Consider the following 72,089-nt stretch of genomic DNA (forward strand, 5'->3'; position numbering starts at 1 on the left):
GCTCACTGCAGGAAAAATATTTCTACCATACATCAAGGGTATCACAGATTAAATAGGGAAACTGATGAAAAAATATAATCTACAAACCATCTACAAACCTACCAGGAAAATACAGCAGATGCTATGCTCAGCAAAGGACAAGAGAGACCCCATCACTTCTATCGCATACTGTGGAGTCTATTGCATACCCATCACTTCTATCACAGCTGTGGAGTCTATTGCATACCCTGCAGTTGTGGAAAGGTCTATCTAGGAACTACAAAATGTAGCATTAGGACTCATATTAAGGAGCACGAAAGACACTGTCAGCTTAACCATCCTGAAAAATCTGCAGTTGCAGAGCATGTCTTAAACAAAACTGGATGTAACATTTTATTTGAAAACACTGAAATTCTGGACAGTTCAGAAGATTACTATGTCAGACTGCACAGGGAGGCCATTAAAATTCACAAACACCAAGACAACTTCAACAGGAAAGAAGAGACTCTGAGAATTAACAAAGCTTGGCTACCAGTACTTAAAAACACCAAAAGCAACCCCCAAGGGTATGCTAAGTTCATGAACAATGGACTCCACCCAAACACAGGATTTGCATTCCTCAATACTGCTGCTGCTGCAGGGCATGCAAATGTGAATGGACTCTATATGCCATTAAAGGTTAAAATGAAAATGAAATGAAATGTGAATGGACTCCACCCAAACACAGGATTTGCATTCCCCAATACTGCTGCTGCTGCAGGGCATGCAAATGTGAATCACTCCCTGGACTGAAAACCCCCCACCTGCAATACAATACTATCAACCACATATTTGCATAGCAAGTTCCACCCAAACACTTACTGATTGGTTCCCCACCCTGGGACATGGACAATATATACCCCACTAAACATTCCCTTCTCACTGGACACAGTGTGTAAGAGACTTCCCTCTGTGATATACCTCTGAAGATGCCAGCCACAGATGCAGGCAAAACATTAGGGACAAGACCCACACAGCCCGGAAAACCCACCCCAACCAGTTGAATTTGACAATACACTCTCCTATGCAGTTGCTATTAGCCATTATAGCAGGAAAAGGACATATTGGTATTATACTTGCCTTTCTTTCAGGTATGTCACATTCATCAGAATGTGAGACCATGGCAAGAGAAACCAAGAACTGAAACCAAGAACTGAGAAACCAGGAACTGAGACAAAGTTTGCTGTTTAGCCTTGGGATAGTCACTTTTGCTTGGCCTAAACCTCTTCACAAGGTTGTTGGGAGGATAACATAACAGAGTCTACATTTGAAAGCCCAACTCCCTTGGCAGTTGAGATGAAAATCTAATGAATAAATAAATATAATTACTTAATGGTTACTATCGGTCATGAGGTGGGAAGAACTGGTGGAAAGAAAATGGGACGGTGGATGAAGAGTAACTGTGTTCGCCAGCACTCCAAGACTTTAACATTTTAATATCCTGTCTTTTCTCCTTCCTTTTCTTGTCTTCTCCAGTCTCCACAGATAAAATTCAAAACTTTTTGTTAAAATGAGGTCTGTCTTCTACAATGTATTAACAATATAGGCAGTATAGTAGTATTTTTCCATGACACTATGATAAACATTATGCACATAGTCTTCTAAATGTACTGCAAAATGTACTACAAAATTCCCCATCATGCAAAATCTATCCGTTGATTTCTTAGTGCACATAAGTTTATTTATCTCTGATTTCCTGCCAACTAAAAATCCTTACAGATCTTCGTGAAGAGCTATACATGAGAAAACAATTATTTATTTATAGGAAGTAATATCAGATGGCATAGTCCATTACTAGTTAGTACATCAGTGAGAGTTCAATAGTTACTCCAAGACTGGTACATTGTTAAAAACTAATGGGTTCATTTAAATTCTATAGAAATGACTGTCTATGGCCTCTACTGATTAAACAGATTGTTCTCTTTATTGGATTTCTGTCTTTGTTGCATCCACTGGTAAGTCCTAATATGCTAGTGAATGTTCTTGTGTGTTTCACTTGTTCCAACAAATCAATGAATACATTCTTAGATTCTAACAATAATAGCTAAAGGAACACATAGTAGATGTGACAGGGCCAGGGTCAGTACAAGTGGGCTGAAAAGATGGCCTGACCCCCACCAAAACCTATTCTGACCCAGCAGGACTTTTCCCCATAGCTGAGGCAGCAGGACAGAGGACAATTATACAGTGATGCTTTTCCCCAAAGATATTTCTGTACTGATGTCATTCAAGTTGTGGTGCCAAAGATCCTGGAAACCCTGCAGTTGGCAAGAGTGGGGAAATCCCAATGTTGTTCCCTGTCAAAAGCCAAGATCAAAAACTGCCAACTAAGTTCTTATAGTTATTTGGGTCTCATAAAGTGCTTAAGTAATATGCTCTGCCAAATATATTCGTGAACATTGCAATATTTAAAGTGGATGATTTTTTTAAAAAAATGGGGAAATAAAGCACTGCTGGTTCTGGTGGGTTTTCCAGGCTGTGTGGCCATGGTCTGATGGATTTTGTTCGTAACGTTTCGCCTGCATCTGTGGCTGGCATCTTCAGAGGTGTATCACAGAGACCATGGCCAAACAGCCCGGAAAACCCACCAGAACCAGTTGAATCCGGCTGTGAATGCCAATGACAAAGCACTTCTGATTCAAGGACACATTGCTGGCCTGCAATGTTATTAACTATCTAAAAAGAATGGCACATCAGCCTCCATTATTTGTCTTTTTAAACATTATGTTTCGATGCCTAGCTACAATATGCTCCACATGTTCACTGAATGCCCAGGGAGGAATAACAGGTGCGGGTTTGCGGGACCTACATCCTCCTTCTAAGCAATTGTTTGGTCCTCTACAGTAGTAACCACATGGAGGAAGTGACTGTGTCAACTCTTCCTCGTGATCAGCAATGTTCGGAAGGAAGCATCACTGATCAAGGGGAGGAATTAATGCATGGCCACTTTCTGCACATGGTCAAACTCTGTAGACAATCAGGTGATTGGATGGAGGCAGGGGATTTGACAGCACATTCACATCCACTTTCTCTCCTCTCATGTGGGCAGTCTCAATCTTAATTAGGTTATCCCAGGGAATTACCATCTGGAGGTACAGAGTGACACACTTTGGATAGCTCTGTTAGTTGAATGGCATGTAGACTTGCCAGTCTTTGCCTACAGTGGGCAAATTCTCACCATCAAGAAAGTTAAGACGGGGAGAAAAAACCTGTTGGTAAACAGTCTCCCTATTGATATTGTAGGAATGATGAACTCAGATTGGGGGGATCTTCCGAGAGCATGGCCCACAGGGACATCACATGCTTCCCAAACTCCACCTCTCTCAAAAACTCCTGGCAACTGCTGAGGCAATGTTGGCAACCTTAATGGCATCACACAAATCTGCAGATTTCTTCTCAAGGCCGCCTGCCCTGATTGAATAGAAACACTGTCAGCAAGCAAGAAAAAGAACACCAAGCATTTCCAAGCTTCTTCCAAAAGTTTCAAATGTTATAAGAAATTTAATTCAAAAACAAACCACCATTTGTGCACATCTATACTCCAGTTCAAAATTTGTCAGAAGAAGCAATCCATAAAGATGATTTAATAAACAAATAAATAAAAGCTCGTGCAAGAGGTTTATTATTTACTTATTAGTTTGATTTATGAGATGCCCTTCCCCAAAGGGCCTAGAGTGCTTTACAATAAATACAATAAAATCTCATAAAATTTATTAATTTAATGAGAGGGTAACCCCACATATCTACCACTCCATACATACCAGCCTAAAAAGGAAGGACTGGGAAAACAAAAACAAGACAGGGATAGGGAAAGGGAGGCCAACAGATGGAATACCACTGCTGTCCTCAACCATAAGTCTGGTGGAATAGCTTTGTCTTACAGGTCCTGCAGAACTGTACCAGATCCTGCAGGGCCCTGGTCTCATTTGATAGAGCATTCCACCAGCCTGGGGCCAGAACTAAAAAGACCCTGGACCTGATCAAGGACAGTCAAACCACTTTTGGGCCAAGGATCATTAGTAAGTTGTTTGATGAGCATAAAGTTCTTTGAGGAACTATTTGGAGTGGCAGTCTTGCAGATTCAAAGGTTCCATTAAGGGCTTTAAAGGTGAGTACCAAACCTTGAATCTGATTCAGTTCTCTAAGTGGAGCCAATGCAGCTAGCAGAGCACAAGCTGGATGTATGGCCACCAAGTAATCCCTGTCAGCACCCACACAACCACATTCTTGCCAGTCTTCTACAAGTTCATCCAATACGCCACCAAAATACATTTTTCCTGCAGAATGGTCTGAAAATTCATACGTCTGCATGGATGAGCATAAATTTTCTCATCACTCATACAAGGCAGGTTAGGCATGTCTATCTATGCCTTCAGGAAAAACTGTACCAGATCCTGCAGGGCCCTGGTCTCATTTGATAGAGCATTCCACCAGCCTGGGGCCAGAACTAAAAAGACCCTGGACCTGTCTTGCAGAATGTTCTGAAAATTCATATGTCTGCATGGATGAGCATAAATTTTCTCATCACTCATACAAGGCAGGTTAGGCATGTCTATCTATGCCTTCAGGAAAAAATGGTCTGACCACAGCACTCTATTTATAGAGATCAGTCCTATTTCTATCCCAGGCTGGTATCCCAGATTGGTACTATGGTACTGAGCAATGTTTTCTGGTTCTGAATTTTCAGAACTCTTAGTCCATAAGTAGTGCAATCATGATCGAAGTCAATGGACATATAATGACATATGAGACAACACTGCACAGAACTTTCATTGCAATGTATTCTGAAGGTTAGTACTGAAATAACAGATACAAAAATCAACATGGCACTGCCAGAAGAATGCCAGATGCTCTCTAATGGTTCTTTATGTAGCCAATTGGAATTTCTTGTGCAATATCAGTCTAACATTCTGGATTCTGTCTGCTGAATGCATTGACACATAAAGATTTGAAAACTGATATCAATTAATTTTCTTGATAAAAGTTTCCTTATCCCATACCTATTGAATTCCCAAAAGGGGTGTAGAAAGAACCTAAACCAGATTATCAAACCATCTTTTCAGTGTCATGTAAACAGCCTCTTTTCTGCGTGCGGAAAACTCACCACTTTCTCTGCTGGTGGTCAAAAAAGTCATTCCAGAAGTGTTATGATTTGCATATATGCATATTGTGTGAGCTGTTGCTATGGAAACCACAGCTTGGCTATTTTCAACCAATATAAATCTCAGGTTTAGCGAACATAGGTCTAAAATAATTGCAAGTGCAAGAATACAGGCAGAGCTAAGAAAACTATAGGGCTCAGTTCCATTCTTCAATCAATGTAATATTTAAGAATCTTGTTCAGAGATTACAGGTTGTATAAATAGAGTATTACGGGTGAAAGCATTTTAGTACTGAAAAATCTAAAAAGCATTTGTGTTAGACAGCTGAAAAGTCATGAAAATGTAGTTAGTCTGACACACTTTGCTTATTAGATAAGTCTGAAAATGGAACATTTCAACCCTGTATCCTTCAAAAACATGGAGTATGAACAAAGTATTCAATTTCATTCATCCTAATGATATCTGTGTAAAAAAAATCCATCTGTGTTCACTTCCCCTCATGCCAGTGTGTGATACATACAGCTTACTGTTTTGGTTTCTTTCGTTTTGTGTGTTCTGTTGCTATGATCCTTTTTGTTCTTCCAGTTTTCATAATTGGTGTTTCTTTTACTTTCCTATAAATTTCCTTTAAATTTTTTACCTTCCTTTAAAGTTCTGTCTTGACCCATTAAAGTGCAGACAATGAAAAATGAATTGCTATACATGCTATTATCCTAAGTAGCTTTTAAACTGGCCTCTCTACATGTCCTCCAAGGACATTTGATCTGCAACAAATAGGACATGTTATTTATCTTCATACATGCATAACCTCAACTGCCCATAACCACATATTAAGCCTTTGTTAAAGGGGTGGGACATATTTTTCCTAGCTACTTGACAATCCTACTTGAACAAGGGACACAATATGAGATAGTTTCACACTTCTCACACCAGAGACAGTCAACTTGCATTGGGTGAACTAGGGAACAAAAAAGCCAAGAGGATCTTTATATGCAGATCAGTTATTTAATAAAGTTGTGGCCTGGTTCACTCCAGCCAAACTATCTTTTATTGGTACCCTAAGATTTTGGAGCAAAACTAGTCCATCTTTTTTATCATTATTAAATATATTAATTTGATTGTAGTCTGTCTAGCTAAGTATAACATAACTACCAACTGAATGGAAATATTTCATTTTGTACACAGGACATTTGCTGTCCTATCATTTAAAGTGGTATTTTATTCTGTTCTGTTCTTTCTTATGATTAATTGAACTTTTAATGATGTTAATTATTTGTAGCTCTGTTTTTTCTTCTTCTGACCTATCTTCCTCTTCCCTTTCCCAAATTTATACTTGCTTCTTCTTATGTTTTCCCATTGTTTTGATTATCACCAATCTAAATTTAAACCATTGTCTGTCCTTTTATGCATTAGTAACAACAAGATTTACAGAGTATAACAGCACAATCCATATCCCTGGACTGTGTTGTGGTGGCTGGATGAGGTGTGGCAAAGCCAGTGCTGCGCCGCTTTTAACAGGCTTTCTAGAGGGGTGGGAAGTGTAAGCTCTCTGACCAATCCTATAATATATATATATATTTCTCACAGCAGTATATTTTCCTTTAAAAATCATATTGGCAAAAGCCAGTTGCCAAAAGCACTCCTATGGGTGTAGGTAGCCGCATGATCACCTGACCACAGCCAAAAGGTCAAAACTACTTTAACAAAAGCTAAGATAATGAGTTACCCCAGCATAACCTGGAGGTCTCATTTGAGTCACGAGAATGCTTGATTACCACACCTTGCTATAGAAACTGTTAAAGACAAAGAAGATGGAAAGCTACATTAGCATCAGTTGCTGAATTTCACTATCTCTTCTAGCAACAGATGGTTCCTTCCTTGCATTTCCCCAACCTATAGATATGATCTCCCTACAAGAGGATCCCATCCTGAATCAATCAAGCCTCATTCAAATCTGAATACTGAAGGCAAAGACTGTAAGAGTTACTTTGCATAAAGCCATTCTGTGCTTCCTGACTTAATCTAGGACCAATTGACTCTCATTGTCCCAAGGTGTAGAACAATAGAAGAGTCACTAATTAGTTTACCCAGCAAGCCCAGCATGGGAAATTCCAGAGAATTTAGAAAAAGGAAACTTAAAACTCACTTGTTCCCGCCTCTTCCTGGGCAAAAGGGTATAAAAGCTCAGGTCACCCCAACACATGTGCTCTTGGCCACATGTTCCTCTCTTGGTCATGTTGGTCTTGAGACACAATGTCGTCTTCACTGGGTCTCTGTGCTGGCATGGAATCCCTGCCTTCTACTTCTACTCTTCTAAGAATCATTAGGTAATGTATTACCCCACAAAAACCCCTCCCTCTCTATCTCCAATCTATATTTTTAACACCTTTCTATATCTCAGGGACTTGAATGTATGTGCCCTTGTGTCTTACTGTGTGTGTGTATTTTTAAACAAATTTATATAAACATTTAAATTCAATTTGGACTCTTGCTTCTCTGTGGAATATTCATTGCCAGAATTCATTCCCCGTATTATACAGTCTAAAAGATCTCCTCTTGGCCCCTCTCGCTGCCAACGTGAGAGCTCATTCCCCTTTGCTACTTTTAAAATTATATGTGTGCTGTTTACACTTTTAGCAGCTGGTGGAGAATCCCTTTAATAAAACCCTTGCCCCTGTTAAGGCCGTAACAGAAGGGAGGAAAAACCAAAAACTCTTCCCACCACTGTAATGCCTTCCACTGGGGCCTATGGACTTATGCAACTCAGAAGGGTGGTATAAGTCCTGGGCTGGGACTTTTGCTGCAGTGGGGCTGAGGAGTAGCTGGGCACCAGCACCTCTGGCCCCTCTGCTCATGTGAGTGTCTCTTGCACCGGTGGAGGGGCAAATGTACCGGCATGGCCCTCTGTTGGTTCCTCTACCCTCCCCATCTTGATTGGCTGCCTGCTTTCAAGAGTCAAAGCTCCTTTCATCAAGTACTAGTAATAATGAAGATCCCTGAGTCCTGGGATATACAGGCTCAGGGATCTCTGTGTCCTGCTTGTATCTGATGAAAGCAGGCTGTAAATCTTGTACCAACTAATTCTACTGGACGCTAATCCTAGATATAGCAACTATACTTCCTTCTCATATTCTCTTTGACCCCCCTTTCCTCATTATATTTAAATTACTTCCTTTTTATTTTTAGCTTTTAAATATTGCTAAATTGTTTTTATCTTCTTCTTTTGCAAAAAATACTCTGCTACAATGAGATACTGTTTTACACTAACTTACATCCTTCTCAGCACACTGAAGTAGATTTGCATGGAATCATGTAACTTATTTCTTATCCTTTCCGAGATTGACTATTGTAATCTTCCTGTTTTGTCTACCTCTCTTCAAACTTGATTTCCTTTTTCTTTTAGATTCTGCTCCTCATTTGGTGTCCTTTGAATTTCATTTTTGCTTACATTACTCTTCTGACTGCTTCTATTTTTCCCCAAGGTCTAGTTTAAGCTTCTACCTATTGTTTTCAGATGTATCTGTGCTTTGATACTTTCTTAATCTCATTCCTTCCTTTCCTTTTGTTGTCCCCTTCATTATACTGGCTTTATTGATGCTTTCCTCTTAGTTAAACCATGCCTGAATTATTGTATTTCATGCCTCAGTCCTTCCTCTCTTACTCTTTCCCCCCTTTTCTCCTAGATGTCCATGCCCCTGCCATTAATACTTTCCAATTTTTAAAACTTTTAAAAGACTAACAGCCCCATCCAAAGGGTGGGATGACCAAATCTACCAATGCTGATTACGCATGCACATTCTCATGATGATTTCTCATTGCCTTCTTATCTCAGCACTGCTGCTTCCCTGTTTCCAAATAGCTCCTAACATTTCACAATTAGAAGTTTGCAGATTTGAGGTATCTCCCTTTGTACCTCACGGTTACCTTATTTGATGTTTGTGAATGGAAAAGACACATCAACTGGGTGGCACAGGAATAATTTGCATACTTGTGTTCTAACATTGCCTTTCATGAGAATTGTTTTTAAAATACCATCTCCTTATCAATCAAGATCTTATACACAACTAGCAAAGAAAGGTGTCTTGAGGCTGTGGGGCATCATGTTATTGATATATTCTTTGCCAAGAAAGGGAGAGGTACAAATAAAATGAAAATAAAATTTAAAAAATATTCTCAGACCAGTTTCTTATTGAGATGAATGTGACTGAAGGGCACAAATAGGGGTAAACCATGAGTGTTCAAAAAGCAGATTAATTTATACTACAATCTTAAAAAAAACAATATTAGGTGTAAGCCCCATTGAAATGACCTGAGTAGAAATCTGAATAGCCCTACTTAGGACAGTAATGATTCAATCAAGACTCTGGGAAACACATGGTGCCAATGACCAAGATCTACCAAGATGATGATTGACTGCATGTACCACACTTCCCATTTTCTTGAATGACTGAAAGCTATAGTTACTGTACTCTGTTCCACATAAAGATGTTAGCTCAGTCAGTTGAGGTATAGCAGTTGAAGGAAATTGTATGCTTTTGAGTTAGAATATAGTCCTGAATTAATATGAGAATTATCATTCATTTTGATGCACTGCCCTTGTCAAAATCATTATTTTGTACATTATTGAACATGGTATTTTGATATAAAAGCATTTATGCCAAAATGTATTTTTTACTTTCAAACTTTTGAACGTATGCGGGAAGCAGGGCTAGGTATGCACTAGGACACAGGCAGAGCATTCTACAACAAAGAAGGTCTGGCATCCTTTGTTCTTTGGCAGAGGAATATACAATCCACTATCATCTCTATGTGAAACAGATTATAGGATTGTATCAAGAGGCATTGCAATCCTGAGGAGTAAGATTTTGTCTTCTTCCTTCTAGTGCTGGGATAAATTTCCCTTGCAGTTTGTAACTTGTTACTGTCCAACCCCTACCCCCATCCAAACAAATCTACATAGAGGTTCTCCTGTTGTTGCATGGCTTCCTGGTCCATTGGAAGCTGACTATGAGGTGCAAAAGCTATCCCAAGCTGCGTTGCATAAGGTACAAGTATAGCTTGTTTACCAAAACACTATCAGCCTTGCCCCTGCAAAGTAATTTGTGCAGGAAAAACTGTAGAAACAGTTATTTCCAATGTGCAGAGCAACTCAACATGATGTTCTGTTTGAACTTTAAGCAAAAATATTGAGGAGAATCCAGTGAGGGGGGCTGACACAGATAAATGAGCAATTTGAACATGATAAGTTCAAATGTCAATCAAATTTGTTTCAGAGCACTCAGAGGCAGAATCCTTAATAACATGTATTATTTAAGCAACCAGTTCAGAATGTGGATTATGGAACAAGTAAACTTTGAAGACCCCCCCCCCCCCCCCCAAGCGACCAGAAATATTCATTTTTTCATGTTTGGATTGAAATAGGGAAAGGAACTTCAATGCATGGCACCTGGAAAATAAAGCTATATATCCTCCAACTTACTAATGGATCAATTTAATTTATATTACCACCAGAACTGCACCAACAAAATGAAATGTATTTCTAATCCTAGTGACAAGAATAAATTGATATAACTGAAACAGGCATCAGCACAAATAGCTGAGTAATGTTATATTGTAGACACTGCCACCTATTGACCAAAGTAAATAATTATCAGATATGCAATGGTTAATTCCTAAGATTCTGGGTTGGGTTGCTTCACCTGACATGGAGTTTAATATTTTTGTCAATAAAAAATCATGGACTTATTAGTTTAATCTTTGTGTAACATTGTACTAAAGTGTTCAGTATCCAATTTTATAATGAAGCAGTACCTATCTACTCTTTGCTTATAAATTCCAAACATGTACCGAATTCTAGGTCTATCATATGACTCAGCTGCACTTATATTGCAGGCAGAATGTTAGCTTTCTTGCTCTGATAGCTGATATAATCAAATTCACTAGCACATAATTTTAAAGTTTGTGACATTGCTGCAACACACTAAAGGTAAAGTATGGTTATTTCTTTGCATAAAAACTGGTCTGAGAAGGAAACGGACGCTTCCCATCTTAGCCTGCAAATTTCCAGTGTACCATTCACCTACAGAGCGGGAACTCTGCCCCTGCTTAGAGATGTTATAGAGAACTGGGGCTGAGAAGCGTGAGGCCTCTTACCACCTTGTCCTGCTGATTGAGAGTGTGTAGTGTTCTATGCTCCCATTTTGAATTTTTGTGATAACTGAGATGTGAGCATGTTTTGATGTACTAGAATTTTAAGTGTTTGTAGTCATCTTAGATTTCTGTGCCTTTGATGCTTACTTGACTCCTGTATTTTAGGAGAAAAACAACATATACATATGCTAACTAAAATAAAACAGATGGCAGCAGAATTACAATTTGAAAAGAAAAGGTCTCTAAAATTCTTTAATGAGTCAAATGAGCTGGAGCCCTTGGGCACATTTTGCTATTTCTTTTCCTTGCTACTCTGCTATGATGGGCAATATCATATTTCTGAGGTAAGGAACTAGGGATGACGAGTATTAGCTTCCCTACAGCCTCCAATTGCATTCATGATTGCCTCTAGGTTTGAACGAGGGACTGCCTTGATTTACAACTCTTCATTTCACCTATAAGATAATTTCATACTGTAGGTACCTTAGAGAGAATATACTATGTAAAAATGTGCATCTAATTTATATGTCCAAAGCTGGAAGATGTAGAACGCATCAGGGTAAACTGGACATTTACACATGACCCATGACCCAAAGCTCTGATACTCAAATGGACTGCAGCTGTCTTTTTATTATCATAGTCTGGGAAGGCTGCTGCATGTATCTCTATACCACCCCTTTAGACTAAAAAAGGATGACAGCCAATGTTTGCATACAGCTTCTTCTGTATATGTGTAGCAAATTGCTTCAATTTAGGTGATTAGTTAGTGTCCTTTTTCCCTGTCCAGAATATTAATATCTGCATTTCAAATAGTAATATGACCACAACTCATTAGAATGACATATAAATCACTTTTGCATTGGTAATATAGACTTACAGAAATCTCACTTCATTTTCTGGTGAATTTTACTACTTCTGTGTTGTATTTTTTCAGCCTATTAGTAAAGGACACAGCTTGTGTTACAATTCCTATTAAAACAGGTAAAATAGCATTCTCATGAGCAACAGAGATGAGCTGGACTGGAAGCATGCAGCAGCTTGCCTCTCGGTTATTTGTTTATAGCTAATTCCTATTGTAGGTCAATAGTCCATTGACAGACACTGGTTACTGTCTGGCCTGACAGCATTTTGGCAGCTTCTGCAAAAATGAGCTGATGATAGCAGGCAGGTTGCCAAGCCACAAGAATTCATCATCATAATTGTAAGCCTTGTTTGGCACTCTTTAGAGAAATCATGACTGGAGGAACATGAAACTGAGGACTAGTTTTCTCATTGAATCATGAACTGATTTCTGGACAAGTCCACTGCAGATGGAAGACTTTTAAATTCTCTACGTTACGACTCCTCTCCCTAGAAAATTAGGTTATCAAGGAAAACGTTCTAGTCTACTCATCTCTCTGTGTGCATGCACATGTGTGTGATTCTGAAAATATTCAGTCATGTGAGACCTGGGCCTCAGTAACTCTTTTAATGAACTTACCAACTGCCTGGTAGTATTGAGTGAAGGTGTCATTAAATGCATCTGTGAAGCCAGGTAAAAATCTCCCACTTCCCAATACCTAAAGACAATGAATGTTCCTTTATTCTCCCAAAATCTTTTTTTCTTCACTGGTGGTTATTTCCCCATACATACATACATACATACATACATACATACATACATACATACATGCATACATACATGCATGCATTCATACAGCCTTTAGAGGAGTTCTCTTCAGGTGTCCCCCTGCCTCCCTTCCTCTTTAAAATAAATATTTAACTGAACTATCTCAAGGAACTGAGATCTCAAGGAAGGATACCCCCTTCCTTCCTTCTCTCTCTCTCTCTCTCTCTCTCTCTGTGTGTGTGTGTGTGTGTGTGTGTGTGTTTTACCTCAGATAACCATGCAAAAGGCTTTTTCAACAAATAAATAGTAGACTGTATTAAATAAAAGTATTAATCATAAAAAAGAATAATGCTCATTGTAACTTCTTTTAAAATGGTAATCTAAGTAGCCATAATAAAGTCAGAATAATAATAGAGGTGGTGAAGAGTAAAAGCAGCAGCAATTTAAAAGACATTTCTTTGTAGCAGATCAGCATATGGCTATGTTATAGAAAAATGTGGGGAAGGCTACAAGCTGTCTTCAAAATGAATAAAATATCAAATGAAAACAAGGTGTGAGCATAGTCAGGAATTCACGGGACATACTGTCATGCTGCGAAGAATAGAGTTGCCAACCTCTACATGGAGCCTGGTGAGCCCCAGGAATGATTTTTTACTTTTGTGACATTGTTGTTGGACCCTTGTATGTATGTATGTATGTATGTATGTATGTATGTATGTATGTATGTATTTTTCAACTTATATCCCGCCCTCCCCTGCAGGGCTCATGGCGGCGAACAACAAAATAATAAAAACAACCAAAACAATAATGCAGTAGCTGAAGTTTAGTTTAAATTCTTATCTGAGACTGACTTATACTGCATGGGGTGAACAAACTGAAGCTCAGTCCAGAAAAGGCAGAGCAACTCTTCATTCCAAACATGACTGACCTGCAGGCTGAGTGTTCTGTCTCTACTAATGGGACTGAACATCCCTTCAAAACCCAGGTACTCGAGGGTCCTCCTGAAGTTCAGGATCTGAACCTATCATAGCAAAGTAGATATGCTGACAAAAGCACTTTAATGAGTCTTAGTTGGTCAATTATCTGTGCTCTTTTCTAATAAAAGTCTTTCATGCCTTAATGGCATCCAAACTAGAATACTATAATGAGCTTCATGAAGTCCTTTATGCATGTCCAGAAAATGAAGTGGTTCAAAATGTAGCTGCCCAGTAACTGGTTAGAGCAAGCTGCTGAGAGCATGTCACTCCAGTACTCATCCATCAGCACTGGTTGCCAATTCATCACTTGCTTAATCCAAAATGCCTGTTGTGGCTTTTGAAATCTTGGGCCATAGTAACTCAAGGATCACCAATATCCATGTAGTTCTGATAAGACACTAATGCCATTTTTCACATCACAGACCCAAGATATTTATCTTTTAGATGCGTATTTTAAAAATATTTTTGTAGATATATCAGAGTTGAAGACATTCCAGTTTCCATAAAGCTCAAAAACCTGCATTGTTACCCAAAGTGGTAGGAAGTCTCTCCCTTTTAGTGTGGGGAAATTAACTGGAGCACTCTTGGCGTTGCAAAAGGCAGGGTAACTTGAGCCATTTCCGCACAGCCATACTGGAGGTCGGGTCGGGTCGGCGCACATGACGCCGACCCAACTCCTCCAGGACCGTTTGCATGAACGGTCCCGGAAACTACCAGGAAGACGGCGCCATGCTGCACCGTCGCCTGATCAACCTACCTTCCCTGCGACTGTCCGGTACGTCGCCGAGGCCCAGGGACACACACCCCTGCCCTGCGCGACCGCTCCGGAGTTGCAGGGCAGGAGGCGTGTCCCCAGGCCTCAGCGACATGCTGGACGGTCGCAGGGAAGGTAGGTTGATAGGGAAAGGGGGGAGGGATGGCGCCTTCCAGCCGCTGCCGTTCGCACGGCAGTGGTTGGAAGCTGCTGTTCCCCAAAAACCTTGCTCAGGTTACTAAGGGATAGAAATGGGGGTACACAAGCACACAATAAAACAGCAGAACACACACACAGTCTTAGGATATAGATCTATAATAGATAAGGAATATAGAGAAGAGCAAAAATATATATAATCACCTGATCCTGGAGCAGAATGTTCTGATAAACAGAACTGAGCAACCCATGCTTAGCGCTGTGGAGCAGTATCACAGACAGAGTTTTCCAGAGATACTGAACACTGTCTATTGGGAAAGTGGGCTTCTTTATAAAGAGAAATGGACCTTCAGGATTATGCAGAGTGATCCTAAATCTCCCTAGACAAAAAGGGATTTCCTACCATTCCTGGAAAAGACAGGAGACAGACTTCAACTTTAATGGTGGGTCATCAGTCTAATGAGTTTAGACATCAGCCTGATGTCCCCATGGAAGTTAGCTGAAAAGATTACAGCTGTGAACCAATGATAATGTAAAGTAAGGTGGTTGTTAAAAGTATTACTCAGAGGAAGAAACATTAGATAGTACAATACAGGGCAGGTAAGCACATTAATACATCCTTTGTCTTCTCTGAGGCATATGGTCCAGGGCTGCAGTTGGGAACTCTCTCCAGGGCAACATCTTTGTGTGTAGACTGAATCCTGTCAGGAAGGGTGTGAGAGGACATTATGCAAGTTGTTTTGGAGGGAGACACGTCCAGACAAAGTTATTTTTCCTTGTAGGTACACTGAGCCAATGCTCAAAATAGGCTCCCCCATTTTCAGGCACTGTGCTGGTAAGCGCCCAAGGTTTGGCTGAAGTGGTAGAAGTATTGTCTGTGTTTTATAAAAATAGGGTCCCTTGGTCTACCACAGGTCAGTCTGGAAACGACATATGTGAACTGAGGCAAACAACTCACCAACTTCTGACAGACATCAAGTCAAATACCAAAATAGTTAATTTCATCTCAAAAAATGCCAATTGTTTTCTACAAATACACCTTTTAAGTTGGTGGTAGCATCAAATACAGTAAGACATAAGCTCTCTGAGACTGTCTTCCATCAGTTTGTGTTGCTAGCTTGTTATAATACTGATTTTGTTCTGTTATTTATGTTTATTTAATTTTATTCTGATAGGCTAACTTTACTTTTTAAACTTATGTTTTAGTCTAACCGATTTTTGCTTTCTGTATCTATTTTCAGTTTTTTGATGTGGTGTGAACTCTGTAATATGATTGGAATTTTCTTTGTATTGTATATTGTGGCTCTGAGGATTTGCTTGAGGACGGAATAGTGGGACAGTAATGCTTTCTGTAATGAATAAATAAATACAAGTAGTACATAAGAGACCTGTTTTTTTTTAAAAAAACTGATACACTGTATTACATTTCTAGAGTGCAACAGTGTAGGCCGATTGTAGTGAAGTGGCATTTTAAGGATTAACAATTTATTCCAGCATTAGCTGTTGTGAGTCAGACCTTAAAACATCAGTTACATATAGTGTGGGGAATCTTTTTATAGCTATAAAAATATCTGTAAAAATATTTTATACATTATAAGCATTTCATAAAGTGAGTTCTGATCACAAAAACTTATGTTGATGGTACCATAGGATTTATATATTACATTGTACAACATGCTGTGATGATCCAAAGATTGTCCAGCCAAAATCTCCCCAAATAAATCCTTTTCTCAGTGTTATTAAAGCCTAAGGTGGAGTTGCTAGAGTCATAAAATCCAGCAATGTTGCCATGTGGCTGAAGAACACATCAGAGATGTGGATATATCAACTGAAATAATAACTGTCCATGGCTAAATACATGAATAAGTCCGATTTTACAGTGGAGGAGACCTGGGGTGAGAAATTTACCCATCAGAAACCTAAGCAGCAGGAGATATCAGTCAGTCTCACAATGTGGTCGGAGAGGACTGTTAAAAATGACAGTTTCTTTGTGTTCAGAGGGGTGGCAGCACCTTTGATCCTAGGACAGAAGGACCTTGAAGACACTCTCTGGATGAATTTCATGGTAATTACTTTCACTACAGGCAAAAAAAGGGGGCAGGGTAGGTGGGCAGTGGTTGGGCATAGTGCAGCCCTGCTGTGTCCAAATATGTTTGCAGAGGCTCAGCAAGTGAAAAAACAAAGACAAAATTCACTGTCCCTCTGCAAGCGCCAAATGGCTGCATTTGCCTTTTAGGCAGTGTGAGTCTATTCCAGAAAAAGGTGACTTTCCTGGGCTGAAAGACCACAGAAAGCTGACTAAACTCATCACCACTCCTGGAAATGCCCCATCAGTTCCAGCACAGACCTGAGCACCAGTGGAGTTCCATCACAGTGGCAGTGTTTGTGCCCAGGCAATGTGTAGAATCATGGCTACCCAGCACCGGCAATAGTGCTCCCAGAGCTAGTGTAGATGCCACTTACACCACATGGAGTGGTATTTATGCTGGCAACAAGGTCACACCAATTCCACAGTCCTCCCCCTCTCCCGCCCCCACGGATTGCACAGTCTTGTTTCCCATTTAGAATCTCCTTTCCTTGTATTTTCAATTTTTTAATAAACTTTCCCATTGTATTGACTGCTCTAGCTACTCGGCACATGGTCTGGCCCTGTTAAGCAAAACTACCCTTGAGGTAAAGTAAGGGTTGTGGGCTTCCCACTCTCATGCAAGAAAACATAGTGCAGGTCAAAGTGCTGAAATTCAGTTCCCCTGGATTTGTGGAGAAAGTTCTGATTTTATTGCATTTGGTGGCAATGTTACCATTTCCTCCACCTTATTCCATGACTGGGGAAGGTATACTACCTGCCATCTTTACCACATGCATATAAAAATACACATATTTCAGAATGTGTCTATTTAAAAAGCCCTACTGTTCATGATTCCAATGTATTCTGCTAAACATATATTGGCACAATGCAATAATTTATTTGTAAAAATAGTTTACATATGAAAATGCAGAAAGGTTACAGAAATTTCTAAACATTGGTAAGGCAATTCTTTGTTGAAATTGTTGGTAATGTAAAATTTTAATATATTCATTTTCAAGAAGTCAAGGCATATAAAAAGAGTTCAACATGAAGCTGTCTTCCCATATAATTGGGACAAATGCCATTTTACAAGCAGTTTTTATTGTATTAAATTTATTTAAAATGAGTTGCAGAACGATGCAATGTAATTTAAAATTTCAAGGAGGTTTCTTTAGTCATTGTAACTAAGTAATATTTAAGTTATTAAAAGTTATTTGACCATTGTTGACTCCCTCCTCTCTCTACCATGATTGTTAGCTCGTACCTTAAATTGTTGTATTCAAAATGAAATCATAAACATAACTTGGATTTAATTATTGTACAATCTTTAGATTGCATAGCCAATATCTTCATAGTTAACATTTAGTATCTTTTTTATTTTTCAGTTTTAACAGTGTATAAAAAAGATACACAAGATAACAAGATAAAATAATACAAAAATAAAACAATAAAGTAGAACAGTTAAAAAAGACAATGGGATCTTTTCCAACCTACAGAGCTAACATTGCTACAGAATGAACATTGATATATGATTACTATCATTAATTTCTGGTCATTATTCTTACACGTTATATATCATAGCAACAAATTTTCACCTTTTTACATATTCTGATTGTTCAAAAGAATGATTCCTTTTTAAAAAATCATTATATTCTGCACATTATATCATTTAATGTTTTTGTTGATGATCTTATTTTAAGAATAATATGAAAAGTACATTTTTATTTCTTTTGAAATTTTTGATTTGGTCTTCTATGCACATAATTTGTTAGCTTGGCCATTGTTGCATAAACGTTCAGTATCTTGCTAGCAAAATATCTTCATGTGTGCCAAACATTGCTAACTATCTATGACATCATTAAAATTCCTTAGAAAATGTAACTCAAAGGTAACTGCATAATGATGCATTATCAAGTACTAAATTCTGTAGTTTTAATTGTATCCTTAGCAATAGAGAAGTGCCGGTAAATGTTCTATCAAGCACCTATTGAACAATGAAAAGAATCTTGATTCAAGTATGTTTCTTAAGGCTGGCTTTGACTAAGAGCTGTGGCTTTAGAATTTGGGGGTGCCCTCATTTTAGAAGAGAATTTTAAAAGGTTCTTTTAGAAGAGAGTTTTTAAAAGGCTTTATAAAAAAGGATCTTATTACTTGCCCTCTAATTACTGCCCTATTAGTTTATTTTTGATCCTTGGCAAATTACCGGTATATGCAGCATACCTACAAAATTGAGACAAAGGATGGAAGATTTTTCAGTTATTGATCCAGAACAGATAGATTTTAAGGAAGGTTCATCTACTTCTCACCATAATTATATTGTTTCCATCTTTCATGATAAACATTTAGTTTTACCAAAAAGAAAGCCATATTCAGTCTTCATCTGTTTATGCCTGTTTTGTACGATTTCTCACCTTGGTCTTTGAATTAAACTGACATGTTTAAATATCCCTGATAGATTACTGTTTCTCATTAAAAAAATTGTCCTTTGCTTCCTTGGTGAGGGTTAGATGTCCTGTGTCTGGAAATTATCCAGACCCCATCTTTGTGACAAAAGGTCTGCAATATGAGCAGAGGGAAAGAGAAGGGTGACTCCAGACCATCTTCACACAGTACTAGTTCCACCTACCATGTGGCCAGTGGGGAACCGGGGGGGAAAATTACGCATGCCCTCACCACTGGAGGAGCTGTCATTTCCTGGATCAACCAGTGTTTCCATGAGCTGCTGGTCTTCTCCCGCTTGTTCATCTGTCAAAGGACAGACATAAATGGAGGACATGTTATTATTATTATTATTAGCCAGTTCAGGTCTCAACACAGCAAGCAGCAACTGCAAAAAAAACAATAACAATGGGGCACAGCATCACATCACATTCCCACTCACATTCACATATTTTTGTGGAAAACGAGAGACACCCCCCCCCGATGTGCCCACTAACATTCGGCCCTAGATATGTGCTCTGAGCAACCAGTGCATGTACAGAAAAGAAAATGGGGACATTTTGGAACTCCACTTCCAATTGCCAGGCAACATGGCACCCAGATGATACCATGAGTGGAAGATGTGCTTGGGGAAATGTTTCGGGAAGGGCAGGCTGCAATGGTTGGCTGCTCAGCAGAGTTGAAAACTGACATGATGTCAGATGGGGAGATCAGGGTGGTGGGCAGCAGGGCAGGGAGATCCGGTATCTGGGTAAGAAAAATAAACTGTTTCCGCTCCCATGGTTTTTGCATAGTTTGCATAGTAGCAGGATTTTTTTAAAGGATTGCCATTTTGGTGATTTTCTAAAAAACCTGGAACAAGGGAAATATCCTGGGACAAACCCGCTTTAGGACCAAGAACCATGCAAACTTCTTGGCCAAACCGGGATATTTCCTCTGCTCAAGCCAGGATATTTGGATGATGTGGAGATGACCTAGAAGAATATTTTACTTTTTAAATACAATACTCTAAATGTATTGCCTCTATATTCTAAATAATTTTTGTTTATGAACATGCATGAGGAAAGTTAATCAAAAAAGGTAATAAATGGATAAATGGATAAATAAATTGGCCCCCAGTTGGCTCTTATATCTGGGCCTACCATCTAATGTGACTCTCCACCTCCCCCTCTTTTCCCGGGGAGAATTTTAAAATTGGGGTTGGCGGACGCCTCTTTTACTGCTATCGCTGTTTTAATGGTTTTAGTAACTTAATCTATATTTTTGTGTTGTACACCGCTCAGAGCCCTTCGGGGATGGGGCGGTATAAAAGTTTAAGTAATAAATAAATAAATAAATAAAATGCAACAAAGCTTGGGCCATTTCCGCACGGCCACGATCGGGGGGGTATACGATGCCGACGCACCCCCCTGGGACTGTTTGCACGAATGGTTCCGGTAGGGGCGGGGAAGACGGAGCAGCGCTGCGCCTTTGCCCGAACGCCTTCCCTTCCCTCCGACCTTCCGGCGTGTTGTCCAGGTCTGGGGACATGCCCCCCTGCCCTGCGTGACAACTCTGGAGTCGCAGGGCAGGGGGGCATATCCCCAGGCCTGAACAACACACCGGAAGGTCGGAGGGAAGGTGAGGCATTCAGGAAAGGGGGGATGGTGCCTTCCAGCCGCTGGCGTTTGCATAGCAGCGGTTGGAAGCCGCTGTTTCCAAAATACCTCGCCCAGGGAGCGAGGTTCGGAAACAGTGGCTTCTCGCTGCTCAGGGGTTGTGAGGCCGCTGCTGCTGTGATGCAGCAGCAGCGGCCATGCGAACCCCTCCCCAGGGATGCTGTTTTTAGTGTCCCTGGGTTGATGTATTCCGCCCGTGCGGAAACAGCCTCGGTGAGTAACCTTGGATAACCTTGGGCTTGAAATCTTCCATGATGCAGAAGTGTATTTCTTTGGATGGTCATTTTTTGTCAGTGTAAAATGCCTTTACTCAATCTATTGGATTGTTAATTACTACACTTGTCCAAAAACAGATTTTGCCAGCAGTAAAAGAATTTCACTGGCTGGTAATCCATCTTAGAGCACAATTCATCATGCTGATACTTGTGGTATATACTCTCTGGGGAACCAAGGGATCTCAAGGAACATGTCATTCCATTTGAAATATCTTCTCTGAAGGCACTGTTATGTATGGACCCATTTTGTGAAGTATGGATTGCCTTTTTCATTGAAATTTTCTTGATATCTGTATGATAAATGTTTGATATTCGGTAAGGGTGATGCTGGTTATAGGGCTGTGACACACTTTTTCATGTTGTAAATCTGCTGCCGGCATAGGGGTATTCCTGGCTAAAAGCCCCTTAGAAGGTTATTAAAGTGAACTCCCCTGGACCCCCTCCCCCAGTGCCAGCCTGAGCTCCTGTGGTCAAGGAATTCTGGCTCAGGGGCAACTTGTGTCTTTGGCCTGTTCCGCACACGCAAAATAATGCATTTTCAAACCACTTTCACAACTGTTTGCAAGTGGATTTTGCCATTCCGCACAGCTTCAAAAAGCACTGAAAGCAGTTTGAAAGTGCATTATTTTGCATGTGCAGAATGAGCCTTTGAGTGCTACAGAGCTTCCCACCAGCATATTTGCCCCTTGTGCCAACTTACAGGGGTATTCATATTGTTCCCTTGTGTCACCTCCATGACAGTTTCACACACACACCCCTTAGGATTGCACAACTAAACTGCCATTCTCCAATTTAATTGCTGTTCAGTTGCTTCAGGGTTTTAGGTCTGCTATGCTTCACTGCTCTTCTGTTTCATTTTATTGATGTTTGTATAATGGAATACTTCTGTAATATTTTTGTTTTAAGTAATTTTATTCCATAAATAACTTGAGAATTGCTGAGCTGCTTACTGCAAACTACAGGTATATTCAGTAAAGACGTAAAAGCTAAACCTATCTCACAGGATTCATGTGAAGGTATTGGGGGGGGGGATTTCACCACAGCGAGTTTCTCATTAAAATACTGACTTTTTAAAAAAGAGGGATTTAAAATGGAGAAAGGGATCTCCAATTCTCTTCTTCAATGAGGAGAGCGAAATATTATATGGTCTGTACGAAGGATAAGAAAGAATGACACGGAATAGAACACCATACTATCTTTTCCAATAAAACTGTTTCCTACATTTCTGGTGCCACTTGTACAGAGTGCAAAGCCTAGTTTTCACTCCTACAGTCTTCCTGTTCGTGTAAGTTTCTTTGTATGAAATGCATATATATCTAGCACCATCCAGCTCCAGGCACGGTTGATTTGATTGCTGGCATGTGAATCTTGTAATCAGCTCAGTCTTCCAATATATTATAGATTGTGCTTTTAGGATTTTCTAAGAGCCCTCTGAATGCAGCCCTGTGGACAGATGCCATTGACAGCTCCAAAATCCAATTGGTTTTTGCCAATTGGTGTTCATTCATTTTTTTAGGTCACTGTTTTTGCTCTCTGCAGGATTTGACTCATAGCAAGAAGAAAGGAGTCTCCATTTCAACCATGTTAGTAAAATCCAGTCTAATTGCTCATTCTTTTTTCCTGATGCTGAATTTTGTCTCATTCTTCATAGAATTATGCAATTGGAAGTTTTCTGAATTTGATAATGCATTTAATACACTACGTTCTATGCTACAAAAACATAATGTAACAAGAATCCCTAGTGTGAAGATGCCACAGTGAAAAAAGTTGTTGCTTTCACTAAGGAGCACACGTTTACTCTTTTTTTACAGTGATACACTAGCATGAAAGGCAACAATAGTTGGGTTTTTAAAAAGAAAAGTAATATATCTCAGTATTTGCATCCTATGTTAAATGTGACTGTATGGGGATGATATTAAAACATTCCTAGCAGGCTCTCCTCTTTTTTCCCTCTTTCTTAGCAAAGGGCATGAAAAAATCCAACTGCAAGCAGACATTTTACTGAAAAATGCATTTGTGCAACAAGCCTCATTATTGTTCAGTCAGTGCTAGCCTGCTGCAGAATAACACAAACTAGAAAAACATAATTTTCAAATGTTGCAACTTCTGAAATCATGTATTGTTCAAGATATTGTCAGGCCACACCTAGTGTATGGTCCTGTGCAGTTGTGTTTTATAAAGACTGTCAAAGAAATAAACCCAAGAATCAAGTTTAGCATAAAGAGAGATTTTTACTGTCCAGAATAGATCTGTGACAGGGTGAGCTCTAGGAGAGACACACTCATCATACAAAAGACCTCATATTTTATACTTTCCAAGAATGCATACATCATAATCATACCTGCATATACATAACCCATAAGATTATTTTCCCATACGTGCTTTCTTCATTAGCATTAAAATCAACGTGCTAGTCTGATCTGTTACCTAGCTTAACAGTTATGATTATATTTTTCAAAGTAGCAATGGGGAATAACTCAGCTTGGCAGTGCGAGAGGTAGGCTAGGTAGGATCTTTTAGACAACTATACCAGAATTGGCTGTTGAAACGTTCTACAGAGAATGCATAAAGATACCAAATTGTATTTTAAATATATTTATATAAATTTTGGTTGCAAGCAATCATACAGTGAGACGTTAAGGCTCATACACACAGTTCCTAAGTATATCAACAGGGAGGAAAAGATAGGTTTTGGATGATAGAATAGGAGGGGAAGCGAGGACCATACGTTACCTAAATTCTGCAGAGAAGTTCTTGGAGAAGGCAAGGATATCTATGCCAGCATTGGGACGCAAGCGAAGGACGATATATTCTGCATGGTAGGGGACTGGACTTGATGGCCCTTGTGGTCTCCTCCAGTTTTATAATTCTACTAAATACTAGCTTGGAGCAACCCTGCATAGCTTCTGAGATCTGATGAGTTCAGGCTAGCCTGGGGTTATCCGGGTCAGGGCAATCATACCACTGATTACTCAGCTTTGTGTGCTTAATCTTTTAACAAGTCCAAGAAATAAACTGCCTCCTTTAGTGGAGAAGAAACAGTATCCCTCAGGGTCATAGCCATTCAAATAATTTAACTTATAGATTTGTATAAAGCCTGGAATTTCTCTCCCCACCCCCCACCCCCACCCTTAGCAGTGCTCGGATGTGGTAGTCTTTTAGAGAATTGTTGAATAACCTCTGCAAATAATCTCAGCAAATACTAGTTCCTATGGAATTCTCACATGAGATCTGCAATATATATATATATTTGTGGTTTGTGAGTGGAGAAGAGTAACTATGGCTTGCTTTCTTGTTATTGGTATTATATTATTGTGAAATGAGACTTTACCCAGTTTCAGTTATGTAAGCCACAATGAGCTCTGGTGGTTGGGAGAAAAGTGGGATATAAATATTTAAAATAAATAAACACAACTAGGTAATGGGTTTTCTGGGTTGTGTGACCATGGTCTGGTAGTTTTTGCTCCTAATGTTTCACTTGCATCTTCAACAATACCAATGAAACTCTACTTTGAATATAATTCTTGATTCACAGATCAACTTTTTTCAATGCTTTCCTACCAGCAGCAACGCACTTTCCTATGCAATTTTGAAAATAAAGATGCGAAAAGCATGTACAGACATTCTGTAAATCTCTAGTTTAAGCTTCAGCCCCATGTACTGAATCCTACATAGGTCATGAGAGTCACCTGAACCTCAAAAACAGCTTTTTGGAGAATATGGTGAGAGGATGAAGAAGCATCAGAGAAGTTCTGAAAGTGAAGATCTACTTGTGGTTCCTGGTTTCCCATGCAGACGTAACTAATGTGACCACACTTGGAACAATACTACTGCATCCAAATGAAATGCCTCATTCCTTTAGTGTCTTTCCTTACCATTGTTTCTTCCACTAATTGTTTCCTCTGACTGTCAAAATAGTCATTCTTTGGGGCAGAAAACCAATTATGAAAACTGGCCAGAAAATATTATAACAAATTTATTTTCTTAGCTTTAGGGCTTTTTATTTTCACCTAAGAAGTATACTGTAATAAAACTGAATAATATCTGGATTCTCAGCAAGAGGGAAAGATGATATAACCATTACTGATTTTTTCTTAAAAAATCACTTAATACAAATAGTTTCCCACTAGGCTATCACAGCAGGTTGCATCATATAAAATTGTGACTCCAACTAGAGCAAGCTAAACATAGCTAAACCCCAGGGCCACACAACCCTTGTTAGCTCTTTCTAATTGAACACAGATGTTCTATAATATCTCTGGCAAGACTTTCTTCCTAAAAGCAGAAAATAAGATATTCAAATAGGAAATGCTCCAGTATGAGTTACCAGTTATAGGAAAAGAAAATAACCCTCAGAATAAATGTAATATACTGTTTACTTGATACTGCTTCTTCTCTTCTCACATTTGATAGGTGTCAGAAATTCTTTAATAACATAGCAAGAAAAATAAATGTGTATCTGCTGTCAGGAGACTCCAGAAAATGGCCCAGGCATCTCGACTTAGCTCACCTCACCTCACAAGCCTAATCAAGCCAGCTTATATCTAACAAATTTCAACCCCATTGCCATGGTTACTAGACACAGGGGCATGCAGGTTATAAAATCGGATAGGAAGTGTTATGAGGGAACAGTTCTGGTGAGTATATGTGTGCAACTTCAGTGTGTTGTTATTAGCATTATCCAAATGGGATTGTTGGAGGCTTTGTATTTGACAGCTCCTAATACTCTCCAAAGTGTTGCTAGGAAAATTAAATGTCCACAACAGGTCTCATTAAAGCAGTGATTACAGAGAAACCAAAAGACGCTGATCATGTTGTTATAATAAACTTCACTAACTTTCTTGGAAACACTGTTCATCATCTGATAATTGGGAGAAACTGACTTCAGGGGAGGTATTCTATATTATGTAAAGTTAATAAGGATTTTCAGATTTTGGGGACAGAGAGGATGTATTGCTGGAGCCCCACAAAAGTCATTTTAGCCAACACAAAGTTATTTTCTCTGTCTTGAGTACTGCCCAGAATTTAACTAGTAGAAATTACAGATATTTTCATGTCAAAAGAGTCAAGATGAAAACTACCTCATAATCCATTCACATAACTTTGGGTGAAGACACTTCTCTTTTATTTCTAACTGATGATTCCACTCCTCCTGCTTACTGCACTCATTACCACTATGGCTACCCAACTGCTGCATAGGGAAATGTGTAATGTCTGCAAATACTAACACTGATACTAACTGGGGGATTTCTTAGCATCAGATTACTCTGCAGACTTGGAGGATTTTACTGATTCAAACCATATAAATGCCACCAATTGTGGATCTTTCTAATACCAGAGTGTCCATCCTGGAAATGAAACAGTTGAACTGGAAAGGGTTTTTTTTTTGATGCAAGTAATTCTAAGACTTGATAATTCCTTGACCTGTTCTAATACAAGGCTAGCAACTCTACTTTTTAGCTGAAAAGAAAACAATAACATCTTCTACCTTTCTTCTGAACTGGGATGATTGTCATTATTTGCTTATCAGCTGAATCACTTATGACACTAATGGGCTGAGAATATATAATCTGGTGGACTGCCCTTCTGTTGGAAAAAATGACAGAGAAAGTGTGGAGAGAAAGTGTGGATATACACCTAACATTTTCCCCCTTTATCATCTTTGAGCCGAATGATGCTGCTAGCATCCACATGGCTATAGTCCTGACCTATCATGAAAGAGATCCAAATACAAATGCTCTTTCAGTTATAAAGGTGACTGGGCAGTTACGCTCAGCTACCCAGCATCTTACAGTACTGTTGTGTAATGCAGTCCCCTCACAAATATTCTGGAAAAGGTAGAATAAAAATGAACTAAACGTGGAAAGGTAGTATACTCTTGCTCCATTAAAATGAATGGGTACATGGATTATAAATTGTAATTTTAACTCATTCCTGTAATTTGAGATAGTTATGTTTGACTGTGGTTTATTAAAATAAAGTAGGAGTAACGTAGGAGTATTTTTCTGAAAAAATATCTGATTGGCTAAATATGTTTAATGGTCTAACTTCCAGGAAAACAAAAAAACCAATTATTTTTTAAAATAAAAAAAATCAGTTTTTTAAATTTAAATAATTTGGACCTTGCCAAGGGGAACCTCCCTCCTTCTGGATGCAACACCCAGGAACTCACTCACTATTTTGAAGAAGGGGGCTTGGAAAGATATGATCAGGAATAGGGAAAGTGTATGAACACAAATATCAGAACAGCTTCTGGCAGCAAACAAAAACAGTTGGCTGAAGTGCTCAAACTGGAAACGGGCTAGGGAGGCATGAGCACTCTACATCTCTGAAGCTCAGTCCTGGCCAGCCTCTCCCTTCTGGTGACCTCTGTTGGTTCACTCTGGCAGCCTGTGGCTGTCAGGAAGGGAGGGAAAGTGAAAGCTGCTGATGGAAGTGCCCAGATTGCAGGTGAGCCAGGGAGGCAGGGGTGCTCCATGTCCCTGAAACTCCCTCCCAGCCAATGACTCCCTACCAGTGGCCTATGTTGCTGTGCCTCAACTTACTTCCAGTGAGGGGGGAGAGGGAAAGGGAAAGCAGCCAAGCCAGCCAAAGTGCCCAGAGTGGGGATGGGCCGGGGAGGCAAGGGAGCTCCACATCAGTGAAACTCCCTCCTGCCTGGCTGCTCCCTCCCAGCTGGCTGCTCCCTCCCAGTGCCCTGTGTTAGCATGCCCTGATCTGGTGGCATGCAGCTAGTGGGTGTGAGGGGGTGGGCAGCTGAGAGCACCCCACGTGACTCACTGAAGTGGTGCCTGGGGCTTGAACCCCCCTGTTTCCTCGTTAAACCTCTGCCCCCAGAGCCTCCCTGAAGAAAGACCTCCCAGAAAGCTTCTTAAGCAGACAACATTTCTGTTATGCCAAGGATTTTGGTCAGCTGCACAATCCCTCTAGGAGATATAATCAAGGCTCTGACTTGTGAAGTCATCCCTGCATAGACTTTGGGGTTTGAACTTAATACTGTGAAATGAGGAAACATCTGATCCTCTTGCTACTCGATTTTGTTTTGTTTAAATGAAATACATTAGGGGCTGTTTCTTTGGCTAACAAAAAATAGAAGCTAGCATACAAACATGTAAATAAAGTCCTGGGATTCCTAAGTAGGGACTTGAAACAAAGGATAAAGATATTCTCTTTAATAATTTTACATTTGAACCTGGCCTTCAGTTTGAATACAAGGATTTCAATACAAGGATCATGTATGTGTCTACATAGAAACACTTCACTATATTAATGTAGTGTGGAACAAATACTGTGTAGCCTAATATTATCAGTGCACTTGCTGTGGTCAGACTTGGCACTATGGTTTTTCTCTCTTGCTTTGATTCAAGTGAGAGTGCTGATAAAAAGAATTTAAAGAAAGCAGGAACATTTGCTCAATTTTTACCTCTAGATAGCCTCCTCCCATCCCCATGGCTGATCTCTGAATCCCTGTACAATGGTAACAAAATGGTGATTGCTCAATTAACAGTTTTTGTACCAACACAGGCAATTAAGAATCAAGCTGTCCAGGAAAAAAATGGGTGATAAGGAATGCTGAAGTCTGCTCGCCAGCCAGATTTTGTTATATTTTCTTTATACTTCAAAAAATCATTTTTGCACTGTTTCTGATATTTATGGGTTGCTTTTAATTAGCTAAAGTAATCATAATCTTTTAATCAATTTTAATGGTTAAATATGTGATGGTTACTTAGGTTCATCCCTCATATTACAGAATAGAATTATAACTAAATGCTCTCTCTCTCTCTCTCTCTCTCTCTCTCTCTGTGTGTGTGTGTGTGTATGTGTGTGTGTGTGTATGTGTATGTGTGTGTGTATTTGACTACCTATGATTCTTCCTCACAGGGATTTTGTAAGGACAGAATAGGAAGGAAAACCATATAGGTTGAACTAAGTATCTTGGAAGAAGGTTGAAGAAAAATATATAGTAACAGTGACCTCTGCTTAAGTTGGAATGGATGCCATTTAATTTTTTTAAAAGATAAACCTGTGCAAACAGTCCCATGGCTCCACTGGCATGAATTATGCCTGTGGCCAGCCGCTTCTGCCGCCAGTGCAGAAACGGCCCGGGCAGCACTTGAAACATCTTCAAATGGACAAAATTAACATCTGTCAGATTCAGAAGGCAGCTCTACTGGGATGGCACGAATACCGTGTCAATACATTACAGCTTCCTAGGCCTCTGGGTGAGGCTCAAATTGTAATGAAGGCCAACAACCAGCTAAAGAACTGGCAGCTATGAAATCAACCAACAACAACGACGACAACAACAATGGGACAAATGAGATGTTCCCTGAAAATTTTTGTGGGTTTCTCACGGCACAACTAGACCCAGTCCAGTGGCTGGAACCACACAGAATTTTCTCAGGCCATGCAACTGCAAGGAGGAAATGCTAATCATTGGAAGGAGCACATAAAATGGTAAGTTGGCTGCTGGGTGGGAAAATCACAAGGAAGCAATATAGGAGGCTATAGGCAATTTCAGGAAATTTAAAAAAGAGATAGCAGGAAACAATAAAGTGAAATGCCCCTTGCAAGTCCATGTATATCCCCATTTGTATAATTCTAGTTGAGTAACAGTACATTCTTGCATATGTTTCCTAGGAAATATGTAGATTTCCTTGGCCATTTTCCAACATTTGGCCAAATCCATGAACGAACAATTAACTTTCTGTCTCATGACATTAATTTTTGTCTTATACAAAGTAATAGGACACAACTTATAGTACAGAAAAGGGCAAAAAGAATAGACTCAGAAGTTAAACTTGCCCTGGAGAAAGCCAAATTTGGTACCACAAGCCAATCCTGTAGGGCTATTCAGCTAAAAAGCATCAACAGCGGGCATTAGCTCAGACATTGCTTGTTTCTGCAAATGTACAGCAGTACATTTGGATGCAATTGATGAGCCAGCAATGATTATTATTGTCACTGATGCTTCTGTTCTAAGGCACAAAAAGAGCTGCTGGAGCTTGGGTCTGTTTGCTCCTGGTCACCAAAATCCCCTTAAGGCAGCAGCCAATCAGGAAATTTCCCTGTAAACTAAATGGCAGTCTGCCATGGGACAAACCCTTCTACTTCAGTGTTTAGGAATCCTACTCTGAGTCACTGTATTTTGTCTCCATCAGTAGGAAAATAATATGTTCCAGATTTTCCTGGAAATGAAAAAAAATTGATCGTCTAGGCCCTTAAAATAATGCAGCAAATTCACTTCACAAAATATACACACAGATATACTGACTCAAGCCTGAGAGGTTTTTTTTTTTAAAAAAAGAAGTCCCTGAGGTACATCTAGTGCTAAGATAAATTCTCAGTAATTTTTTTTCTTCCTTTAAAAGTCCCAACATGTTTGAACTGGAATATTTTCCAGTAAAGGAGAGGGGGGGGGGCACTTTCTGCACAACCAAAATAAGCCATCTTCTCATTTTTGTCCAGAGAGGACAAAAGTTACATGTCTAAGGAGAGAGTGGCTTATTTCTCCCACCCAATCAAAAAATGTCTCCCTTTCATTTTCTCCCACTAGCCATTTTCTGTTTCTCGAAAACCTCTGTTGTGCCTGCCATTCACTAAAGTTGCCTGGGATGAGAATTGCAGGTGATTCTCATATTGTATGTTCGAGTCTTCAAAGACAGTTCATCGATTTTTTTAAAATGGAAAAACTATATATTGCCAGAATTGACAGGAAGAGCGGAGTTGAATCGTGTATTTTTTGAGCTAAAAAAAAGCATGGGTGCGGTGCCTGGGCAACTTTAGCAAATGGCAGGCACAATGGAGGTTTCAAGCAGCAGAAAATGGCCAGTGGGAGAAAATGAAAGTGAGAACTTTTTTGATTGGATGGAAGAAATATTTCATCTCCTCAACTCTGCACAGTAAGCAAGAGATTACTTTTAAAAGGTCAACTAGGCAAAAAATAATTGTTAGTTTAGTGTTTTCACAAAACACTGGATTGAATTGAAATAGGCATCCCGAAGTCATCTTGGGGAAAAAGCTGGGCAGACTTCCTCCACAAAAAACTGCCCCCCCCCATCCTCAGGATATTTTATTTTATATGCAAAAGGGGCCAGAAGAGAGAGAAAGAGAGATAGAGATAGAACTTTCTAGCTTATTTCCTCCATGCCATTTAATCATGCTGTGCAAGATAACAATTCCTTAAAAAAAAGCAAGCTCAAGTGTAGTTTTCTAGAGTGATAAGGCCTTACACAGCACTGATACTATCCTAACATAAAATGCAAACACTATAAAATTGAAAAGTAGTTCAACACTTCAGTCCGGTCCCATTATTGTAAGGCAGCAATCCATGGGGTCAGGTTATTTACTAGAAAGTATGCAAAAATGTTTCACATTCACTGGTTAGACTAAAACCACAGTGTGTGATTTTTTAAAAAAAAATTATCATACAAGAAAAACAACAGAACTTGTTTGATCACTTGTCGAAGTTCAACAGCAGGCATATTTCTATATTCTGTTCGTTTATTTTTAAATATTCCTTCATTCATTTTTTCTGTTCCTTTTGTAACATGGTATGTCATTATAGTTTTCTGTTGGATGTATACCCTCAGGGTGTCTCATATTAGGTGTCTCATTGTGATTCACAATAGTGCTGCTTTGAATGTTGGATGCCCATGCCTTGATTAGAATAATGACTCAGAAAGGTTAGCTGAAGCTTTGTCAAAGAGCACTAATTGTTCAGAAATAGCCTTGGAAATCTCAGTGGAACTTTTAGGAGGTGGCATCTTTTAGGTGAAAGGAGGAAAAAGGTGAATATATCAATCAGTGTGAGAAGAAAAAGCAGCAGCTGTAACATCTCATTAAAACCATCAATTAAAATTAAATCAATTCATTAAAACCCTTTGGTCTTTGCAAATAAATTGAATTATCTCTTTGCAAAGAAGAGAGTATGCAATTTCAATCCCAACTAACAATTTTGAAAATAAAAAGTAGTTTCATTCATTTATCTGGAATAAATAATCTTGATAAAATACTTCAACGATGGTAATTAAAAAAACAAAACACACATTATAGGTAACTTTTCCATGCAATTATCATATCAAAAAAGATACAAAATTCATATTCCAGCAGTCTTAAACTTTATTTTTATTCTTTTAGGTTCATTTTCCAGTGAGGCAATTAAATCTATAGGGTTAGAGTCCTAGGCCTAGCCCTGGTTATGAGCACTGAACCAGAATCATGTGTACCCAATCTTACTGCATTTACCTGCTGAGGCCAATTCAATGTGTTAGTTTTGGAAACTAAGATCACACTTTCCCATCAACCAAAGAGGTTCATCTACTGGATACATGAGAGAGGGAATTATTTTGGCAGAAACCCCAAGATTATAAAACAGAAGTTTCATAAAATTGTATTTATTTTATGTATTTAGAAAAGAAATTATGCCACTTGTTACATAGCTTAACAGTTAGAATATTTTAAAAGTAGCAATGGGGAATAACTCGGCTTGGCAGTGCGAGAGGCAGGCTAGGTGGGATCTTTGTAACAGCTATACCGGAAAATGGCTTTTGAAACGTTCTACAGAGAATACAAGGGAGACCAGTTTGCAGTTTAAATATAGTTATAAGTTTTGGTTGTAAGCATCCATACAGTGAGGCATGAAGAAGTATACACACAGTTTCTAAGAGATAAAAAGGGTGGAAAGTAGGTTTGAATGATAGATTGGGAAGGGAAGCAGGGGACTTATATGTTACCTAGGTTCTGCAGAGAAGTTCTTGGAGAAGGCAAGGATTCAAATGGCCAGCATGTGAATCCAAGCGAAGGATGATATCGTGTCTCAAACCTACTTGGCCAAGAGAGATTCAAGCTAGTAAAGAGCACTGAGTGTGAGGCGAACGGTACTTTTATACCCCTTTGCACAGGTATGGGCAGGAGTAAGTAAGTTTCAGTTTTGTTTTCCTGTATTTTCTGGGCTTCCATGCTGGGATTTCTGGGCTGAGCTAATTAGTAGCTCATCTATTGTCTTCCAAATGTCGGGACAATAGAGCCAATTGTTCTGTGAATGGATTAGTGTTAGTCTTGAATGACTTATACAGAGTTACTTCTTGGAGTTTCTGCCCATGTTTTCAAATTTGGCTGAGGCTTTGAGTGGATCAGGGAGGGAACAATTGTTAAGGAGATGGTTTCTAAAGGCAGAGGAAATGCATAATCTGGTATCAGGGGTTCTCTAGGTTCTTTGTGTTACAGCAGCTTTGGTGGGGTGTAGTAATCAAAATGCATGTCCATGGGGCTTTCAGTCTCAGCTGACTGCATTAACCCTTTTAATGATCTAATTTTGCTAACAGACCTTTTTGCACATTTTGGCCTGTATTAATATTTGGACATTCTGCTAAACACACAAATATATGGCTGTTGGCATTTGCCAATACAGGTTGCATGAAAAAATCATATTAAATCCATTATTCCATAAGGCAGGGTATGAAGGGTAAGGCAACACACTTCTGCAGCTACCTGCATTAGATGATTTACAAAGGGTGGAGGAGTAGAAGAATAGTAGTGTATGGCGGATTAAGCACAAGGCATCTGCTGCATGATGGGGACAAATGTGCACTGCAGCAAGATTTCTTTTACCAATTTTCTCAAGCCCTGCTTTTACTTTCTATTCACCCAGCAGCAAGTGAGACTACTGCTAGTAGGAGTTGCCAATGAGCACACAGAGAGAGTGGAGGAGGGGAGGAAATTGGAATCTAGAGCATGGCCTTCTTCAGCAGTGTGATGTCCAGGGAATGTCTTTGCCTCTTTCTTTTGTGGAAGGGGTTATGTTAGGAAATGGGCTACAATATAAATTTACTTACTATCACAGGTATATCGATATAAATGCAAATTAAAAGGTCTTTAACAAAGCCCTTTATATTGCAATTATGGATGAGATTAGATCTGTGCCTTTAAGGTCGATTCCCCACTGGCAGGTTTGACCTAGGTTCAACCTTGGTTTGACTTAGGTATTCCCCACAGCCGTGGAGTTCAACACAGTTCCATCCCAGCTTCACCCCCTCAAACTGTCAAATTCCAACTCCATCAGGGAGGTACAACTTTTTCAGCGAACCTAGGCCGAACTCAGGTTGAAGACGGTAAAGTGGGAAATCATCGAGGAACTGTTCCCTCCGGTCAGCCAATCACAGATCAGTGTTTTGGGCATGCTCAGAACAAAAGACTTGCAGTGGGGAAAAGTGCGCCCTTTAAAAAAATCCTTCTTGTATATGAAGCGATGTCCATACATATAAACAGCACACATTTACACGCTGCTTTTAGCTACATAGAGCACTGATTTGTGGCTATGTTGCCGTTATGTAAAAAAAAAACCGGACACATGTTCACGTTCCCATGGTAACACAACAGCCAATCGGGAACTAAGAGCAGAAGAGGCGCTGGGGTGATCCCGCCCTCTGAGCTCAGCTCTGGTGGGACTAACTCGGCTGCTGTGGGGAGTAACAATGGAGTCAATCTAGGTCAGTTCCTTTTCAGGGAACCGGGTCGAATCTAGTCGACTCTGCAGTGGGGAATCAACCTAAGAGAAGTTGATGGACAGAGTTAAGAGAACCAGGAAAAGCTGCAGAGGTCTATTGAGACCTGCAAGCTAGCTTCAGGGCAGGCAGAAAATGGCTCCTTGCATGTAAACAGAAAAACACAAGAAGACCCCTCTGCAAACCCACTGCATACTAAAGAGCACCTGGAGAGCCCCAAGGTAAGCATTCCATTCATAATTGGCCAGTAATTTAAGATGACATTTACCAAATCCAACCACTTTCCTCCCAGAACCTGTACTGTTCCTACTGATGTTCTAGTTAGGTCCCAACCAATCCTTTATTAACTAGTTCTGAGTAGATGTCCACTCCTATTGGCAGTGGACAGCAAAAAAGATAAGAAGAGAAACTTCTCCAGACAGTTTGAGATCTTTTCAAAATCCTGCTTGGTACCAAAATGAACAGATATTACTGCATCACTATGATAGAAGATGAAAGAGTGGGAAGCTGCAGCTGCAACTGCTTGCTTTTGAGTAATGGGGGAGGGGCAGTGATGGGATTCAAATAATCTAACAACCAGTTCCAGTGGTGGGATTCAAATAATTTAACAACTGGTTGTTTACAAGCACTATTATAACAACCACTCCTGCCGAAGTGGTGCGAACCTGCTGAATCCCACCACTGGGGAGAGGTAAACCCAGTATTTCTACTCCTTAACAATTGGCTGGGGTACATCTCTGGCATACCAAGTACACTTCCCTGTTTGAAAGAATGGGGAGAAAAATGTTTCCCTTATTTTTCAATTTGGGAACTGGGCTTCTGGGAAGATTGGGGGGGATGGTTAGCCATAAGCCCATCCAAAGTAGGGGACACCTCATTCAAACAATAAGTTAATGCTACTTGTGTAATAATTCATGATATCATGACGGGGGGGGGAGCTCAGATTCAGAACTATGGTGAGGAAAATAAAGTATCCACAGACATACATCCATTTAACATGTAGTTAAGAATAATTCTTGGTGTAACATAAACTAAACAGTGCACATCTCTCTTTTTAAAGTTGTTAACAGATTTTGAAGGGTAGTTAAGCAAGGGACTAAAAAAGTCCTGAAGCACCTAGTTCTCTGAGGAAGCTATTTTCAGTTTTAGTCATTATGCTATTATCCCACCTCCACTGTAATTTCGCAATAGAGCAACGGTGGTAAAATTCTTTTACTGTATTTTTAGAGTGCTCAGTAGGGCCTGCAGCTGGGTAACTTGTGCAGCTAATGAAGTCCCCAAAGTGGAAGAACTTTAAATTACAATTGGCACCAGCCTACCATTCTCTTCTGCCATGCAAATTAAAAATACAAAAGCACAGATGAATCCGATGAATTAACAATAAGTTGCTCATTTGGAACCAGGATACAGCTCTGTCCCTAATAAATTTCAGGAGTAATTATGTGCGAACCTTAGTCCTGCTATGTGGATAATGTATTATTTTGGTTTATTATAGCAGGGCATCATTTTATGATGACTACATTTTATTTCCGTTCATTTGATAGGCACCTTCACAAATAAGGAATTTAGCTGTGCTTTAATGTTGTCCAAATACTGGCTAGAATGTTAAACCTCATCTAGGTAGATGTGAGCAGAATTCTGTTTCATAGTTTTCTGGGTTAAAAAGGTGCTGTCTTTTCTGCTGGGTGATCCCTCCACTAAGGTTGCCAGGTTTGGGTTGGGAACTACCTGGAGATTTGTGGGGTGGAGCCTGTAGAGGGCAGGGTGGGTAGGGAAGACACTTCAGCAGGCCATCATGCCATAGCATTCACCCTCCAAAGCAGTCATTTTCTTCAGGGAAACTGATCTTGGTTGTCTGGAAAAAAATTGTAATAGCAAGAGATCTTCAGGTGCCACCTGGAAATTGCCAACCCTACTCTTCACTAAAATTATGAATCCAGTAATTCTCGTTTTAATGCAATAGTCATGTGAGAGTAAAAGGATGCAGTCAGATCAAGGTCTTGAAAATACATGTGGAATAGAGAATCAATTCTATACTTGGGTTCACATGCAACCTGCTATAAATCATATATACTGATATGATGATTACATAACCAGAGCTGATTTCACACAGACATTTTGCTCTCCATTGGCCAAGACTTCCTTATAGCAGTACTGTTTCAGAAACAGCTTTTCACAGGATACAGGAGGATGCAGACAAAGGAGGAATGCAATTTGTGAACTTCACAGTTCATAGGTTTCAACCTTCTGTAACAAATTATATATTACTTTTGATATTTTTCCTGAAAAAAATATCCTGCACTGCAAATGCGCTGTGAAAAGCAATGAAGACTATTTCCTTCTTTCACACATTATAGACATTATACATTACAGACAGCATTGGCTTCCGGTAGAGTTCCGAATCATCTTCAAGGTGTTGGTGCTGACCTTTAAGGCCTTATGTGGCATGGGACCCTCATATCTTCAAGACCGCATCACCCCATATGTCCCTGTACGGCCTCTTCATTCAGTTGAGGCCAATTTACTGGTGGTCCCTGGCCCCTCAATGATGCGGCTGGCCTCCACGTGGGCCAGGGCCTTTACAGCTCTGCCCCCGGCCTGGTGGAACGCTCTCCCTCCAGCTGTCCAGGCCCTGTGGGATCTCAATGAATTCCGCAGGGCCTGTAAGACGAAGCTGTTCCACCAGGCCTTTGGAGGGTCCGGCCGCTGATGGTGCCCCCCCCCTTTCTTGGCCCTTTACATCTGGAGCTTTTGTCATCCAATGGGACTCACCATCCCTCCCTCTTGGGAGAGGATTTTAAAAATGGGGTTGCCTGATGCCACTTGTTATATTTCTTATGTTTATTCCACTTAGTTTTATTGTTTCTACCACTGTTTTAAAGGTTTTAGTTATTTTATGATTGTACTGTGATCGTGTGTTGTACACCGCCCAAAGCCCTATATAGGGTGGTATAAAAATCCAATGAATGAATGAATGAATGAATGAATGAATGAATGAGTGAATGAATGAATAAATAAATAAATAAATAAATAACATATCTATTGTGATTATCTATCATCTGTCCTACCCTAAGATGTGGTGATGCTCCCGATATACCATTGAGTCCAAGCAGCTTCATCACTGGTGAAGAAGTGAGGGTGGGCTCCATTTTGGCTTCCAAAAACCAGTGCTAGGGAACATGGGAATGCAAGGACAAAAAAAGTGGTATGAGGGCTGTACTAAGGAGGGTATTTAGGTGCGACTGAAAGAAAAGCTGGATGCTTTAAAAGTAGCAAGACAAATATCAAGTAATCGCCTGGCTAGAAAGGGAAGCCTCATTAATATTTGCCAACTTCATCTGTAATTCGGGGAGGGGGTCATTTTCATTATTTTTAAGTTGCTTATTATTGCTTTATTTCAATCCCATTGGGATGTCCACAGTTTTGTAGACTTGCTTGAAATGACCAGGTTTAGTTATTTTTAGAATGTTATAAAAGACACCCTAAGGCAGGGGTAGGGAACCTGCGGCTCTCCAGATGTTCAGGAACTACAATTCCTATCAGCCCCTACCAGCATGGCCAATTGGCCATGCTGACAGAGGCTGATGGGAATTGTAGTTCCTGAACATCTGGAGAGCCGCAGGTTCCCTACCCCTGCCCTAAGGGAAAGCACTGCAGCCCAAGAGTTGTTTTTCTTTAAGCACACATACAGCTATCAGTCAGCTACTTTCAACTGAGTTAATGCTCCTGAACTGTCTCTTGATCAACAGCAAGCCTAACTATGCACAATAGCAAAAATATATCTTACAGAAATATTCAAAGTTGTTTCATTTAAAATTAGAGTGACTTTTATGACCTCATAATTTTAAAAGGGAAAATAGCTCTTGAAATAAAGTCTCATCCTTGAAAATCAAATATCATCCTTTTAAGCATGATATATGCATCCTTCACTTTAGTGTTGTAAACACTGCACCTTCAACAGATTTTCAGATCCAAATTATTTCAAGTTCACATCCAAATGATTTCAAGTTCACATTGGAAAAACCTGAGCAGAATTAGCCCTTCTAAATCTATTTTCTTCAGTAAAGTGAGTAATGATGGCTAGAGTATAACGAGTGCAAAACTTTTTATTTCTTTGAAAGGAAACCCAACTGTAACAGTAAACATCACTGTAAATAATCCAACCTAATTTGTGTTTTGCTTACCACTCATCTCTAGATTTTACAGAAATGGGGGTTTATCCCCATTTCTTTCTTGCTTAATATTTTTTCTGTATTTTAAATCATGTATTTTTTTCTGTATTTTAAATAGTGTATTCCGTTCACAACTGAAAGACATAACATGGATCCTTGGGGAAATGGATGCAAATGCTAGATGCATTATTAAGATGGCAAACTAAGCTTAATCAATGAGATTCCCCCCAAATAAATCAGTTATAAATGTATAATTCCAACCTATGGCAAAAACTCAGACAAAAGTAACGGAGTTTAACATTTGTCAAGTAGTATATTAATTGCTGCTGTTGATGCAGATTAGAAATATCAGATCCCCAATGCAGAGTGGAGAACAGTTAAGACACAAAACAATTTGCATGGAGGTATATAATATTTAATTGCCCTCTGTGAACAATTCTCTTTGGACCTCATCTGGTGTGCTCCCCGTTCCTTTGCATCATTCCTCCTGCCAAAGCTGTTTATTCTGCCAGATCCTTCATTGACTTTAAATAACACCTGCCAGCTTTGTCATGCTCTGCATACTGCAAGGTACTCTTCTTCCTTGAATTCTAGAAATGCATAAAATGATGGGATACAAATGGCACTATTTCATTAAGGGAATTTAACAGTCCTAAGCACACTTACACCCTTCCTCATTCATTGATATCAGTGGGTTTAGAAGGATGCATTTAGGATGACCCTGTCTATCTTCTACTCTATTTCCTATAACTGCTATAATGTAAGCAACATAAAGCAGCGGCATGTGTGTGGGGGGAGGGGTAGTTTAAATTAAATAGTACTGTTTGTATCACATCTTATTTCTTGTTAGCATTCAAGACAACGGGAGTGTTCCTTAATCTTCAAAGGTAGCAGAAATTCCAGTACTTTAAAAAATCCAGGCTAATACTTTCCAATTACACTTTGTATAAACCCCACCCGCAATACAATGCACTCAACCACACCTTTGCATAGCAAGTCCCACCCAAACAGTTAATGATTGCTTCCCCACCTGGGGACATGGACAATATACCACACTAAACTTTCCCTTCTCACTTAGGCCCTTTCCGCACGGGCGGAATATGGTGGCCTGGGGACGGCAAAAACGCCATCCCCAGGCCGCCATTCGCACAGGGGGCGCAGCTGCTTCGCAGCCGCGCCGCCCTCACGCCGCCCGACCAGCGCCAAGCCGGCGTTTCCAAACCACGCTTCCCCAGCGTGGTTTTTTGGAAACGCCGGCTGGAAGCCGCTGCCATGCGAATGGCAGCAGCTTCCAGGTGCTTTCCCCCCCCCACTCCCTCCCTTCACTTACCTGCTCTCTGACCCTCCGGTGCATCGCCGGGGCCTGGGGACACGCCCCCCTGCTCTGCGAAGTGGAAGCAGGCACGCAGGGCAGGGGAGGCGTGTCCCCAGGCCCCGGCGACGCGCCGGAGGGCGGGAGAGCAGGTAAGTCGACTGGGCGACGGCGCCCAGCAGCGCCGTCTTCCCGGTTCTTTCTGGGACCATCCATGCAGACAGTCCCAGTGTCGTCGGGTCGGCATCAGCAACGCTGACCCAAGCCCTTCCACCTCCATGCAGAAAGGGCCTTAGACACAGTGAGAAACAGACTTTTCTCTGTGATACACTTCTGAAGATGCCAGCCACAGATGCAGGTGAAATGTTAGGAATAAAATCCACCAGACCACGGCCACGCAGCCCAGAAAACCCTCCCGAACCAATATATAATAATTATTTCCCAAGGCAATAAAGGCAGACAAGTCAAGATTTTAGAGTGCAAAGATGGAGAAAGGGAAGCAGCAGTCTTATGCTCCATACAAATTTGATTTCTTCTTTTCAGTTGATATATGATCAGGTTATAATTGCTGGTAACCATTGTTCCATTGACATTAAAGGCTATGCCTAGATTATAGTTTTTGGGGAAACATATAAATAGTTTTACCATCAATGAAACTGAGGGGTGGATCCCCATGGAATGCTAAGAACTTCGCTGAGAACTGCTCCAATTTTTTCTTTACTTTAAGAGTGCCTGATGTGCATTCAAGAAACATCCTACAGAGCAGGAGAGAAAGAGAAAGTTCTCTGCATGGTAGCCTTGCCTTGCTTTCCTCTCTATAAAGAGTGACATGAATGCTAAAGCACTACTGCAGAAACATTATATGAAAAATAGAAATATTAAAGAAAGAAAAAAGAACTTTTTGAAAGGAACTTGAGAGGTGTATGTCCCTTATCATAGTCCTTGTAATTATTGATGTTACAGGCAGGATATAATAATGTTTTTGATCATTCATAAAGGACTCTGAGATTGAGCAGGTAAAGAAGTTGTAGATACCTGGAGATTATATCCCAAAACAATGTGAACTGGTCTAAGCAAAGATTGTCAGCCCTCTGCAAAGCAAAGAGTAACATGGCCATTATGTCTTGGTTCCACTATCATAGTGGAAACCAATTTATAGTGGAAACCAATTTATTCCTGCAGCCCTATATATCTTTCAAGCTAAAGGAATCTCCCAGTTATCCTAATAGGAATCTCCCAGTTATCCTGTATCCTAATTTAGACCAGAGGGTTCGACATAGAGGTGATAAGAATTAATGCAGTCGTTCTTCATCAAATTTTGGGCATTCCTAACATGGTCGGCCAGTTCACTATTTGCCCGGAGACTAGCCAAAACCTTATTGAAAATAGGGCATGGGACTCACACTGTAATATTTTGGTTGCATCTTTATTATTGCCCCTGTTCTCATAGTTAGAGAACAGCTCTCATAATACTTGCTGACCCGTGCCATGGTAAATTGTCTGATCATATATGCAAAAAAACCCCTCACTTCCATCAGATTTAAATGCATATGCCAATTCTGAAGAAAAGCATAAGTTCTACATGATAAAGAGGCACCTCAAGGACACTGAAAAATAGGCAATAAATTCAGATTGACAAAAAGCTTGCTCTCCTTGTTATCTTGGGTTGATACCCTTACAGGCACCTACAAGTCATTATTTTACATCTTTAACACTTCCAGCCCATTGACAAGCCTTTATGCAGGCAAGACTGAGTATTTTTCCATTTCCAATTACAACTGACAGGTATAGACAAGTTTCACATGAAAATAGAATATGTCCATGCCAGTTAAGGGAACTTGAAACCATAAAACATATTATTATATTGTCCAAGATATGGTGGGAGGCAAGTCCAATTAATTTTGCCACTGCTACATGTCATACAAAAGGAAAATCAAGTTTCTCCTATCAGAGAAGAACCCCAAAATTACAATGGAATGGGTGAGTTTTTAGCATATGTAGTCATACAAAGAAACCTGAATTAGTGTACACTGCACTCCTTTTGTATTAGTTACTGATATTAAATATTTCTCTTTTATGCCATTAAGGGAATTTGGTTGTTATTATATTTGATAATTGCACAACTATATCATGAACAACAATTTAGAACAATGGAAATAATAGCTGGAAGAGAATTTAACCAGTCACAACTGTGGTTTGAGTGTATTTGTGCTGGTCATTGCTGCTTAAACAAATGTCTCTACATTGCTAAAGTTTAGTTACCCTGTTATAATTTCAAAAAGCAAGATTATTAGCAAATGGAACTAATTTTTCTGTGAAGCACATATTTTCTACCTTGTACTGAAAATAACATAGCATGGAGATGCTATGATGACTACACTGTGCATGTTTATACTTAGTAAACATATACTAATGTTGTAAACCTTCGCCACTTTGGTAATACATTTTAATGTGTTGAAGGTGTTTGAATGTATCAGGTTGATTCCGCACAGGCCAAAATCTTCAGTGTGAGGATGGTAAAAACACTGTTTGAGGGGAAGACTTTGCACAGCTACCACTGCTGAAGTGAAGCTGCATTGTCCTATTCCCCCCCTAAGAGCGTATTTGTGACTCGCTAAATGAGCGAGTCTTTTCATCAATGCCATTCTGCAATTGGTGCCGAGAGAACGGTCAGGCAGGAGGTGCTTTTGCTCTGGCTGCGTTTGTTTTTCTTTTTTATTTCTGGTTCAAATCTGCATATATAGCTCGCAAGCGCACAGGGTCGTATCGGGGTCTCAGGGGATGTCAGCATGGCTGGGGAAAGTTTTCATGTGTGCATTCCTGTGTAGCTACATAGGAATGGACAGTCAACAAAAAAACCCCGCCATGCCACTGTGCAATGGCCCACGGCCCAGCCAATTTGCATGCTGTCCACAGGGCACCCGGCCATGTGAATGCTCTGAGATGTCAGCATTTTTGCTGTTTTTGGCCCATGCAGAATCTGCCTCAATGAAGCTGAGACCAATACCATAAGGGAGCTAGAGTCAAGAAGCTTCCTGAAGAGTCACTCAAGATAGAATGGTCACAGCTGAGACATCAAACTGTTTGTTGGTTGATTTTATTAGTTTTAATATCTCACTCCACCCCTTTTTGGACTCGGGGCTACATACAATGGTTGTTAAACAATAAAACATTTAAATATCTCATACAGGTTACCAAGTGGCAACCAATTCCAAATTACAATTTTGGAACTTATCCATCAAAGGGACATAAGTCAAGATGATACTAACAATGTTGGCAAATTGATGGTCAACAGTTGATTAAAAGTTGGGAAAAGCTAATGAGGGAGGCCTCCATATGTTAACTGTAGTTGCATCAATCATATGCCTAGTGTAACAGCTCTGTCTTACAGGTCCTGCAGAACTACATTAGGTCCCATAGGGTCCTGGTCTCCTCAGACAGAGCATTCCACCAGGCTGAAATAACGGCCAAAAAAGCCCTGGCCCTGGTTGAGGCCAGCTGGACATCCTTGGGACTGGGGACCACCAGTAGATTTGCATTCGCTGAATGGAACAATCTTTGAGAGAGGGTCCCACAGGTATGCTGGGCCCAGACGACATAGGACTAGTGCTTTGCATGGTAATACAAGAACCTTGAATTTAATTTGGTGTTTCACATGAAGCCAGTGCAGTTGGCAAAGCACAAGTTGTTTGTTCAACCACCGTGAGGATCCTGTAAGACCCCTGCTGTCACATTCTGGATGAGTTGGAGTTTCTGAAGGAGACCCAAGAGTAGCACTGCACAGAGTGAATTGCAGTAGTCTAACCTAGAGGTGACTGTTGCATGGATCACTGTGGCTAGACAAGACTGGGAAAGATAGAGTGCCAGCTGCTTCATCTGGCATAGATGGAAAAATACTACTCGAGCAATATGTGCTGTATGGGCCTCAATCAATAAAAAGGCATCCAGGAACACCCTCAGACTCTTAATGGTGGATGGAGCAGTCAGCTATATACCATCCAGGGTGTTACCCAGCTTTCACAGGTTGTGAACTTATTTCTAAGGAATCTCCACCAGCTGCTAAGAGTGTAACAGCACACAAATATCTTAAAGTAGCAATGGGGAAAATAACTTGGCTTGGCAATGCTAGAGGCAGGCTGGGTAGGGATCTTTTTAGACTATGTATACCAGAAATGGCTTGAAACGTATCTGCAGAGAATTCACAAAAGACCAAATTGCAGTTTAAATATTTTTATATAAGTTTTGGTTGTAAACAATCTCACAGTGAGACATTAAGGCACATACACACAGTTCCTAAGTATATAGATAGGGAGGAAGAGATAGGTGGGAAGATGGAATGGGATTTGGGGAAGCAGGGGGTCATACGTTACCTAAATCAACTGAAGAAAGTCTAGAACGCAAGGATTCAAATGTCCAGCATCTGAATCAGGCGAAGGACGAATTTGTGTCTCACGCCAACAAGACCAAGGGAGGTTCAGGTTAGCAATGAGCACTGGAGTTGGGGTGCACAGTACTTTTATACCCTTCTGAGTGGGTAGGGGTGGGGGCAGGTAAGTTTAAGTTTCATTTTCCTAAATTCTCTGGAATTTCCCATGCTGGTCTTGATGGCTTGACCTAATCAAAAGCTCTATCTTTTGTTCTAAGTAACCAGGACAATGGAGTCAATTGCTCTTAGATTAAATCAGGAAGCACAGAATGGCTTTATGCAGAGTAACTCTTTGGAGCCTCCACTTAGGTTATTCAAATTTGGCTGAGGCATCAGATTAGGAAGTGATTGATTGGTTTTAGGAAAAGTGTATCAATAGGTTGAGGAAATGCAAGGAAGCAACCATTTGTTGCACAGCCATTTTCTGAAAAGGTGTAGTGAAATGTAGCATCAGATACCAAGGAGGTTTTCAGTGTCTATTGTGTCAAAGTAGTTCAGTGAGGTGTGGTAATCAAGATCATATCCATAGTTAATGAGGCTTCCAGATTCACTGGAGTAACTCATTCATTGATTTAATCTTGCTAAACAGACCTTTTGCCTGAGGCCTGCTTCTAAGTGGACACACTGCTACACACACAAAAATATGAGAGGTGGCTTCTGCCAATGTAGTTTAACAGGAAAATATTCTGAAATAATATATTTTGGGGTGTCAAGGGCAAGGCTAACAAGGGTCAGCAGCCAGCACTCCCCAGTCAAACTCCTCTGATTCAGCCATATGACCTCTGTTTTCACAGATGATGATGATGACGATGAAGAAGAAGAAGAAGAAGAAGAAGAGATATGATATGATAGTGCTGGAGGACAGAACCCTCAGGTCAAATAGCACCCAATCAGCTATTCCTTCCAAGAAGAACCTACAATTTGAGAAAGCTGAGACCAATTGAAAGAAAAAAAATGCTGGGAGTAGTTGAGATATCAGTTGAACTATTCCAGTCCACAGAAACAGAGTCCATCAAAACCTTAACAAGAATATGCCAACAAATATGTAAAATAAAGCAATGGCGCACAGACTGAAAACAGTCAATTTATACTCCATTTTTTAAAAAGGAGACATTAAAGATGGCAGCAACTAGTGGATCATCACATTGATTTCTCACATGAGTAAAGTAGTGATCAAAATCTTACAATAATGACTGTTACGACATATGGAACAAGAAATGCCAGATGTTCAATTGGGATACAGAAAAGGAAAAGGTACTAGAGATCATACTGCAAATTTATGGTGGTTACTGAATCATACCAGAGAATTTCAGAAAAAAATCAACTGTGTTTCATAGATTAAAGTTTTTGATTATGTGGATCATGAAAAGCTACAATTGGATTTAAAAGAAATCAGTATTCCACAGCAGCTGATTGCTTTATTGTGCAACCTGTACTCCAGTCAAGAGACAACCATTAGGACAGAATGTGAAGAAACATAATTGTTTCCCATTGGCAAAGGTGTAAGACAAGGATGTATTTGATCTCCCTATCTCTTCAATCAGTATGGATAACATACCAATAGCTGTATTAGATTTAGGTGAAGGAAGATGAAAATTGGCAAAAGGGACATTAACAGTTTTAGATCAGCAGATGATACCACATTACTGGCAGAAAATAGTAAAGACCTGAAATGATTCCTGATCAGGGTTAAAGTAGAAAGTGCTGAAGCAGGTTTACAGTTGAACATCCAGCAGACAAAAGTAATGACTACTGGGGAATTACATTGCCAGGACTAAGTTTCAGTTTCATTTCCCCTGGCTCCCTGGTTCCCACCACTCCAAATGACCGCCCACTCACACACCCTATATATACTGGAACTGAGGGCAAGAACCCTCTAGCTAGGGCGACATATATCAATAAAGTTATTCCTGTTTCACACAGCTGACTTCATTTGAGTGTGTTCAGCCTTACAACATAATGTTAAGGATGACATTGAAGAAATTTATTTTTTTTTCGAGATTTTAGGTTGCTTGACTCCATCATCAACCAAAAGGAAGACTGCAACTAAGAAATCCTCTCTTAGGTACTGGTTAAAAATTCATTTCAGGACAAACTCCAATTCTCTTCTATTTAAAAATGATCCACTTAGTATTTCTTGGTTTTCAAATGTGGAGCAAAAGATACAATATATTGGTTATTAAATTGATTTTTTTGAATCATTTAATGAGGATCTCATTTTCAAATTACTAAAACAAAGAATGTTAGATCTGGACCTCCAAAGAACCTTTCCCTTACAACCCCCCCCCCCCAAATATGTTCTCCTGAATCACTGAAACTTATCACTCGATGTGAAACAATGGCACAATATGTCCATAACTTAGACAACCCTTTGCACTGTAGAACATTTATGCTTACCAGATTTAATGCCCTACCTTCTAAAGATCTAGTAGGAAGATACCAAGGAACTCCACCTGCAGTGCAGTATTGCCCATGTTCTAACGAGTCACATGACACAATCCAACATATCTTACTGGAATGCCATTTTCGTAGAGTACAGTTCTCTCCCCTTCTTAAATCAAGGAACTTATTGCCTAATGGAAACATTATATGATTCCTTTTAAGCGATCTTTCTCCTGCAATAACTACCTCAGTTGCCTCTTTTTTAGTTGAAGTTGTTAAGACTAGATCAAATTTTAACTATTTAGATAATTTATGAAATTTAACTATTTATACAATTACAATTTATATTGAATAGTTTTAGAGCTATTGTATAGATCTCTATTTGATAATCGTAGCTGTAATTGTACTATGCCTAATTAAAGTGTGTGTGTGTGTGAACTAAGAAATCAGGAGGAGATTTATGACTCAATCCAGATAGGAGGTGCAAATCAGCTGCTGGGCATTGTGAAGGCCCATGCTTGTGAACCCCCCCCCCCACCAGTATAAGGGATACCTATACTGGCTGGTAGAGCAAGGACAAAGGCATGTGGGTGTCACTCAGCTCCATGGTGACCAAACGCAGAAGTGGGCAGCACTGGGCAGCTATGCCTGTTTTCCCAACGGGGCAATTTAGGCAGCATGAAAGGGTTTTTTTTTATTTCTCTCCTCCTTGCGCCACCTGAAGCCCCTTTGAAGGAAGCACCACACAATCTCATCACAAGGCAACCTCCTTCCTGCCTTTTTTTGTCCACATGGGTCACACAATTTTGGGCATAACATCTTAATGGTCAAACATGGCTCCTTCTTCATCTTCTGCCTTTGGAAAACCTGGTAGCACCCTTCATTTTATTGTTAGTTGCCCTGGGTCCTCTAGGAGATTTGGTGGGGTAAAAATGTAACAAACAAACAAATAAATAATGAATAACTGCATATGTGAAACTTTAAAAAAAATCTTAAGTATAGTAGAGACACAAGATTAAAAACTGAAATGGAATTTTATTTACTGATATTGCCTCTCATGCAGATTCTGATACTAGGAGGAAGTCAACTTTGCATTTTAAGTGAACCTCATACGAATTCTCTTTTACATCAGTTTTTAATCCTAAATTAGCTATAAGCGAGGGAAATACTTCTGCTATTTCAGGTAAGAAGAACTGATGAAAGATTTTCAGCTAATTAGTCCTGACTTTTCCCCTGTCTATTTGCAAAGGGAATTAAGAACACTTTTGGTACAATATGGTAGAATCTATCTTGCATTTAAGGGCAAATTGTCCTGCTGAGTCCCAGGCCATTTTCATCTGAAGGTCTTCCATTGGAGAAACATTAGTTTTGACAGAATTTCCCCTTCTGTCTCATTATAGAGGCAGCCTGCAGAGAGAAAGAGATCTCTTCCCCTCCCTCCTTCTCATTCGCTCCTACAGGGAAGGAAGAAAGAACATGATCAAAATGAAGAACCTCCCCTGAAAATCAGTTCTGTGAAACTGGAATCCCTGCTGTTAATAGTCAGATCTGGCAGCAAAAGCCATGTTACTATATCTCTTTCCTTTAAGTGATAGACTTCTATCAGTGGAAAGGAAGAGAACTGAATTGTGCCGCTTGCCCAGCTGTATCCAATTACCCCTTCCCAACATGCCAAAGTTTATTCATCATTCCACTTGCCTGTGTGGCTTTTGAAGATATGATGCACATTACTGGAATTTGTTATCCATTCTCCACAATGCCATTTCTAAACGGCATAATGTGAGGTAAGCTGCACCTGCTGCGTGGCACTGTGATTTGTAGCATTTAAAATTTTAGCATGCCCACACCAGTGCAACTCTTCCCCCATGAGTAAAGTAGCTCTATCATGAATCGATATTCTGGATAGTAAAACAGGGCAAAGACAGAACAAGAGTGGGACCTACCTAGCAGGAGACAATCTCTGCAGCAAGAAGGGAAATTAACTATGTGTATGTAATTGCAACATGCTGAAGAATGAACAAAAACATTTCAGCGATAGGCACTGCTCAAAGGGGGGGGGAAACGAAACACTGCCAGTGGGGGAAAGGGAGAGGCCAAGTGGAATGTGGAGTCTTATTCTGCTCAACCTCCCAACCTCCCAACCTGAGCCCTCCGGGGGAGGGCGGTCTATAAACCCAATAAATAACAACAACAACAACAACAACAACAACAACTTGTCAGGGGAAGGAAAAAATGCTGTGTGAATCGCAATATTATGTTGATAAGTTCAGCTCAAACATTTGAAGAGTTTTAAAAGTAGCAAGCATCATCCGGAGTTCACATGTCCACCTTTTAAAATATGAACAGAGATACATGAAGTTGACAGTGCCAAAAATACAGAAAAGACAATAAGATGCATACAGGAAGAAAAAAAATGCTGTAATATATGGGCAAAGATAAAGCAGAAGTTAGGGCACTGGGGAAGCAGTGGTGGAAACTGCTTGTATCTGAGCACAAGTACTGCAGAGTGTGTCAGAGAAAAGTTAATTACAGACTGAAACAAACTCAAAATGTTGAGATCAAGGGAGAATATAGAAGACTGCTGTAACATAGGCAGTAGTTGATCAGAAATAATAAAAAACTCAGGAAGATAGAAAAAATATAGAGAACAATTATGTATATAAAATAGAGGTGAAAGGCATAGGAAAAACAGAAAGGAAAGAAAGCTTAGGAATGCTGCAGACTTAATGTGGTCAACATTCAAGCTTTGCATGATTAATCATCTTGTTTACACATGAGGTGAAACCAGGGGTGAACTGCCCACAGGGATATATGGGCTTATATGTCCCTGGGCGACTGCCATTTGGTCATGTGGGGGTGGAAAACCTCCTCCTTCCCCGCCCTTGGGAGGGGGCAAAAGCTGGTCCCATGAGGAGGGGCCCCCGCTGTCACCACAAGCCACGGGCTCTGAGCTGTATGTATAACTGTTAAACACTGTAATCAGAATATGAGAAGGGGTGTTGAGCTATGCAGTCCAGAAAATGACATATTCTGATCTAAGAGTGAGGAGATCTAGGTCTGGAAATGTCAAACACAAATGTGAAAGTCTGCAACTATTCTGAAAGGTCACTCCTGATGTCAGTATACAGATAACGAGTCACAAGCTGATTGGGTGGTGAAACCATAAAGCTGGTTCACAACACTATGTGTGTGTGGGGTGTCGTCGTAGTGGGAGTTGTTGCTGATTGTCGGAGAGCGGTACTGAGAGAGAATTGTGTACAGCACTGTAAATATTCTTGAACTGAAGATGAAGCCTTTCTTCGTGAAAGAGACCTCTGCTGTGTGGTTGCATTTTTTTTCCTGCCTTGCCACTTCTTCTGGGCAACTGGTGGGCAGCTTCCGGTCCATTGTTGTGCTGTGCGAACAGCAGCTGCCTGCTGGCCCCAGCCCAGGCGCCACAGGACACCACCACCAGCGCCGTCCTGCTTCGTGGGCCTGCCCCGTCAACCCCTCCTGCAGTAGCCCATCTTGGCCAGAAGATCTCCAAAGCATTAAAAATAGTTCCATAAAGGAGGGGCAAGAGGGGAGAGCAAATCAATAAATGGTTGCAGGGGAAAATGGAGAGGGACACAGGAAATAAATGCAAATTGAGAAGGAGCCAGAGGGATTAAAAACAGGGCATAGGGGGAGAGAAGCTCATAAATAAATGGCTAGAGGTGGGAAAGGGGGCCAAGGAGGGAAGCCAAGGGTTTGTGAGATTTGGGTTTTTTTCTTCTGCAGGAAGGCGAACTCTATCTGACTGGGATGGAGTCTCTGTGGCTGCTACTGCCTCTGTCCAGCTGGGCAGGGAAGGAAGGACAGCCAACGCTTGCATGGGGAGAGAGGATCGGGGGGGGGGGGTTCTTTCTGACTCTTTACTAATTCTCTGCCTTTTGCCATGGGGGAAGGGGAGGGTGCAATTCCACTGCTTCCCCTGGGTGCTGTTTACTGTAGATAGGTCCCTGGGTGAAACCCTTGTTGGATCACCTTAATGCATTTTATCAGAGTTTATACAGAGGAACGTTTAGAGTGGCTTTATGTCTGCTTAATAGCTACTTCTATAAGCTTTGCTGAATATTCTGCTTCATATGCTGTAGGGTGAAGGTTTGGTCATTCCTTCTTAAATAAGCTGCCTTTGGAATGCATGTGTTATAGTTTAACTTCCTGAATCACAGTTAACATCTCCAGCTGGGTCCACCATGTTGAGTTCAAGGCCTGGATATGGGAGGCTGGGGTGGAAGAGATCACCCAAATTTCTAGCGGAGCTGCAGGAGGGATCGCCCAGAAGCCTGGCAAAAAATTGAGTAGTTGAAGCTTTTTATGGCATGGAGGTAAATAACAGCACCTGATAAATAATACCAATTAAGCATCTATTCAAGGCACAGTGCTCCCCCCCCCCCCCGCTTCCCTAAGCAGCTGGCAACTTTGGGAGAATATTCTCATGACTAGATAGTGCTGCTTGGCAGGCAATTTCAAAAAGTCATACAAGTCCCTACTCCAGAGCTTAGAATATGTGTATAAGACAACATAAGAACCAAGAAGTATTCTAGAACCAGGGGTGAAGAATGGAGACAGGGCAAGCTGCAAAGCTTGATAAATGAGCCCACTGAACTACTGGTACCCCTGCCTACCAGGAGCAGCAGTGGTGTAGTGGTTAAGAGCAGGTGTACTCTAATCTGGAGGAACTGGGTTTGATTCCCCACTCTGCCACCTGAGCTGTGGAGGCTAATCTGGGGAATTCAGATTAGCCTGTACACTCCAATGCATGCCAGATGGGTGAACTTGGGCTCGTCACAGTTCTTCTGAGCTCTCTCAGCCCCACCTACCTCACAGGGTGTTTGTTGTGAGGGGGGAAGGGAAAGGAGTTTGTAAGCCCCTTTGACTCTCCTATAGGAGAGAAAGGGGGGGAATATAAATCCAATCCTTCTTCTTCCACCATTGAGACAAACTACTACCAAGACTAGCGGCGGGGGGGGGGGGGTTGCCCAACTATTTGAGATAAAATTAATCTTCCAAAATCAATGTTGTGACTCAACATCAGCAGTCCCATTTTGGTGAAAACAGTAAACTAATATACTACCAGGAAAATATAAATCTTCCATTTCACATTCATCAAGTTGGTGAGACCACTCAAAATATTACAAACCTTGATTCCTCAATTTAGAAAGTCTATGGTTCAAGGCAAACTCCTGGTCATAAAGACCTTTCTTAAAAAGACTTTACTTAATCTGCTAATGTCTAGTAAGCAAGCTATCTTTTGAGCATGATAAAATAAAATAAATTGCATCTGCTGTGATATGGGATGAACAGTAGTTTGTTTTTTAATCCTGCCATCACTGGGCAAGGAGTAAGTGGGACCATAGCATACAGTGGTGAGGAGAAGACTTCTCCCTCTGTTTTCCTGACCTAAAATGGCCCAGAGGGTCTGGCGGCATTTTAGGTCAAGGAAAGATCATGGTGGAGGGCCTTAACATTTCTGCATCCTAATAAGATCCCCAGTCCCTGAAAACTGACCTTTAAAATGGTGTTTGGAGAGCAGTGCATACGGGAAGGGGGTTGGTGTGTGTCATTCCTCTGTCTTAGCATCAAACTAGGCAGAATGGACTAATTAAAAGCAACATTAAGATGACAGGATTTCACAACAATCTCTCTGAGCTCTTAATATGTTTCTCCTGTAAGAAAAGGAAGTGATGTTTACAATGTTCATCTCCATGCTTGACCTCAAGATATGCTGGATTTGAAAGCAAAGACAGGAATGCTAATAGACAGATTGAGTAAGAGCCTCAGCTGCAACTATAATCAAATTGAAGCAGAGAGGAGGGCAACAAAAGTGGCTTCAAGCTTTCGTTCCAGCTCACTGATTCCAGAGTCAGCCAGGGGCTGCCTTGGTCCTTCATGTCACTTAAAGTAGCCTCAAGGCTGTTACAAGCACAGCACACACAGCATTATAGTTCTTGAAGCTGAGGCTAGCAGGAATGTTTCTGTTTCTCTTATCTCACTAACTTTTCCACAGGAAATACGCTTAATGTGAAGGACAGGAAGACTCTTCCTTTGACAGTATCTCCTTATGGAAAAGTATGCTGTGTGCTTCTGGATGCAGACATATGGCTCTAAACAGATGAGAAGATCAAATACTTACATTAACTTGTAATTTATGGTCCCAGCAACCTATCATATGACACAGGGTTCCTGCCACACTGCACACAGTTACAAATGCATGCATTATGAGTGTGTAGAGACATATTTTTTTGTTTCAATTCAGTTTTCCCTCTTTAAAATATATTAATTTTCTCTATTTTTATTATTAAACCTGTTCAGCATTTTATCCAGATGTTATTTCCCTTTGTTTCAGTGTACCCAGGAGGTCACCTATCTTTCTTGCCTACTGTGCCAAATAGCAGCTGAGAGAAACAATATTTGTCACTGAAATGACATGGCTGTTTTTATATGACATTAGACATCAAACAATCTCAGTATTTTCATTCTTACTGAACTCCTCCATAATGAGATCTTAGATTCTTCCTTATCCTAATCTCTTACATCTTATCAGTCTTTCTTTGCATATTTCCCCTAGTGTGCTTGGCAATAGCATGCCTGCTCTGCACATACTACAATAAAGATACATTTTTTCCTCACTGTAGGTGCACTGCTTGGTTATAGTAGGGAACTGTAGCATATAGGACTGCCTAGTCTTTGGCACTATTCTTTCTCCTACTCCCTGACTTCTTGAGAATACAAAAAAAAAGCCCTATTGTCCTCTCTTTTGCATATGTTCTGCTTATTACAGAGGCTGTGCATAGCATGTGGGGAATGCAGGTCCCATTCCTGCCCTCTGAATCATTTTGGCCATGGGATACCATGACAGTCAGTGTGGTGTATTGGTTAAGAGTGGAGGACTCTAATCAGGTGAACCAGGTTTGTTTCCCCACTTCTACACATGAAAGTTTGCTGGGTGACCTTGGGCTATTCAAAGTTCTCTCAGAACTTTTGCAGCCTCACCTACCTCACAAGGTGTCTGTTGTGGGGAGATGAAGGGAAGGAGTTTGTAAGCTGCTTTGAGACTCCTTATGATTGAGAAATGCAGGGAATAAATCCAAACTCTTCTTCTTTGTGACCTCAGAGGGAAAGAGGAGGGTGAATGTGCCTGGCTTCTCTTCTTACTGGTTCCCCTCCTGCACAGCCTGAATTGAGTAGCTGGGGAACACATCTTTGACCTCATCCCAAGGCCTTTTGAAGACACCACTTCAACTTCTGCATATATGTCGGCCAGTTTCTGCTTCTCATGAGGACAGCAGTCTTGTGAGAAGAAGATAACTACTCTGCATACCCAAACCTCCAAATTCTGTTAGGATCAGCTGCAATGTGAGTGGTGGTTCTTCAAAAGGTCAGTCCCTTTTTCCTCACCCAAGGCTGGGCACCTCATTGCCCAATTTCTACAAATTGCCCAATACTAGAGCTATGCCACAGGGATTTCCTCACCGAAGGTTTCCTCACCTCATTGGGGTTGGGCATCTTCTTGATCCCTGTCATAGCATATGCCTCTTATTTCCATCTCCCCACCAGACTGTACTATCTACCTGCATAAAATACAAGCAAAATATTTGCCCCAGGAAAATAGAGTCACTATCAGAACAGAATAATGAGCAAACAGGGCCCACTTCTGTTATGTTTTATCGTCTCAAGAAAGCCATCAGCAAAATGGTTGCTGGCAAGTAGAAATAAATCTCTACAAATGCCTAGGGGCAATCCTGTTTAGTGGAAATATCTTCTAATGCTTCTGTTTGAAAGACAGCCCTTTAGAGATAACAAGATGCCATAACAATTGACAGTTATAAAGATTTCTGGAGGTTACTTACTGTTGTTACTTTTACTTAATAAAAAAAAGGAACACCAATTAAAATCCCTAGTTTACCTCATGCATCTATATTTGATTGTGGATTTGGTATATTGCAAAATAAAAGGTGGGTCTATTGGTATATTGACTCACCACTCTCCAGTCTTGTCATTGGAAACATAGTATAAAAAAAGAGGAGAATGGTTGTGATAGTGCTGATAACGTATTTGATTTTGTACCATGCCAGGGGCTATCAGGTGTGTACATGAAGTCTAAAGATGTACCAGCATGCATCAGAAACTTCTGTCAAAAGGATACAGTGTCCAGAAAATTCCATCCACATTTGATCCACAAACCCAGTCCACAAACTCTTTGCTATGACTATGCAGTTAGCATAAGCATTTTAAAATATTAATCAGGAAGCACTGGCAATGGACCCTTCTTTCAAATTCTCTGCCATTTGAAAAGGAATAAGACCAGCAATACTAGAGCTATGCCACAGGGATGTTTGAGTCCAGCTGAATTTTTTGTGTACTGAATAGAAATACTCTTTAAAAGTTCACCTTTTCTTTTCTGACAGCTTCTACTGCTGTGAAGATGAGAAGCACCACATCTTAGAAGACTTAGAAGACAGTGATGGGATGCACACAGAATTTAGTCAGCTTAAGACTGTATGATTTGATTAAAAATGTAAGGCTCAAGCTGGATCAAACTCAGGATCTGACAGGATCAACATCAAGTTTCCAATAAGTCAGCAAGATCCTCCTGGAAAGCCTATAAGTAGCAGCCCTTCCCTTTTGTTTGTCTCCAGCATTCAAAAATGCTGGAAAGGAACCAGAATCCACATTGATTTTCTAACATGAACAATATAGATCATGAATTTCATGATCACTGGATTTCATGGTGTTCTGACAGTTTTCTCCAATTCAGTATTTGGACTACGAATACAGAGAGCTAAACCTTCTCAGCTTATTACGTTATGGAACATCTCTAAAAAGAAAGTGCTGTGCTATGAAATCTGGCTCAATCTGCCATATCACATCATGTTACTTAATTGTGAGCTAGCATAAAGTACAACTGGACATGACAGATGATGTATTTGACAGAAAACTTTAAATGGACACCACAAGGAGAAGGAGCAAATAAACAAAGGAATTGTAAATGAAGGAGAGCAAGCAGCAGAGGTCTGCCTTGGAAGGATGGGTAAATGAAGGTGTGAGGCTTACTCATGGCTTAAGCAATAAGAAAGAATAGCTTGAGCTTCTAATGCAGACAGAGGGATATGATTTAGCAGGCATTACAATGACTTGGTGGGATGATTCCCATATCTGGATTGTAGTAGTAAATAAGTATGAATTGTTCTAGAAAAACCAAAAGGGTCACGGAGGAGATGGAGTGGTGCTCTGATGTGATGTGAGGAGAGGATTGGTTAGGATATGCTGGAGAGAGTGGGTGGACAGCCCAGTAAAAAGTATCTGGGTGAAGATAAGGGAAGAAAGGACAAACAGTATTGTGGTTGAAGTCTGCCTCCTGACCAGGGTGAGGAGGTGGGTGCCATCCTCCTTGAACAGCTTGACAAGGTACCTAAAAAACATGACTTGGTGGTTATAGGTGACTTCAGCTTCCCTGATGTGTCCTGGGAGACAAATTCTACAAAGTGTCCACAGTCAGACAAATGCCTGACTGACCTGGCTGACAATGTCCTTCATCAAATGGTGGAGGAAGGTATGAGGGGCTCAGTCATACTAGACCAGGGGTAGGGAACCTGCGGCTCTCCAGATGTTCAGGAACTACAATTCCCATCAGCCTCTGTCAGCATGGTGAATTGGCCATGCTGGTAGGGGCTGATGGGAATTGTAGTTCCTGAACATCTGGAGAGCCGCAGGTTCCCTACCCCTGTACTAGACCTAGCGTTAACCAACAGACAAGTGATTATAGATGGAGTGAAGGTGGTAGGGAACTAAGGGAGAAGTGACCACATTGTTCTATTTTGTAGCCATATGTGTGTATTAGCTTTTAGTAGAGGAAACTTTAATAAACTGAGAGGCATGATGAGAATAATTCCATGGGCAAGACTGTTGGAAAGGAAAATATCAAGTGAAGGGTTGGCTCTGCTAAAACAAGAAGAATACCTGTAAAGAAGAATATCTGCAGGTTATTAGATATGATAGGTCAGCCATCAGAGAGGCCAATGCTCACACTGAGTTCATGCTGTTGAGGGAGACTTGCTCCAACAAGCTTACATATGTGAGGAGCAAACAAAGATAAAAGATGCAATAGGCCCACTGATGAGTGAAAATGGAGTAACAGAGGAAAAGAGAAAGCAGAAAGGCTCAGTGGCTATTTTGCCTCAGTTTTTGTTGCTGAAGAATGGAACAGGCTCATCTAGCGATGGTAGTGGGCAAGGTGTGCCATCCGGACTGCTGGTTGGCATGTACAGACAAGTAGCTGAGCCCCACCTGGATGTATTGGATGAGGACAAATCCCCTAGGCCAGATTGTATGCACCAAGAGTACTGAAATAACTTTCTAGAGAGCCTTTGTTCATCATCATATTCCTTTTAGGGTATGTTAAAGTGCTACTATCATCATCATCAACCTTTTTATTGGCATAAGTTTAAAATACAACGGGGAGGTTGAGGAGAATCAAGTTAAAATAAGTAGGTTCAGACATTTCCAGCAGTTAAAACAATAAATAAATAAATAAACTAAAATCTGTAACGAATCTGCTGTGCCAGCCATGGGAATTTTGTAGCTTAACGATCTAGGGGATTCTTCTGGAGGAGACTGATCACAAAGCAGAAAGAAGGATTTAACCTTGTCTGGTGAGTTGGCATAGTTCTCAGTGTATGGGTCTATATATTGTCTTCTAGATGAAATATATAGTTCACAATCTAGGAGGATGTGCTTGATTGTTTCGATGGCTTTTTGTGAGCAGGGACACGTTCTTTGTTGGTATGGGATCTGGAGAAATCTGCCGCTCAGGACTGCTGAAGGTAGGGCATTCAGTCGGGCTAGCATTAGGGTACGTCGGAGATATGGTGAAGATATATTGTAAAAGTACCTTGGTAGCCCTTTACTGAAGGGATAAAGTGCTACTATTGAAAGACTTTTCTATCAACATAATTTGTCTTCCTTTGTTCCCAGTGCAGACTGATGCTCTCTAAAATACATCTCATGGGTGATTCTGAGGAACTGTATTAGAAATTAATTAAGGATCCTCAGTAAAAGAGGGGAAGTAGTGAAAGTTCCTTCCCTTTCCACTTGTGGAGATATACTATGGAATTAAAGGCAGAAAATCCTAATTGTGCAAATTTTTGCTTCCATTGTTCCTTGCTACACTATTTACATCAAATCAAAGAAAATAAAACATATGATTAAACATTATCCTGAAATTTACCACTCCCAAAATTTATAAATAAAACAAGGACTTGCCACAAACTTAGGTATAAATGCAGTTGGACAGTGAGCAACCATGCTTTGGAGCAAGTAAGTCAATTTAGATATTTAGGGATCCTAATTCGGCATCATCTATCTTGGGCCGCTCACTGAAAACTAGTGGAGAATAAAGCTAAGGTGAACGCAGCGGCGATTCTTCATCTTTTCTATACTAAAGGGCATCAGTTCGTTCCCGCTACGCTGAGATTTTTTAATGCTAAGATCACCCCTCAGATACTATTCAGAGCTCCAATATGAATTACCCAATTTAAGTCATCCCTTGAGTCTGTGCAGTCATTTTTTTTACATACAATTTTTGGGGCTCTGAGGTGTGTCCCATACACCACCTTATGTAGAGAAACTGGGAAAAATAACATAGAATTGATGGCATGGACAAGTGCTTTCAGATACTGGGTTTGAATTCATTTCGAGACCAGTCCTACCAGCCTTCTATGTCAACTTCTGTCAGAGGGCCTTTCCTCACTTACCTTAATCCCCCCTATGCCGTGCACCTGGGCGTCCCCACGGGGTTGTCACAAGGCGCCGTTTAAAAGAGTGCCAGGGATGCCGTGCGCTGAGGGGGTGCGACAGCGGCAGAGTTGGGGCAGCTGCGCTGTCGCCCCCCCCCCCATTGTGGGGAGTGCTGGGGACCCTGCGCTACTTTCAGAGAGTAGCGCAGGGCTTAAGGTAAGTGGGGAAAGGCCTATTGTCTACTTCTGTAAGATGGCTAGCAGACATAGATAAGAAGCTTAGTAATATAGGAAGGACTTATTTTAAGGAAGGAAAACTGCCTTTTCTAGATGTCTTGGTCTTTTGCAGACCCAGCCACCAATTGGGCCACACAGTATACCGAAAACCAACACACACAGACTGGTATCTACATAAAAATTCCAATCACCATCCACAACAGAAAAGGGGCATAATCAAAACACTGACAGATTGTGCAAAACAAATTTGTGAACCTCACCTCCTCCCTGATGAAATCAATCATCTAGACTGGGCCCTGCAGGCTAATGGCTACTCCACAACAGAAATCAGAAGAGCTTTGAGACCATGTGAAACTCAGAGGACTGAGGAGAAACAGCCCACCATAGGAAAAATATTTCTACCATACATAAAGGGAATCACTGATCAAATAGGGAAACTGAAGACACATAGGGCGGTTTTATAAATACAATAATAAATAAATAAATAAATAAATAAATAAATAAATAAATAAATAAATAAATAACCTGCAAACCATCTTCAAACCTACCAGGAAAATACAGCAGATGCTATGCTCAGCAAAGAACAAGAGAGACCCCATCACTTCTATCACAAACCCTGCAGCTCTGGAGTCTATTGCATACCCTGCAGTTGTGGAAAGGTCTACATAGAAACAACAAAATGCAGCATTCAAACTCATATTAAGGAGCACGAAAGACACTGTCAGCTTAACCATCCTGAAAAATCTGCAGTTGCAGAACATGTCTTAAACAAAACTGGACATAACATTTTATTTGAAAACACTGAAATTCTGGACAATTCAGAAGATTACTTTGTCAGACTGCACAGGGAGGCCATTGAAATTCACAAACACCAAGACAATTTCAACAGGAAAGAAGAGACCTTGAAAATTAGCAAAGCTTGGCTACCAGTACTTAAAAACCACCCTGGGACATGGACAATATATACCCCAAACATTTCCTTCTCTCTGGACACAGTGTGTAACAGACTTCCCTCTGTGATACACCTCTGAAGATGCCAGCTACAGATGGAGGCAAAACGTTAGGAACAAGATCCACCAGACCATGGCCACACAGCCCGGACAACCCACCAGAACCAACAATTAAGTGAGTTTTTTAAAAGAAAAATTGCCAAGCCTAAGTATGGTACCAAAGAAGAGTATACCCTGCTCCCTCTCTTTCCTTATCTCATTGCATTTTGTTGGTGAAAGAATGCCCCAGTTTGAAACAGTAATCAATCCAAAAAAAATTCTGTACAGAGGACTACACCTTGTCATAGAAGATAGATAGTCCAAGAAACATCTTACGACTTGCTATAGTGGAGTTTGATTTCTTATTCCTAGTTGTTATCTGAAAACATTTTTACATTATTTTCAGTTTAGTTATTCATTATGTCATAATGAATAACTTCAAGCCAATTGAACCCACTATAATTATACTCAACCAGAATGAAGCAGTTACCATGTTGCCTCAATAATACCTCCTGATTTTACTTACAAACTTCCAGTTTGATTTAATTTTGATATCTTGAATTTTAAAAACATTTCATTGTTGTATGAATTAATGTTGTTGTGAATTGTATGAATTCTTCACAAACTCAACTTAAGAAAAAATAAAAGTTTGAATCAATGATGTTTGAAAACTGCACAAAATAGAATTCAACTCAAGCTAGATAGCTTTACATATGGCTGAATATCTCAGGCAGAGTTGCTCTAGATTGTGCTCACTTAAATCAATGGAATTAAACTGGAATGCCTATGATTGAAAGAGGTATTTTCTAGGCACATCTAAAAAAGGTTGCTGGAGTAGTCCACTATCTATTATAGTATCAGCCCTTGTTTAAAAGTATGTGTGGTTGGAAAATGCTATGAATACATTTTTTGTAGGAATAACCATAAAGATGCCTTTTGTTGCAAGTGCAAACAATCGATTAGGTTTTTTTGCATGTCCCATTAAATCACAGCTGACTTATAGCTGTCTGTTGCCCCATAAGGTTTTCAAGAGATGTTCAGAGGTGGTTTGCCATTGCTTGTTTCTGTAAGAGCTGAGAGAGTTCTAAGAGAACTATGACTGGCTCAAGATCACTAGCAAGCTTCACATGGATGAGTGAGGAAGCAAACCTAGCTCTCCGGATTAGAGTCCCTTCATTCTTAACCACTGCATTACACTGATGCTCTATAAGATTTTAAAAAAAATCATCAAATATCCAAGTCTTCTCTCATTGAGCTATATTAAGCCAGGGCTAAAACAGGAATTTTTAAAAGGAACTGATCATCTTAAAGGACACTGATAAGACTGCATTGGTTCCTAATGGGGAAATCTCCATACCCTCCATTCTCTCCTCAACTGAAGAAGCAGCAGGTTTTCCCATGTTCACTCCCAATATTTGTTACAAGGTGGCAACTTGTCTCCCATAAATATTGCTCCCAAACTTCCAATATTATCACAGCCAGGGTATGAGAAAATTCTGCTATTAGCCATCAGCAGATTATCTTTCCTTTTTTCTCTTCCACACCAACAGTCATGTGGCTCCTTATTAACACTTGTACTGTAGGAGATAGAACTCTAGTTTGAGATCAAATGCAGTGGAATGAGGTAGGTGGTAGAACAGACAGCACCACTTTTTCATTATTCACAGAAGGCCTTCTCAGGAATGGTACCAAAATTCTGGATTGGTCTCTCAGGGAGATTTGCTGGCCCTTTCCTGTTGTCCTCTCTGTCAAGGAGTGTAATCTTTTTTGTTTCATTTGGCTTTTCCTAAGTAAACTCTCCTTATTGTTTCTATCCTTTGTACTTGTTTTAAGCTCTGGGTTTAATTTGTTTTAATGATGTATTTGTGAGTTTGTTTTAATGACATAAGAAGAGATTCTGATTTGTATGCTTTAACTTAAAAGATGTCTTGGTGGCCCTATGAGGGCAGAAAGGTGGAGCAAAAATCTTGCTGTTGACAGCAACTCCCTGCAAATAACATAAAATGTAATTGCCTGCAAGTGGTGGTATAGCCTATTGTACCAACTCAGCACTCAACCACCTGATGAGATCCACCTCATTTCCATACATCTAAAATTGCTACTGACATTAATCTAAACATACATCTAAAATTGCTACTGACATTAATTCAGTGAGCATGGATAGTATCTCTCACTAGACTTTACTGGATAAACTGTATTTGTTCTACAGATAGGTGGCGTATGAACCATTTCAAAGCTATTTTTGTGGTTATGTCAAAATGCTGGCAACTGAGTTCTGACTTGTACAGTTTGAAGTACATTATGTGACATCAGTAGGAACTGTGCACTGCAATTTTGAACAGATCTCATATATTGATGTCTGGTAAGATGAATTACCTAGAAGGACAAATATCAGCCATATGGAAGGCAAAGAGTAGAAGGATATTGATTTAGTAAAGTCAGCTTTTGGTTTTGAGTGTTGTTTACTCACTCCGAACAACCAACACCAAAAAGCACACGAGCACTTAAACAGCACACAATATAGAACTACACTCTAGCAAGTAATCACACAACAAACTTCAAAGGGCACATACACATGCCCCTCTGTAAAATGTAGGCAAGCTTAAAATGTCCCAGATAGTAAGCCTCCATTTGTAAGCACTGAATTACAACATACTTCAAAAACAAACTGCCATGACATTTTTGATAAAACCCATCAAAATAATGAAACAGTGTACAAGCTTTCAAGTTCCCCAAAACTGTACATTCGGCTGTTTTTTTTGTTTTTGCTTTTAAGTGTAGGAAGAAGGTGTTACCTAGCTTAACAGAATATTTTTAAAGTAGCAATGGGGGATAACTCAGCTTGGCAGTGCGAGAGGCAGGTTAGGTGGGATCTTTTCAACAGCTATACTGGAAAAAATGGCTTGAAACGTTCCACAGAGAAGGCAATGAGACCAGATTGTAATTTTTGGCAAAAATTTTCATACAGTGAGGCATAGAGAAGCTTACACACAGTTCCTAGATATATAAAGAGGGTGGAAAGATAGGTTTGGACAAAAGCTTGGGAAGGGAGAAGTGGGGGGTTATATGTTACCTAAGTTCAGCTGAGAAGTTCTTGGAGCAGGCAAGGATTCATATGCCAGCATGTGAATCCAAGCAAGTGCTAGCTAGAGCTAGCCAGAGCTAGCTGGAGAGCCAGAGCTCTAGCAAGAGAGAGCCCGTGAGCTTGGAGTGAACTGTAGTCTTATACCCCATAGTATAGTTTGGGGCGGGCACAAGTAAGTTTCTATTCCTTGATTTTCTGGGTTTCCATGCTGGGATTGCTGGGTTGAACTGATTAATAGCTTATCTATTGATTTCTAAGTGTTGGGACAATAGAGCCAATGGTTTTGTGATCGGATCAAAGATAGCCTTGTGTGGCCTTTTAGGAGTCCCTGTCTTAGGTGTGTCATGTAAATATGGCTGAGGCGTGAGTTTGACAAGGAGGAAGCACTTAGTAAACGTTAATGGTTGCTAAAAGGTGATCAGATAGGAAAGCTCGTGGAAAGGTGTGCCATAGTCCCTTAGTATTGTAACAACCTTTGCTGGGTGTGGTAATCAAGAAACATGTCCTTGAGGCTTCCAGTCTCAGCTGACTGGAATAACTCATTCAGTGATTTAATTTGGCAAACAGGTTTTACTTGGCCTGTTTTTGATTTGGGACACTCTGCTACACACATAGGGTTGCTGATATTTGCCAATACATATTGTATAAAATCATATAAAATCCATATTACAAAGGAAATGTAAAGTATTTATAGGACCTATCATTTTTTAATGTTAGAGTTGATTACAACCCCCGCCCCTCATATTACACAATACAATTTTCTTTTTCATAATTGTTTAATATATAGTCCCTGAAATGCTTTATTTTTCTTGCTTGGTCTAATGAACATAAGATTTAATATTATATCCAAAGCTCTTTTTTGTTATTTGTGTTGTATTTTATTTGAATTTATGTCATTTAAACGTTTATAAAATAATATTTTTAAAATTTTGCCTCCAAAGTTCTATCATCTTTGATGGTCACGTAAACGTAAAGTAATCAACCTGTCCTAGAGGGATTTGTGTGATGTAGTATGTGTTGCATGGAGGCTGGGGGTGGTCCCTATTGTTAGAGGTTCAGATATTTTCTGAAGCACATAGCACAGTGGTTCTCAATCTGGCGGTCGGGACCCCTTTGGGGGTCGTATGACCCTTTCACAGGAGTTGCCTAAGACTCTCTGCATCAATGTTCTCCATCTGTAAAATGGATAAATGTTAGGGTTGGGGGTCACCACAACATGAGGAACTGTATTAAAGGGTCGTGGTATTAGGAAGGTTGAGAACCACTGACATAGCACGTTCATCAGCTTTGGAGGATAAACCAGCTGTGTCTAATCCTTGAAAAGTATAATCAGGTTTCAGGAATCTATGCTATTATCATATTCAGGCTAGAGGTATTGGATTTTGGTTGGCCAGCAGGCTCATTGTCTAGGATTGGGGTTGCATCCTTGACAAGTTTGCTAGCAAAAGGAGCACTCAAAAATACTATTTGTACCTTGCATTTAATACTAAGAATGAGATCTGGTTTTGCCACAGCAATGCAAGCAGGCATTAATAATGATAATGACATTCATTAAGAACCATAATTTCTAAAATTCTATTTATGTAGGATATATATGCTAATGGAAAGTTGCTAATTAGTTTTAAGATAATTGATAGAGGCAATTGAAAGTCTGCAAGTATGCAGGTCAGATCTCTTCTTCTGTACTTTACACTCAATTTTAAACGCAACCAGGAAATCGGGGTTTTATTTTCTATGCTAGCACAGAGTTAGGTAATTAATTTATGATTTTTAAAGAAAATGTTTTGTTATAATGAGTGTATTTGGCCCAGTTGTTAAATAATTTTACCATGTGTAAGTTATCACTATAAGTTACAATTTATAAGTTAGTATGGAGATAGAAATGATCATCTATGTGTTGGGGAAATTAACCCCAAAATAACCAAAGAGTTTGTGTGGTTCCAGAGGAGCAGTTTATTTAGCCAGCTTGGAGGAAAAGGGGTTTGTGCCGTGGCACAGATGTCAAACTCAGGCCCTCCGGATGTTCATGGACTACAATTTCCATAAGTCCCTCCCAACATGAGCATTGACCATACTGGCATGGGCTGATGGGAATTGTAGTTCATGAACATCTGGAAGGTCTGAGTTTGACACCCTAACCTTAGAGGCTTGTATCACAAGGCAGCTCTTTTATATTATTTTCAAGCTGACATACTTCATTCCATACATAGTTAAAAGATTACTTTATAACTTAGTCTACATGCATCTTTGTCCTAGGCTCATTTACACTGCCACTTACCTTACATCCTGACATTTTCCTTACTTAAGCTTCTGCTCTTCATTCCACACGTCCTCTCTTGCTACATGGAATTTGCCCTGGGAAAGGAATCTCAGTTGCAATCTGTACCCATCATATGGGATACAGTCCACATACTAGCATTCCCCCCTTATACTGTGTATATAAGGTTGCCAGACATAGCGTGCCACTCAATGGGAGGCCCCAGTGGTGGGGACTTGGGGGGCAACCTCGCTAACAGCATGAGGTCACTTCTGGGTAAAACTAGAGATTTCCAGCAGCGTATAAACTGCTATCACTTCTGGGTTGTGCCATCATGCAGTCAGACCTGTGACCATTTTCTTGTGTTATTATCCCCACTGTCAGTCTGAGCTGCAGTGGGAAACCACAGAAGGATTCCCCATTTCTGGCAGGGGGTAGCAAACCTATGCATATGGAAGGTTTAAGAATTAGACTGTTTTTTAAAAAATCCCTTCCATTTTCTTTCATTTGAGAAACTAGAATGGAGAAGTTAGAGATGTGGGTTGTGAAAACAATTCAGTATTTTTTCTGAATATGGAGCTTGTCATGATTCAAGACCTGAGGTTAGGAAGTGGATCAACTTATAAGCCTTGAAACAGCCTTGCCACCATGTATAGGTGGAAACTTTCTGGGCAGTGTCATGGGCAGCAGCATCACATATGCCATGATGTCAATTCTAGAAAAAAGTGGAAGATATGTGATGCAGAGGCGGACCGCCCATTGGGCAAAGTGGGCAGCTGCCTTGGGCAGAGGAATTGTAGGTCATGTGGGGGCACCACAATTCCTGAGCCAAAACCCCGCTCACTCCCGCCGGTGGCCGGCCTGGCCCACACAAGCCACCGAAGCAGCCGCGCAGGTCAGACTCAGAAGAGGGGGGAGAGCTCCGTCTCTGCGGCACCTCCAAAGTTCAGCGTGCTGTGAGCGCGGCCCTCACCTCGCCGCTATCTTCCCTGCCTGACCCCTGCCTTGGCCAACGAGTCATGCGACGGAGAGGGCAGCCTGCCCATCGTCCGAACGATTCTGGTAGGCTGAGGCTAAGCTCAGCTGCGCTTCGAGCCTACGCAGTTCCTGGGTCACGCAGTGGCCCCACCCATGTGCACACGTAGCAGCTTGCTTATAGGTCAGATGAGGGGGAGAGCTCCGCCTCCATGGCAGTGCGGCACATCCAAAGTTCAGCGAGCGCTGAGCTGTGAGCAGGGCCCTGACAGGCTGACCCCGCCGCTATCTTTCCTGCCCTGCCCCTGCCTTGGCTGGCTGTGAGGGAGAGGGGAGCAGCCTGCCCATCGTCGCCCAAGCGATTCGGGTAAGAGTGAAGGCTGAGCTCAGCTGTGCTGTGTGCGCCGACCAGGAAGGGTGAGTGCCACAGCCAGGCTGCTCTCTGGGGCCCCCTCGCTTCTTCCCACCCAAGCCTCAGTCCTTCCAAAAGCTGCAGGACCGTGCAACTTGAGGCCTCAGGTCACCAGTTGTGGGGAGGGCCGCAGAACTCTTAAATTATATTTTGTAAATGCTGTTGGGGAGGGGAAAGGGTTAAGCCAGAGCTGATGGTGGATTGGTCATCCCTCTTCCGTACGTAGCGTCTGACGCTAACTACCCAGATGTGCCCCGGGGTTCTTGCTGGTCCCAGTCGTAGCGCTCGGACGTTGAAGCCTGGAAAACTGCTGGCCTGGGGAGGTGGGTAGCGCTTGCCTGCCCCTTGAAATGCTTACTCAGTTTGCATCCCCCAAGCAAGAGCAAGAGCGCTCAGATGTTCCAAGGGAGCTCCCACAATTCATGCATTTGGTCGAAGCCACTTCGGAATTGCTCTTGCTTGGGAGATATTTGGTGACATTGCTGGTGGTCGCCCAGTGATCAAGGGATCGGGGGGGGGGGTGTAAGTGTTGTTTCCACGGGTGCTGCTGAATGACCCAGTTAAGGCAAACAGCCACGTGTCAGAGCCACTGAGCAATAGCAGGGCGGGCGCATCCCGTGGGGGAAAATGAAAACAACACCGCGCTCTCCCTCGCAGGGAAACATCCTGTTCCGGGTTGGTCGCTGCTGCAGTTGCCAAGGCAATGATGCAAGGTTTGTGATGCAAACTCAGCTGCCCGGGAAGGGTGAGTGCCACGGCCAGGCTGCTCCGCCCGTGGGGGGCATCAAACTCAGGTTTTGCCCAGGGCGCCAGTTTGCCTAGGAACGCCACTGATGTGATGTCACCTCTGGATTATCCCCAGCAATGACATCATGCTATGTACAATACTGGCTTTAAAAAACCAACTTCTTCCACTGCTTGGGGACTGTGGCAGACAAAACAGCTTGCTGATAGATGGTCTAATACAGGGGTAGGGAACCTGTGGCTCTCCAGATGTTCAGGAACTACAATTCCCATCAGCCCCTACCAGCATGGCCAATTGGCCATGCTGACAGAGGCTGATGGGAATTGTAGTTCCTGAACATCTGGAGAGCCGCAGGTTCCCTACCCCTGGTCTAATACCATAGCAGTAGACTTGGCAACCCTATGACTCAGGCCTGACTGCCAATTTCCTTGTGGGCGTACGTTTAAGTCCATAGCTTAAAATTGAGTCTAGTTATAATGGAGGGAATGCAGGCAGAGAGTATATAAGGTCCTGCACAGAGATGAAGCATGTTCACTTCTTAAGCAGTAGTAATACTGCATTTGGAGGGAGTGGATCCCTCAACTCACAGGGTTGAGATCAGGTACTGAGACAGAAATAGGAACCAAGTAAGGCAATCATGATAAAAGCTTTGTTGTTTTCCAACTGGCTTCTTTTGTATGTCAGTTTTGTTTTAATTCTGTCCAATTTTTACAACTGTTTCTTTATTTACTTAATTGTTATCAATATACTAATAGTAAAGCTGGCCAAATCTGAGAATACTTAAATCCAATGACTGAAGCTGCGAACAGGCAAAACAGATCATTCTGCAAACCTGCAAAGAGTTGCTAAACAATGTGAAATCTAAACAATGTGAAATCTATATTATATATATATATCAAATATATATATTAAGGGGTTTTAAAACCTGAAAATGATAAAAGAAGTGTCTATAGCTTTAAGCAGCAGATTCCCTTAGTAGCTGTTGTTAGGCGACCAAAGCATTCCAGGATAGTTTGACAGAAAAAGGCAGCAGTAAGGGATATGACTCTTTTCAGGACTCTATTGGCCTTCATGGTAGAACTTATTTGGGACCAGTCCTATGGTTTCCAGTTCCAGATTGGGAAATTCCATCAAATTTTGTGGATAATTTTTTGGGGAAAAGAGAAGGATTGGGGCGGGGGGGTGGGGGGACCTCAAGTGGATATAATGCCATAGTGTCTACCTTTAAAAGCAGCCATTTTCTCCAGGGGGACATATATCTATATCTGGAGTTCATTAGTAATTCCAGGAGATCTCCAGGGCTCCCCTGGAAGTTATTGCTTGGGTTTTACTTTATGTCACCTTGAACACATCTTAGGAAAGACAGCATGTACAGCATGTAAACAAATAAATAAGCCCTAACCCCAGTCTTGTCCCTTTCCTGCCTTCATTGCGCCTCTTCTCTTTCTTTCCCCCAATATGACTGATTTTCCATATCAGAGTTTAGATGGGACAAACCATGCGTAAAGAACCAGAATATAATATGAAAGGAGTAGTATTGAGCTTTCCTGACATCCTTGTTTTGTGCTTCACTTACATGTGAAGGGGAGAGATTGCTTGTATCTTTTTCCTTTACCACTAATTGGCAATGGGTGTAACGTGTGGCGGCTTCATGCTTGAGACAAGTTTTCAGATGTCAAGAGATTGCAGATCCAGTACCAACTGTTCCCTTTTCTCATCTCTGACATGTTTTCATCTCCGCTCTTTCATCTTTTTCCTCATTGTTGAAGACAGAGAAAAAACCCCTCCCTCTGCTTGTCACCTGGCACGTCAGCTGCCTACTGCTATGGCACAGAAGTCTGCAGATCTGCCTGTGTCCCCATCCTGAGGCTCTGCAGTCTGCTTGTCCACTAGCTCATATAAGTGAAGTATTTCAGTCTTTTCCCTAAAGGACAAGTGGGCTGGCTGCTACTGCCTATCTAATGAAAGTGTGGGACAAGTAATAGCTTCTGTCTTTATCCCCTTCCTATCTTTCCTATCTGTCTGGCATCTAGTAAAAGCAAAATTTCCTATTGCCCCTTGCAGTTTATGCAGGCATTATCTGATGCTGCTTATCTATCAAAGAGAGGAAAACCTCTCTCCGTGTGCCTTACCTATCAGCCAGTGGATATAAACAAAGCCTTGAATAAATGTAACAAAAACCAATCTTCTGACTCTGTATTCACTACATAGTTAAACAGAAAATGGTGTTTTATCGTATTATTCTCTGTTAACCAAGGGATTGATTGTAACAAATTATCTTTTTCATTTTACAAAATTACTACAGCTTCTTCTGTACATTTATGCAGGCTCTTGGTCTCTGTCATTAAGCAGCAATCAAGTGCTTATAAATGATTTAACAATCTCTAACTACTTTTAAGTCCTGGGAAGTAGTTCATTATGCCTGATAGATTGACCCCTCCCCCTCCTCCCAATGTTTCTAAGCATTTAACATCTGCCTGTGGTTATTGTCCATTTTTAAGGAGCTGACATGTGAGATAAAAAGTTCTAATGTTCTTCAGTAAAAATATCTGTCTGTCTTTTGTTTTTTCAGTCTTTCTATGTGTAATATTGTTGATTTTTTGTGTCTGTTGGAGTATTATTTGTGACACTCATATGACTGTATTAGAAAAAAACATAATTATTAGAGTATGAAAGCATATATTTAAAAAAAATCCTAAATGCTCAAAAACACTGTTTGTATTTGTCTACACATTGCTGTGTGAGAGATTCCTGATTATTATGAATGTTCCATTTCAGCAGTTCTCATGTCATTTTCCTGCCTAGCTTACAAAGAAGCCTCTTTCATCTCAGTGCTATTGTCCAGCTCCAGCTAAAGCTCTTGTTTTTGTGCTGTTTTATGCTCCTAGAGGGCTCCTGGTTCATTTTCTGGCTGGTTTAAATATGACTTAGATTTACATTTGTTATTTGTTGTTTCTTATGCATTGTATTGCATTGGTAGGCCATCCTTTCTCTTGTGGGTTCAGGATGACTTCCATCATAAAAATAAGTACAATAAAATGAGGCTGTCATGAGCCTGGTTTCAGCCAGTGTGGAATCCTCAGAGGTAGAATATTGGCTGGATAACCCTGCCCCACAAGAGTCCCAACTGGTTGAAATCTGAGAGTACCCAGAGTCCTGACAGGTGGGGGACATCCCTCAGCAAAGGGAACCTCACCCACAGACAAGCTGGGAACAGAGTGCATACAGAAGATCACTTAGGCAGTACTGGGTATGCAGCCACTAGGAGTTACAAGCTAAACAGCAGAGTGCAGTGCTGGAGGCCCAAGGATGTTGCAGAGAACATGCTGAGTCTTTCCAGGATCATGACTACATAGGAAAAAAAGCCCCATTTATCCATTTATTTTATTTTATTTAAATTTATCTCTCACCCTCCCCGACCAAAGTTTGACCCAGGGCAGCATAGAAATATATTTAAAAATAATAAATGTTTCTAATACATAAAATCACTAGATGTACCTATTGTTAAAAGTCAAGATGGCAAACAGCTTCCCATCTATGAGAACCACCCAGTTCTGCTTGGTATACATACTCATTATTTATTTATTTTATTTTATTTTATTATTGAAGCTTATAGGTCACGCCCTTATCGAAGGAAGGCATCAAAGGCTGACGCTTCCAACCTATAATGACACATAGACAGCAATCAACAACATAAAATACTAAAATCATTTAAAACCTAAGAACTAAACAGCAGTTTACTAGCAGAACTATAGGTTAAGCAACCCAGTTCATGAAATTAATTAAGACAGCCCATGAAGGCCATGTTAAAAAAGAAGAAAAAGGCCAGGAGGGAATTAGGCTGGGACCTGGGATGGAATTTATAAGTTAAGACAGGCCCAGCTTTGTATAGAGATGGAGCGGCAGTCTCAGTTTTGATTTCTGTAATTCCAGTTATTAGATAGGGGGCAGTAGATCCCACGGCCGGCCTCCCCGAAACTCCGGTGGAAAAGCTCCGTCTTACAGGCCCTGCACGGAACTCATTAAGGTCCGGCATGGGAATTCCCGCACAGCTGGAGAGGTAAGGCATTCCACCAGGCGGGGGGACCAGAGCTTCGATTAAAGCGCTCTGGCGGGTTGAAGAACCAGTCAGATTATCATGGTGCAGGGACCAGGGGTCTGCCAGTAGATCTGCCGTTGCGCCGAAGCGGCGAGCCATAATATGAGACATGCCAAAGGGTGATGCGGTCCAGCGAGGTATGTAGACCCCATGCGGCGTAAGGCCTTAAAGGTTAAAACCAGCACCTTTGAAAGCCGATCGAGGAACTCCACGGAAGCCAGTGCAGGCCCGGCACAGCACAGGGGTGCGATATGATCTGAATAACCACCACCTGTTGGCGAGCCGTTGCGTCGCGTGCATTCTGGACCAACTTCAGCTTCGGATCAGTAAAGGGAAGGCCAGCGTAGGCGAAGTTACAATCATCAATCGGCTTCCTCGAGGGTGACCGTGCGCATGGCATCACGAGTGGGCGGGTGGGACTGGGAGAGATAGGGAGCCAGCCGCCCGTGCCTGGCGAAGGTGGAAGAACGCATAACTCTGGGTAACATAGGCCCACCTGGTTCTCCATAGATAATGAAAGAGTCCAGG

The sequence above is a fragment of the Sphaerodactylus townsendi genome, linkage group LG09 (assembly GCF_021028975.2).
Source record: "Sphaerodactylus townsendi isolate TG3544 linkage group LG09, MPM_Stown_v2.3, whole genome shotgun sequence".
In the NCBI taxonomy this organism is placed as follows: Eukaryota; Metazoa; Chordata; class Lepidosauria; order Squamata; family Sphaerodactylidae; genus Sphaerodactylus; species Sphaerodactylus townsendi.